The sequence below is a fragment of the Pholcus phalangioides genome, unplaced genomic scaffold (assembly GCF_987345545.1).
Source record: "Pholcus phalangioides strain wild (caught in Gottingen) unplaced genomic scaffold, Ppha-v1.0 ptg000014l_1, whole genome shotgun sequence".
NCBI lineage: Eukaryota > Metazoa > Arthropoda > Arachnida > Araneae > Pholcidae > Pholcus > Pholcus phalangioides.
In genome coordinates, this window is record NW_028301607.1 from 8,765,514 (window position 1) to 8,826,098 (window position 60,585).

A 60,585-nucleotide genomic window follows, 5' to 3' on the forward strand; every position below is an offset into this window, starting at 1 on the left:
CCCCCCGTATCTCCGCCCATGTTTAAGGCCCTAGAAAAGTTTCACCCATTCCAACAGGCACACCGGTCATGAAAGCCTACGCTAATGCGTAGTGTTGACTATTTGATGGTGCTCTTCAGAAAGTCGGTCATTGAATGAATGCTCTTCAAACTTGGTTGTCTCTTTCTGTAATGTTGATAAAGTTATTCAACGGCCTTCCCCCCTCCCCCATATCCTTGAGGGAGTTCCCAGTCGCGTTCTAAGACTTTTAGCTAGGGTGGTCTTAAAAGCATCATATGGCCCTATCACTGGATGGTAGTACCTACCATCCAAGTTACATACTTATTCTCAAAAATCTTAATACGGTCGAATTCCGCTATAACGAACTCCAAGAGGCCGGAGAAATCACATCACTTTGTTATAATGAAATTGCGTTATAAAGGAATTCCAGGTTTTTGTATTGTTCCTATGTAAGCTCATCTGGGTGATTAGAAAAGTTCTCGTTAAAACGATATTTTTTCATTATAACGATATTTGTTAAATTCGGATTCGACTGTATCACGAAGTCCCTTCCCCATGCGTTTAGGCGCACTCAGTACCATCTCAACACATGAGCCCCCCCCCCGGGCTGTGGCTCATGCGGGGGGGGGGGCCTTGTGAAAATGAGATCTGGTTAAAGTTTTCGAAAGTAAATATGTCTCGCCAGGTGGGGAAGGGGGTGACTAAAAAAATCACTCGGACTGAGGGCCAGGATGCTCTTAAGACGGTCCTGGGTTCACTGCCCGATTGAGCCTATGCATTGAAACGACTCTGCGTCTTGTGGGCTTAGCATTCTGTCTTAAATTGATCCAGAAATCGTAAATTCAAGGTATAAAAAAAATATATATATATATAAAGAAATGTAAGATCTCGATACTTGTAGGACCCCCAAGGCTAGAATTCTGTAATCCTCGCCTCTGGGTGGGGCCGTTTACGGAAGCTTGGCGTTCCCACCGCCCAACATTTCGCTCTCAGCACGTTTCGTCCTCGGTACATTTCGCCCCTGACTTTTCTGACTCATTCATACGACCACTCACTCATTTATTTGGTTGCTCACTTGATCACTCACTCGCATGCCAACTTGGTCATTTATACTGTCACTCATACGGTCACTGACTCGTATGGTCACTCACTTACTCACTCGGAGAGAAATGTCAGGGAGCAAAATGTTTGGGGCCAAATATCGGAGGCGAATATTCTTGATCCCGCTGGAACCATAGGAGAGGCAGGGGTGCTACCACCCCCCCCCGTTCCCCCAAAAAATTGTATTACCAGCATAGGCGGTAGGGGGGAGGAGGAAAATCCCCCCCCCTTCAAAGAGCTTGTATCCGCCTATGTAGTTGGGGCCATGGTTCCCACAGAACACACGCTTCACAAAATTTTTTAAGTGTTGTAGTGTGCACCTATTGGTATTACAGACATTTCGAACGGGTCTTCGGGTTCTGGTGGGACTATCTGGATATATTTTCAGACAACCAAACTAAACTCCGCTTTTTGTACTGAAAAAAACCCCCAAAATATAATTCTGTAGTTTTATGCAAGGGAGTGATATTTGGCCAATGATGGCAACCTCCGTACAAATGATAGGAGTCTGTCACCATGGTAACGGAATTCGCCGGTGCTGATGTCCGTCTAGTAGCCGTTATCGATTGAGCTTAGCTTGAGGGGGAGGGAGTGCGATATTTCGTTTGGCCTGAATCAGAGCCTAACAAAAAAAAAAAAAAAATAGTAGAGGTGGAGTGAACAAGAGGGCGTTCCGTTCAACAGCCGCTAACCATTAGTCCACGTGAGTCATTGTACTTTACATTGATCCGCGTGTGCCGCAGAATCCACGTACCGGACGATCGCACATCAATTCCATCTCTCTACGCTCTCTCCCTCCCCTTTTTCCTCCCTCACATATGAACAGAGTTATCTGTGAGATATGACTCATTGGAAGAGGATGTCGGGACATAATATTTAAATCAAGGTCGCGTTCACACTTGTGTTTATGAAATGCAGTACAACTTCGCGTTCCCGAAAACCGCCTCTTAGGTTGCAGACCTATTGAGGCTGCTGAGACGGTCTTGACATTCAGATAGCCCAGTGGCTCCGGGGCATCCCTTCTCCCGGGATTTATGGTGCTGTTAAAATGGCCCTAATGGGTACCGTAAATACGTAGAAGAAATTGGTCAACCCCCTTTTCTGCCCCCTCCTAGATAGATTGATTATACACTGCGTACAGAAAATAGTTGATATCCGAAGCTCCAAGATTTTGATCTGCTCCGGTACCTTTGCGGCCGAAGATACGTCTCTCTTCGTTGACCGCAAGGCCGGAACTAATGAGGGGAAAATGGGCAATTGCCGCGGTCGGCAAAATTTTGGAGGCGACAAATTTTTTAGGTGGGAACAAAATTTACAGTGGTGTGGGCGGCAAAATTGTGTTTTGCCCCTCCCTCACAAAAAATCCCAGTTACGGTACTGGTTAACCGCCTCATATTCCAACGGTTCTTCATATTCAATGAAAAAAAAATTAGGATTATTTAACAAATAACTTCAAAATTAATGAAAGTCCTCAATTGTTTGGGGTAGTGGTTCCCAACCTCTGAAAGCCCGCGGCCCGGTTGATTTTTTTTTTATGCTCAAAGACCCTCTCATACAGACGACTAATGGGAAAATAGATGTGGAAAAATGAAACACTGAATCACTCGCGGCCCGGTTTGACTGGTGGTAGTGCCCGGCGGTTGAGAAACACTGATTTAGGTTGGTTTTGTTGCCAATTTCCATTGGCACCCCTGTTAAAAAGCGATTGAAAACTTGAGAACTTTTTTACCCACTCATTTCATAGAAATAGGTTTTCGAATTTAAGCACGTAAATTGGAAGGTAGGAATTTCTAACCAGTTAAGGGCCTCAGAAAAAAGCCATTACTCAAATTATGCACGGAAGCTCAAGATGTTCTCAAGACTGCCCAGGAAATAGAGCGTTCAAATTATGGAACCCTTACGTCTCCCATTGGGCTTCCATTCACCGTGTCATAGTAAATTTAGAGCATAAAAAATAGAACAAATAATGGGATTCATCACGGGTCTCTGGTGGACGGGAGCTTTGTTGCCCCCCCCCCCCCAACGAGTATCACCGTAAATCAGTTTTTCGCGAAATAGGCTATATCTCCCCTAGGGAAGAGGCCGTTGGAGCTGTCTGAAGAAGTGACAGAGGTTATAAGTATATCATTAATCCATAAATGCTGAATTATTAGCCCGCGGACCAAATGGGGCTCTTGGAGTGACCTGATGTGGTCCGCTACCTCAAACCTAATCTTGTAAAAATGAATTAAGCGACACATTTAGAGATCACTTCAGTGTCCTGCGATGCAGTTCTACATCACCTGAGTGGCCCGCAAGACATTTCTAGATCACGTAAGTGACTCGCGGAATATTTACAGCATGAGCCACTCGAGACACATTTACAGATCCCCTAAGTGTTCCTGTGATACAGATCCAGAACACTTGAACGCCTCGCATTGAGGTTCCACATCACTGAAGTGGCCCGCGGTACATTTCCAGATCACTTAAGTGGCTGGTGGCATGGTTACATATAACGTGAGTGACTGGCATAGATACAGAGCCACCCAAGCGGTCCGTGACTTAATTTGTCATTTAAATGACTGATCATTTAAATGACTCGCGGCATATTTACAGACTTCTTAATAATTATTACTTAATTGACCTGTGCTACAATGCCAGAACAGTGGTTCGCAGTGCAGATACGCATTACTAAAGTGGCCCGCGGCACATTTACAGATCACTCAAGTGACGTGCGTCACAGTTTTAGATCACTCGAGTGACCCGCGGCATATTCATAGGTCCCTCAAGTGACCGCAGCATATTTAAAGATCACTTGAGTAACCCACGAAACTGTTCCAGATCACTCGAGTGATCTACGGCACAGTTTCAGATCACTTGAGTAACCCACGACACTGTTCCAGATCACTCGAGTGATCTACGACACAGTTTCAGATCACTTGAGTAACCCACGACACTGTTCCAGATCACTCGAGTGATCCACGGCACAGTTTCATATCACTTGAGTAACCCACGACACTGTTCCAGATCACTCGAGTGATCTACGGCACAGTTTCAGACCACTCGAGCGTACCTCAGCACATTCCCAGGTCAATTAAGTGACTGGCGGCATATTTATAGATCACCGCGGCAGATTCCCAGATCAATTATGTGACCCGCGGCACATTTAAACATCACTTGAGTGACCTGCGATCCATTTACAGATTACCGCGGCGATCGGGTATTAAGCAATAGGTTGGGAAGACTTGTAAACCTGCATCGGTCTGACAGCAAACGTCTTATAAGCGGGCGGATTTTCACTTTCATTTGTAAGGATAAGTCGTGCTAGACAGACTGTGGGACCCTCATGGTGATGCTGATAGCTATTGACAGGTGAGGAGGACGAGGGAGGAAAAAAGATCTCTGTGTCTGTGCCTTCAATTAAAACGAGCATCTGGTATGTTGTGTGTGTGTTTATACTACATCAGCCATTACGTAAGCTCGAGCATAACGCCACGTTCGATAAATGGCTTCTTTATCCGACCCCCCCCCCCTCATCCAGCACCATCTGTTCGATATTTTATCATCATCGTTATGGTGGTTTGAAAGATCACAGCTGTGCTATCTGGAGTGTGGAGGAGACGACGTCCGCGCCCTCTACATCGCCTTTCATTTTCCCTTGTGGCATCCACTCATTGTATGGTAAAAAGATTAGAATATGATTAATTTCACTATGTGTGTGCTCTCATTGGAGTATTGTTGTAATATATATATGCAGAGGCGAATTTATGGTTTTATTGCCTGGCTTATTACCTGTTTTATTATTTGGCTGTACAAATTTCGCCGCCCTTCTCTCATTCTGGTCAAATTTTAAGAAAATTTGCCTCCGTGTGTTATATAGTCCTCTTAGCGCCCCCCCCCCCTCCGGTACCTTTCAATGCCTCTCCTCTATGTCGCTCTTTTGACCGCTCACATGCTTCACACTCTTCTGGTCATTCACACATACTCGTACATTGTTTTTGTCATTCACATACTCGCACATTGTTTTGGTCACCCTTATGGTCGCACACTGACGTAAGCACTCGCTCTCTAAGGCACACACATTTAAATGCTTCCGCACCTCTAGTTCCCTCTTGTGGTAACTCATAGGCTTGCACACTGTTCTGTTCTAGTAACTCAAATGGTTACACACTCTCCAGGTCACTCTTATAGTCGTGGTTCCTCGCTCTCTAAGACACACTTTTTGGTTGCTCACATGCTTGCACACTTTCTTGTCTCCTCTTGTGATCACTTATCGACGTGGATCCTCTTTCGGTTGCTCACGTGTTTACACATTCATCCTTATTGTCGTCACTCCTATTCTTGCATACTGTTCGGGTCACTCAAATGCTTTTACATTCTCTAGGACACGGTTTTGGTCACTCAAAAAATGCTTCCACGCTCTCTAGGTCACTCATGGACTCACTCTTATAGACGTAGTCCCTCGCTCCCTAAGACGCATTTTTGGTAGCTCACATACTTTCACACTCTTTTGTCTCCTCTTGTCGTCACTCACTGACCTGTTCTATCTTTTAGTCACTCCATTCTTTGTATTGTTCTGGTCGCTCAAAGCTTCACATTGCTAAGTCTTTTTTATGGTCGCACACTGACGTAATCCCACTCTTGCTAAGTCACTCTTTTGGATGCTGAACATGCTTGCACACTCTCTTGTTTCTTTTTGAGATCACTAATTGACCTAATCCCTTTTTTGGTCACTCATTGACCTGTTCCCTCTTCTGGTCACTCCCCTGACCCGGTCTATAATTTTGGTCACTCACATGCTTTCACACTCTAGGACACTCTTTTTGTCGCTCACATATGTACACACTCAATGACTTAGTATTTCTATCTGTAGGCAAAGGTGGATTTATGGTTTTCCATAAATCCAACTTTCTTCTTTCATTCTATTCTAATTTTTTTGACCGCTCATTCCTCAAATTTGCCGCCCCCTTCGAACTTTCCATCCCGCGCAACCCTGTAATATGCATCTAAATATAGGTGCTCTTTTTTGGTTGATTGGGTATAGACGGTGCTCGCGACCTGAAGAAAAACGTTGGGGACGGGGAGACTTCATGTATGTATGTGAAATAGAATTTAGTAAAGTAATACCCCCGACTTGCTACCCCGAGATATGCGAGAGAACTCGGAGTTACGCGATTTTTTTGTAAAAAAAGCGTATTTCTTAAATTCAAACATAATCACAGGATAATTGTCGAACCAATAGTGATTATAAGTGATTATTAGTGATATAAGTTATAATCAAATAAAAATTGTTTGGTGTATCAGAACAAAGAGTACATGTACTGAACTACGCTATTTTTTGAGAGTCTACAGCAGTGATTCCCATCGTGGGTGTTAACGCCCCCTGGGGGCGGTAGAAGCTACGGGTATAACATAGGATCCTATGAGTTAGATTACATTTGGGTACGATGGGAGAAAAAAATTTCTGAAGAAGGGGGCGATGGCGACAAAAAAGGTTGGGAAACTATGGTTCTATAGCATAGTTCCTCAAAAACACTTTTTGTTTCATCTTTCCCTTCTACAGAAATTTTTTTCTTTTATCAACTCCCAACTCAAGCGAACCCATAGGTCAGGCATCTTCAACCCGTTGCTCGCGAGCTCCATGGTGCTCCCTGAAGCATCCGGAGTGCTCGATGCTCGTATCCGATTTGGTGCTCGCAAGCACTTGATCAACTTTCCAATTAAACACCTTGTACAAATTCCATTCAAGGATTGAAGTCATCCTGATTCCATGCATTCGTATGCCAAACTTATCATAAAAGTGCTCTCATTTTGGTGATGGGTAAACGCAGTGCTCGCGACTAGATAAAGCGTTGAAGACCTCTGCTATAGGGTCTTATGTTATACCAGTGGCTTCTATCGCCCTCCCCCCAACCATTCAATCTCCCACTGGGGGGGATATTGCCCACTTTGGGAAACACTAGAACCAGGGATGACCCAGGCACTTTGGGAAGCGCTGGGGAATTAGTTAGGGATGAAAACTTTCGATTTTTAGAAATGTTATTCCAGTAGTTCTTAAGCTTTTTTCATCCCGCGCAACCCCCCCCCCCCCCCCGATAATGTGTTTTCTGTCTAATAAGAAATTTAGTTTTCTGTTATTAAACACATTAATTATTCATTTATTTAATTTTATAAACTCCTTTACTTATTATTTAACGTCTTTTTCGGCTATGCTTAATGTTTAATTTTTGCTTTTTTTTATGAAAATTAATTCAAAAACTGAACCAAAAAAAACTGTTTTTCTCTTGGGAGGGGCAGTTATTCCTAACTCTCCCCACCCCCCTCCTCACAGCTAGATCCGCACCTGACCGAAGAAGAACATCTTCAGCTGTGAATGGAGTGGAGCCTGTCACCTTTCAGATGTAGAAGTAGCCAAAAGAGATATCTTCAGGTGCGAATGGAGCGGTGAATGAAGTGGAGGCAGGCATTTTTTCATCGTTTCAACGGTGAATGAAACGGAGACGGGTATCTTCAACTGTGAATGAAGCCAAAGAAGATATCTTCAGCTACTTATGTCCATAGATTCATGCATTATCACAGAATATTCAGGAATGCTAAAAATATCCACTCAAAAATAAATAAATAATAGACACAATTAAATGCAAAAATTAATGAAAATTTTGAATCGAAGAAAATTCAGAACTTTAAAGAGAATTTCGAACTGTGATGAAAGAAATTATTTCAAAACTGATTTAAAAAAAAGTTAAGGCCTAATGATCTGCGAACTAATGCTAATTTAAAATTGATGAATTAAAAATAAGTCTAATACCCACCAGTGAAAGTTCAGAATTAATAAAGGAAAATATCTCAGAATTGATAAAATGCAGAATTAACGAATTGATGAAAATTCCAAAATGAAATCAGTTGCAGCTCAGAAACCTTTCATTTTCTACAAAAAAATGGATTTTTTTTATACATTTATATTTTTTCACTTCTGCCGTGGAGGGGGGGCCTCTAAACCGCGGGTCCCTGTGCGACCACACCTGTCGCACACTCCTAAAAGTAGCCTTACATTTAGTACGTTTCTCATAAATGCAGAAATAGCTGCAATTTTTTTATTGTAATTTTTACCAAAAGATAGGTATTTTTCCTAAGGGGTCGGTCATTCAAGTATTTAGTCGGCACCGATGGGGGGAGAGGGGGTTTCCGATTTACTGACTTTGATGACAAGGGTGGGGGGATGTTTGGATGATGCTTACGTCATCCCCACGATTTATAAAAATATGAAATATTCTTAATGACATCTTACTCGTTGCGCCAAAAACGAGTAAAACCTTTCGCTAGTTTGTGGGCACACCTGAACTCACATTTTCCCTATTGATAAGTCCCCTACAGAGCCACTTTACTGATCTAGCGGATCCAAGTGATCTGGAAATTTGTCCGGGCTGCTTAAGTGCTCTGGAACTGTGCCACGCATCACTTGAGTAATCTGGGAATGTGCCGCAGGTAACTTGAGTGATGTAGAACCGCACTGGGTGCCGCTTAAGTGCTCTAAAATTGTGCTGCATGTCTCAAGGGATCCCTAATGCCACGGATCGCTCAAGTGTTCTGGAACTGTATCGCGGGTCACTTAAGGGATCTGTGCATGTGCCACGGGCCTACTTGAGTGATCTGAAAATATGCCACGGTCTGCTTAAATGCTCTGGAACTGTGCCATGGGTCACCTAAGCGATCTGTGAATGTGCAGCTTAATTCATTTTTACAAAATTATGTTTGAGGGTCTCATCAGATAACCCCCAGGGCCACATTTGGTCCGCGGGCCAAGGGCTTACCGTAGATGGCTTGAAGTATGGGTCGCAATGAATTTTTAAAAAGGAATTCTGAGTTCTTAGCCTTCTAATATCATTGAAATTAACAGAAATTGGTTATATTAACATGTAAAGGTATTTTCTTTCAAAATTTTAATTATTTTGAAAAAATATTTTTTGCATAAAAAGTAAATTTTTGATAGTCTGGCGGCCCCCCCCCCCCGGGTACGTCTCTGATCCCACCAATATGTGCTAGGAGGCAGAGATGACGAAATTTTGCCGAGAAGGTGGGGGGGGGTCAAAAATGGTTGAAAATTTGCTGACGTAATACTTGAATGGGTTTTAAGCTTTTGTACCAATTAGCAATTATTTATATGTCTTTGAATGCAAAATCCCAGCGAATTCGATTTACCTGATTACCGTCGGTCCCACCTATAGTGGTAAGCCAGGGCCACACTCGTGTCAAGGCTGTTCTCAATAAGTTACAAGGTTGGTTATGGGCAAGTAGTGTGGCCGCTCCACCATTGAAAGTAATCGTCAGATGTTGGAGCTGGAATATATTGGAAGGCTGGTCGAGCACAACGACCAGTACCTTCGAGCTTCCAACTCAAGTCAAAAAGTGCCGCCTTCCTTCCCGATCTCCCAATCCGTCTGGCGACACATTGGTCGAAGTATACCAACAGTCACAAAACACGTTGAAAAAACGGTTCTGTTGTTTTTGGCAAATATTCTTCAAGGGATATGGAGCCAGTGTGTAGCCAGCCTGTGCTGCTGCTGTTCCTTTGCATCAGGGCAGGCAAATATTGGAAGGAAATACATATATTTGCGAATGGCTATTGGGACAGCCTTGACAAGTATGGCCATGGCTTTAGCATATAGGCTTAAAGTTATTGGAAATTTCGGAAGGGCTAAAAACTTGTTTGTGGAGGGGGGGGGGGAAATTACACCTCAAACCCAATGCTTGTACAGGTATGGAGATGGCGTAGCACATATTAAGAAGGGCAGGGCTGACGGCCCAGCCTGGGGGGGGGGGGGGCGATTCTTATCTTTTGTTTTTAAACTGATAGTATTGAGGTCCATCATGGATGGATGCCCCTCCCCCCGCATCAAAAGCGAAGCCTACTGATTTAATGTATATGTGTATACATGAATTGGCATCATCATGCCCCTCCGCACCTTCCTTTCACGTTAATCTCCGCTTATGAGGTCCATGAAATATTCCAACCTAGGGGCCCTTAGGTGGGAGTTCAATGAGCAAAAAAATATATGTAAGAAAAGATAATAAATCCAGTTCAGTGAAGGCTAATCATATTTCTTCGAGAAAAATACGGGGAAAATGCAGTAAATCGCAAATTGTCGCTAAAAATGATGCCAAAGATTAATGAAACTACTTTAGGCACCAGTGTAGGAACCGATGCAGGGCACCGGTGTGTAGGCGCCTATTTGTAGGACCGGTTGTTGAGCTCCATTATTAATGATAATAACAATCAGAAGGTTTTGAATTACATGTTTAATTTGGTACGGACACATAAAAATGAAGGACATCACATAACAATGGTTGCTTGCCAACTGCGAAGAAAAACATTCAATTTTTTATCGCAACTTGCGTTGCTAGGTAACAATTATTCGCACCTAGAGTGACCATACGTCCCATATTTCCCGGGACAGTCCTGGTATTTTCTGTTTTTTTGGCTGTCCCGACTTTTTGGCAAAAGTGTCCCGGTTTTCCCCGTATTTTGTACGAAGCCTACTCGAATTTTTATTCTTTATTGAAGTCAAAGTTTTTGAAATTATTTTTCAACTCATAAATTATATTATGATAACTACAACTATAAATGAGAATATTAATCTCCCACATTTGTCTTAGTGAACGTTTTTTTTTCGTGGAATTCATTTTAATCCACTGGAATTAGAAGTAATGCTGCATTTCCCGCCATTGTGATTTTTCTGTTATTTCAACAATATTTAGCGACTTTGTTCGGTTTTGGCAATAATTAGCGATGTCGCGTATTTTCCCGTATTTGGAATCCCAATTTCTCGTATTTTTCTCAAGGAAATATGGTCACCCTATTCGCACCAGAAAATTGCGAAGCGCGACGTCATTATTTTTCCGCAATCGGTAAAAGTCCAAGTAGAGATCGATACACTACCAACTGTGATTGAGATCTCTGAGAAACTATAAAATGGCAGGGGAAAAAGTATGCTGCTCCAAATCGTAGAGCATTGAAATGTAATTTATGAAAAAAACGCGGAACATGATAAAATATGCGAAATGAATATTCATATTTTTAGTCACTCGTAATTATCATAATTTAATAAGTTAGGAAAATAAGTTCAACCCTTGATGTCAATGAAGAATTGAAACTTTCGTAGAATTCGTTAACCTTCTGTGGTCGCACATCGAGGTGGACTCGACATAGGACTGCATCAGAAAACAACGGTATTCATTGTTACAACGGCCTTTTGAAGGGCTGTGGGACAGATGGCGTACTACCTGTTTAGAGGCTATGGATATTGGAAAAATATCTGCCCTTCAAAGGGTTAAGATAATATGAACGCCCCTGTAAGTTCGGCTTCTTTCAAGAATTCACCAGCTATACAAGAACCACAAAGTGACGAACATCCAGGAACCTTCCTCACTGCTATAAAGTACGAAGTGCCGAAAATACCTCTCAACAGTATATTGTGAATGAATAAAAAGATTGGACAGGTAATTGATGTTAAAAAATTTTGCATATTCTCAAGAAAATATGGTCATAACATTCAACCGTGTCTGTTACCTGATGCTGCCATCTATATTTCAAATTCACGTCTCGGAGAAACATAGCAACCCCCACAGAACAAAAAAAAAAATGCTGAGAAGAAAAAAATAAATAAATTTCAGATGTTTGAAAAATTATAAAAACATTATTTATTTGAATAGTTATTTTAAACGGAACAAAATAAAAAAGCCATGTGAAAACTTCGATTAAAAATCAACTGAAATCCATTTTTTATTTCAGTTTTTCCTTGTTTGTATAAAAGACAAATTTTGATTGGTCGTCCAGCCGCGACCGACAACCAGACGCGAGTGGAAACGATCGCCGCTCCAGTCATTGTAAAGGCGCAGCTCAGTTCTCTCACCACATTTATTTGTTTGCCTTTATCGGAACGAAGTTGTGTTGATGATTCCGTATGTAACGTTAATTTAGGAAATAATTTATATTTCAGGTCTTAAAAACAAAGAAATTGACATTCGCTAACGTGAATTCTCGCGGAGGACTTCTCGTGAATACAAAGATGAAGTAATTGTTCCGATTTTTTTTTTATTATATCGCGTCGAAGAAAAAGAAGCCACTTCCTAGGTTTTAGTCTTATTTCGTTAATTTCGCATTGTTTCAATGCAATGTTTCATGTCTGAATCAAATCTTTGTATGTCAAATTAGTTAATTAACACTAGATCATGGCATCGATTGTTTCTCGTGTAAGACTTCGTGTATCGGTTTTCGATGTTTAATAACGTATAGGATATCAACACGTCGAGGTTATGACAGCTATGACTATTGGAGGGATATTGTTTATGGCCTCGTTCAATTTTGTGCTTTTCAGTCATTTAGTACTGGAGGATCCTATTTCGGATGTCTGTTTTATGTTAGTTTTCCCGAATTAGAGTGATATCTCCCTCCCCGGGGGTGGGGCACTGTGTTAAATCGGGGGGGGGGGTATGGTAGAAGGTATGAGTTCGCTAAAGATGTATGTATCAACATACCAATGAAGTGTCCAGCACTCTCCAATAGGTTGAGCACCTTTGCTATTGAGTATTTTAGTACGTTAATTGTTATAGGCATAGTACATTATAGTATCAATTACAGAGCCTCAACATTTGTTTTAGCACTTGTCGATAAGTAATGTTTGAGCGTTTTGGCAAGTTTTTCTGTTTCACCGCTGAAATTGGTGGTAGTTGCGTCTCCATTTATCATTGATGCAGATGAGTGGCGGATTGATGTCGGTCAAGGCCCCTGGCGCAAAATAAAACGTTAGGCCCCTTAAATTAGAAAAGATTGTGAAGTTTGGGTTTGTCTGAGCCCGGTGCGCCTGCTGTTAAATCCGCCTCTGATGTAGACGATCTATTCAGTATGGATTTTAAAATATCTTTAAGTTTGACATCTTTTTTTTATGAGGCAAGTGACACAAAGCTAGCTCGAGATGATGATAAAATGGACTGAATTGTTTTAATATTTCATGAGTTGGCAGAGGATATGTGTATACAGTGGTGGATGCTTATTTGGTATATGGCAGAATATGCAGTGGCATAACGCACCTTACCAGATCTTTAGGGACATGTGACACCATTCAATGTACAGCAGATTTGTTTGTCATGTTACCTGCTTGCCATGTCTTTTAAATATAATAAAACATAATTGTCTCATCTGTATTTTAATTAGTGTGGTGCAATTTTGCTTTTACATATTTTGTTGTAACGGCTCGTGCTGGACCAGCAAGTGTGCTCTCCGCTCTTTGACCCACCACCCCCACACAGTAAGGGCATCGTTTTCATCTCCGAATATGAATAGTTAAAAATTGTCATGAAGACTTGGCTGTGGCCAAGGCAACCCTCCAGGGATAACCGAGCTTGCTTTGCATACAAGTGAAAAACAAAGAAACATAAATCGGAAAATACATCTTAAAAAATCAAGGATGAAAATAAAAGGGGAGGAATATTAAAGTTAAAACTGGGATTCAAACCATCAGCCTTTGTACTGCCAGTTTCATACCCTACTAATTGGGCTAACAGTGAATGCTAATCAGAGCATAGGCGGAGATAGACTTGAATGTCTGGGGGGAGACACATGATGTCAATTCACATATATAGAAGAGTTGATCCACTTTGCCCAAGAATGTTTAGAAGACACCAACGAATAAGGCAAATACACAAAAAAAATGATAAAAGTCCTAATGCATTTCAACACCAATGGGTGCCGTCTTCAGAGGAAAAATTTAACCACTAGTTTCGCTGACCGAGTTTCCCATTTGGGTTGAATACCAAATCTTCACGCTCGGTTGTTCAGCGGAAGAAGTACATCTGTTCACTTCAAAAAATTCACATATATGCAAGTACATTAGATCAGTCAGCTTAACCTTTGATGTGGGGGGGGGGGGTGGTGGTATTGCTGCCCATGAGTCAGAGTCTTAATTTAATTTATTAATTTGTGAACACTCACTTATCATCAATGCGCATGCGCTCTCAAAATGGACAGAGAAGTAACATCACTTTCTGTTCTGCCGTACACCAAATAACTTGCCTCTGTGTACATATCTGCAGTGATATGTTTAACCAGTCAACTGTCCAATTAATTTCTACGAGCTTGCCTGCAGTGTCCACTTTTTTTTAAGATGTGCTCTCTGTTTTCTTTTTTTTCCTTTTCTTGGAAGTTTGAAATATTAAAATATTTTTTTATAGCATGTTTTATAGCTCGAATGTGTCGAGGCGTAATATGGCACCCCAAAAGTGGGAGGGTCATAATGTCCTGTGATTAAAAGAAATGCTGTTGATGGATTCATGTGGAACCATAGTAGTTGAACCTCAGCTAAAAGATATATGAGTAATAAAACAGATGCATCTACGCAAGGGAATCGGAAATCGAAAAAAAAAAACGCGATGGGAATGCAGCTTTGCAAAACAACAAAGATAATAGTAATGATAATCTCAGACCTTGAAATATAATTCTTCAACTTCATCTAGTGATGAGATAATAAAGTAGAAGAATGGCTGTACTGATGGCAGCACATGTATGACAAATTATTTCATCATATCTATGTGAAAAAGACCCTCGTCTGCAAATACCATCATAGGCACCACCATTGGGTATGGCAGCGATGGCAATTTCCGTCATAACCACTTGACTGGTGAAAAAGACTGAAAAAAGTCTGCGCTGCGGCAAATGCCATCATAGGCACCACCATTAAGCATGGCAGCGAGGGCAAATGTCATTGTAACCGCTTGACTGGTTAATATAGAGCTTGACAAATCCCAGGCATCAGTTTGCGGTGGCGACTGAAGAAGGAAAAAAAAAAACGAATTCCCGCCTAAAATATTTCATGAGTGATTACTAAATTGGGTGTCTACTTATAAGAAAAAGGGTTGGTAAGTCCACAAAGTCTTACCAAGGAAATTTTTGCACTAAAAAGGAAAGATGGAAATTAAATTATTAGTATTATTGAGGAATTTTATAATACTCTATACCAGCGGTTCTCAACCGGTGCTCCTTGTGCACTCTCCAGGGGCTCCGCGGCCACTCGAGGAAAATAAAAAAATAATAATTATGAATGTTTTTAAATAGTAAAGATTTCGAAGTAGATTCAGTACAATGGATCACATCCAAACAATCAGGGAACTTATAGAGAGACACAAGGAATACGAATTACCATTATGTATGGCCTTTGTTAATTTTGAGAAAGCATTTGACTCTGTCTTCACATCTTCTGTGTTAAAGCCCTAGATGTAATTGGGGTAGAGAAGACTTACATCAATATCATCAAGAAAATATATGATAAAGCAACTGCAACGATTTGATTCATTTGGATAAAGGAAAAGCAAAGATTAACCTTTGAAAAAGAGTCAGTCAGGGTGATACTATCTCACCAAAACTCTTTACCACTGTTTTAGAAGAAGTATTCTGGAAACTGGATTAGGATAAAAAAGGAATTAAAATAAATAGCGAATTTCTCAACCATTTGCGCTTTGCAGACGACATTGTTGTTATCAGCAGCAATCCAGACAAACTAGAAGAAAACGACACAAGAATTGGCCTTCGCCAGTTCTTGGTGGGTTTGAAAATGAATCTGTAAAAGAATAAAGTTATGTTCAACCCCTTTACGTTGAGGAGGACAATCTTTCTGAACAACACAAATAGAAGAAGTGGGAAGCTATGTATATCTGGGACAAATTACCATAGACAACGGAATCATTAATGAATTAAACAGAAGGATCAGGATTGGATGGAGCACTTTCGGCAAAAACTAATTCTGAAGAGCCACATGCCATTATGCCAGAAAATAAGAGTGTTTAACCAGTGTGTGTGTGCTACCAGCACTGACTTATATAGCTGAAACATGGACACTTGCAAGCAAGAGAATACAAAGGCTACAGACAACACAAAGGAGTATGGGAAGATTTATGCTAGGCATCACAAGGAGAGACAGAAAACGAATCACTTTGATAAGGAACAAAGGTGTATGATATCATAGAAGGCATTAAACGTCTAAAATGGAAATGGGCTGGACATATTATAAGAAGCAGGACAATAGACCCCCCCCCCCCTCCCGCAGAGTTAAACGTCCAACAAGGCGTCCCCATGCAAGATGGATCGACAAGATCAGAAAAGTGGTTGGAGTCAACTGGATGGCTAAAGCATGAGACAGAGCAAAATGAAAAAAATTTTAGAGGAGACCTTCATCCAGCAGTGGGTTAAAAATGGTGGTGGTTGGTGATGATGACGACGACATGGCCTTAACCAACACAAAAAAGGGTGTTTAATTTTTTTCATCGCCAACGTGTGATATATGGCTATATCTAGTAGCTGTATTTCTTATTAGGTCCATGTGATGCCATGAACTCAAAAACAGACCTATTGCAAAAGCGTAATGATTGACCCCCAAACATTGAACGTGGTGAGAGCAGCCACGGCTATCGCTATAGTGGCTTGCAATAGTGAGATAACATAAATTTCCGTTGCGGTATGCAGCTCAGTAGGAGGTGAAAGGTTAATGTTTCTCTTTATACTAGGATGTAGATGGCTATTCTATATGAAATAACTTAGGTCCCAAAAATAAAGAGGGATTTATAAAACACAATAAAATAATACTCTATAACTGTCTGTTGATATATAGCAAATATGACGGGGTGACCTAATAGTTAATTATAATCAATAACAATCAAGAATAAAGAGATAGAAATCTTTGATTATTATATAGGCGATTTGCGATCAATGGCATGATCATTGATGTTGCCACAAGTATTCCCATTCAGTGTATCATGTAATTCTGTTACATTATTGGCATATCGCCAAGATGGCAATCACATGGTTAATGGAATGACGTCTTTTTTGGAAAAAAATTGTGATGTTTGGCTCAGGTTTCTGATAATGCGTAAGCACCCACGCCTTTTAATTTCAAGATGATTTCTTCGATGTTGACGGTTTTGTAATTTATATATTATGCTCTGAGATTAAGTATAAGTTTTAAATTTTTCAAATGCTTCGATGATCTGAAATATTTTGATGTTACGTTCAAATGTTCAATGAAATGTGAAATTTATCTCATAATATTTACAGGAGACGGAATGTACATTGATGACAGTCTGTCAGTGGAAACAAACATTGTCGATATGCTGAAGAATGTACCGTTACTGGTGTCTATGTGCAAGGAACTGGACTGGATTTCGAGGACATACTTCACAAAGTATGAAATTAGAATTTATAGATTTGAGTAAAAGTTTACAAAATGCTGCTCATTTTTGTAGCAAGATTATTTCACAGCATGAATAGGCCTATACAGTCCCCCCCCCCCCTCGTATTTGCAGTTTTTCCCCCTTTATTGGATTTTTTTTTTTTTTTGAAACACTCAGAAATCTTCATGTGTTTTGTTTACAAAATTTGAATTTTGCATGTTGAGCGGCATTGACCGAGGGGAAATTAATGCAGCTGACTGCTCCTGAAACTGAAGTGATACCAGATGAAGATCAAGATAAAGAAGTACAAGACAAGCTCACACACCATGAGTAACATAGCGGAAGGGCTTTGCACTTTCAAATCAGCAATAGATTGTTTTTCATTGCATAGATCTCTTTATGGTACGCTCTTCACATGTGGAAAAATTGGTAGATGAAGCCTTGTCATCATATTACAACATACTTGATGATATGAAGAAGAAACAGCAAACAGAAATCCCAATGTTCTTTCAGAAAGCATTGCCAACAACCACTGTACCCTCTTTTACATTCCATTATATCTCTGCTTCACCCAGCTCTTCTCATGCTGTTCAATAAATGAGATATACAAGAAAGAAAACTATGGTTTCAGTTATTCGCAGATTTCCGTATTCACGATCCCTCCCGCTAATAGGGTGGGGCCTACTGTATAGTAAAATTTTTGCTTTTTTTTTTACCACAGCAAAACCAGCCAACCTTTGTTTATCTAGAACTCTTTGTTGACCTGTGATTTTTCTTTTTTTGATTAGGAAATTAACAAAGACATCCAAAATTTTCTACTGACGAGAATGAGTGGCTGCTCAAGTGAAAATACGCAGCATGAACATTGCGATTCATAAGAAATAATGTTGATAAAACAACTTCACTGTTCCTCTGCAAAGCAAAAAATGGCTGCATTGTTTATATGTTGCATCCAATAGATATTTGATACAATTATAATTATTATCAAAGGTGTGTTGTGGTACGGCTCTGACAGGCCACATCCATTTGTAAGGTTCAGTTAATTTGGTGGAACAATTACCTAATTCTTCACTGAAGTGAACCTGTTTTCAAATGGTACCTGTAATCAGAGTTCTATTCCTTTTAAACTTTTAATGTACTTTTTGATTTAGATGCAATTGCGATGCTGAGTTTCTTGTACTTGAATCTGGAGAGGGTACTGATAAGTGGCTCTCAAACTTTGTCCTTAGTGTCTCCCTTACCGTGATCATCATTTGTTCATGGCTCCGTATCCTAGCCATTGTTTACTAGTAGTCATATTTACCCATCATTTGCGTTAAAACTTCTGACCTGCAATCCAAATACAGCCTGCAAAAGTTGTTCCAGTAGAAAAGTATTAGTACATAAGATAAATGCCTATTTATAATTTCCTTTATAAAAATACATGAAATTTGGATCTGTAAAGCATATTGTCAAAAGCAAGTACAGTTGTCATTTATCGCTAAAAGTGATAAAAATCACCAATGGCAGAAAATAGAAAGCTACTGCAGTCGCAATGGATATGCAGAGTTGCATGTAATTCACCAAAAAAAAAACACGTTTGGCAAATGTCAGATGAATATATTTATGAGAATCAATTATGATAGTCATAATTATCATAATATAATCTGAAATTCATTAAAATATTCTTAATTATTGATTTCAAAAATTCAACTAAACCTTGATGAAAATAAGGGAAAAACAGGATATTTTATAAGGTTGAGACAGCCAAAATTATGGGAATGTCTCTTAAAATATGGGCCATGTGTTCACTCCTCTATGTATTTATACAAGTTTGTGGTCCGCAAGTGGCAGAAATACAGCCTATCTGGTCCACAGAATGAAAAGGTTGTGTACCACTGAACAAGACCTATACAGTTGGACCCCATTAACGGGAAAATTAAAGGGTAGAGGAAATCATTTTACCTCAATGGAATTCATTGTTATCTGATAGAATTTTAAATTGTATTTTGTTACAGCATTACAGTGTTTTTTAGCCATGTTTGTGATGCATTTCTGCTCATGTGATGCATCTACTACCATTTTTATCACATTGTTTCTTCCAGAAATCAATTGATGTTCAAGATTGCTATCAAATCCGAGTCGTTATCGTCGTAGCCAAAAACATGCCTAAATTAAATGTTGAAAGACTCGAGAAGAAGTTCACGAGTCTCACGAAATCGAGGGATAGTATTCAGAGCCTGGCTGGATGGATCCTGCTTCATAAAAGTGCTCATCTGGAAATATGTGAGGAATGGCTGAAAGCTATCAAGAGAAGTAAGTTTTTTCTTGTCTTGAATAATACATAATAGCAAATTAAAGATTGTTACTTTATTCATAATGGGCACCGTTTGTTGGTGTGAAGAGAGGTAAAAAATATATTAAAAATAGTTCACATTTCACACTAATGCAACGTTCAATAATGGAGTTTATTTTATTGTCTTCATCATTAAAGTGTTCATTACTAGCGTTTTGTTTTACTCCTTCAAAATTTTTAGTTTTCTGAAGAGAAAAAAAACCAGATAGATAGGGTAAATCTGTGCTCAGATAGCAAAATGTTATAAGTCACTTTTTCACAATGGCAAATCTGTTAACAATATTTTTCCAAAATTTTATACTGTGGCCTTTTGACTATCTTGTTCCACATCATAGAGATAGAAGAAGTTTAAAGCTATGTATTCCTGGGACAAAAAATTGCCATAGACAACAAAATCATTAATGAAATAAACAAGGATCAGAATTGGATGAAGCACTTTTGGGAAAAACTGTAATTCCGAAGATCCACATGCCATTATGTCTGAAAAGAAAAGTGTTTAACTAGTCAACTGTTCAATTAATTTCTCCGAGCGTTACCCGCATTGCCCACTTTTTTTTTGAAGATGTGCGTGCTTTTTCCCTTTTCTTGGAAGTTTGAAATATTATAATATTTTTCAGCATGTTTTTTACAGCTTGAATGTGTCGAGACATAATATGACACCCCAAAAGTGTGGGGGTGGGGGTGGGGTCATAATGTCCTGTGACTAAAAGAAATGCTATTGGTGGATTTATGTGGAACCATGGTAGTTGAACCTCAGCTAAAAGATATATGAGAAATAAAACAGATGCACCTACGCAAGGGAATCGGAAATTGAAAAAAAAAAGGGATGGGGATGCAGCTTTGAAAACATCACAAAGATAATAGTAATAATTCTAGGTTCTCAGACTAGGTTCTAATTCAAGGTTCTCAGACCTTGAAATATAATTGTTCAACTCCATCTAGTGATGAGATAATAAAGTAGAAAGATGGCTGTACAGATGGCAGCACATGTATGACAAATTATTTCGTCATATCTATGTGAAAAAGACTGAAAAGTCTGTGCTTCTGCAAATGCTGTCGTAGGCACCACCATTATTTATGTATGGCAGTGACGGTAATTGCCATTGTAACCACTTGACTGGTGAAAAAGACAGGAAAAAGTCTGTGCGATGGCAAATGCCGTCGTAGACACCACCATTACGTATGGCAGTGACGGCAGACGCCGTCGTAACCACTTGTCTGGTTAATCTGTGTGTATATGTTACCAGCACTGACCTATGGAGCTGAAACATGGACAATCACAAGCAAGACGATACAAAGGCTAAAGACAACACAAAGGAGCATGGAAAGATTTATGCTAGGCATCACAAGGAGAGACAAAATGAATCACTTGGATACGGAACCAAACAAAGGTATATGATATCATGGAAAGAATTAAAAGTCTAAAATGGAAATGGGCTGGACATATTTCAAGAAGACGAGACAACAGATGGACCACAAGTATTCTTTATTGGTACGCCAGTGGTTTTAAACGTCCGAGAAGGCATCCCCACACAAGATGTATCGACGAGATCAGAAAAGTGGCTGGAGTGGCAACTGGATGGCTAAAGCATCAGACAGAGTAAAATGGAAAAATTTAGAGGAGACCTTCATCCGGCAGGGGGTTGAAAATGGTTGTTGATGATGAAGAAATACTACCAGACTGGTTATTTACCAATAAGGCAAGGCTTGAAAGATCTATGTGCCAACCAAATATTTTAGTATCCAAGCATAATTTGAGCGTGTTAGCCCAGGTTAATAAGTACCTGAAGTACCAAAGGATGTTTAGAGGTGTTACAATTTTGACACCCAGTTCGTCCTTGTCAGAAATTTTCCTGATGCAGGGGTATGGGAAACAGTGACAACATGACCACAGAAATAAATATATGGCATAGGCCTACATATTTTTTATGGGCATCTTTTTCTCATCCACCTCTTTGGGCATTTTGCCTGTTGTGGCATTGTATTTGTATTTATTTGTAAAAGATTGCTACTGCAGGGAGTCCCCACACTTAGGGGTTGGAGCACCAATCCTCTCGGTAAGTATAAAAAGGCAAAATATTGAACCCTGCCATTCAGAATCAGCAATGCATTGCAGGTCCCTATCTAATTAGCTCTTGTGTGCTGAAGAATGAGTAGATAAATTTTTTGAATAATGGCAAAAAATGTTTTTTTCCTCTGAAAGGGGTAAAAAACGGGTTTCCCAAGGTGGTAAAAACTGTAAGAAAAACATCTTTTTGTCATGATGGTAAATACTGTGCCAACCCTGGTTACAATTCATCCGAATCGTCGTATCTGTGATGTGTAAATGTATCGCATACAAACGAGTATTGAATTAGTTGAAACTGCTATTGCCTTGAATGAAATGATTCTGAAGCAACTTTTTTCTGTATTTCTCACATGCTTCAGCTATTTGATGTTAGTTTTTCATTGAAGTTCATTGATATTGTACAATTGATATTTTGTTCATACAGTATTGTTCAATACTTTGTGTCGGATTATTCCACTGTATTTCAAGTAAATCTTAATATTGAATGTCATGTGTCAGCAGATTTGAACACTTCAAGGAATGCATATATGTCTTTATGTTTTAAGGGGATAAAAAATATGTACAGCAAATCAATATTCTTTAATCGTCTTGAAAGAAGCAGATGATAACAATAGAGTAAAAGTAATGGGTCAGTCAAATGTGCGCAGGAATTAATTAAAAAAATTAATTTGATTTCGCAGAAACTAACATTTGCTAGAATTCACATTGCCTTGAAATTTGTATTTAACGTGCATATCTTCAGAATGTATTTTTTTGTATGGTACATTTATCTTTTAACTATATTGCTTATATTGCTTTCAAAAGTTTTTTTCATATTTTTTTTGTATTAAACATATTTTGTATTTCAATTCCACCATGAAGGTTACCACTACTAAACCATACATACACCTCATTCATATTCCTTTACGGAACTTCTAAGGTTACCATGAATGTTACTGTCAGTTTGTATGGGTTTGATTCCAGGGAAGAACATGAAAAATAATTTTTTCCACTCAATTCCATCAGTTGGAAATTTTTGTATATCGATATGATTGGAGTTGGCATGTGGTAAAGTAGTAGATAGGCTCGTTCAACAAAGCCCTGTGATTTCTGTCATGATTGGACAACTGAATTCAAGTTTATTGGTTGTCACTGTGCAGTTGTGTAATCATAGTGACAGACTTACATTATCGGCACCTAGGTTCAAATTCCACCTGTAGCATGTTGGTGATCGGCTAAAGTTGGTTTACTTCAACATCTAACTTAGAGGTGCAAATGTGAGCTGGTCTCCCTATTAAAATGCCAAAGAACAGAGAACAACAGATTTATGATGGTACAAATATTTAATCATTGCACTTCATAATTTGAAAAATAGATGGCAGCTCTGAAATACACGCACACTACATTCGTACTCGGACTGTTTAACTTCATTTTTGAATGTTTTTTCCTTCCAGGTGAGTTGCCCCATCGTCTCACTTTGTTTTATCTCGCAAATGATGTTCTTCAACACTGCAAAAAGAAGAATGCGTCAGAGTATAAATCATCTTTTTCGAAAGTTTTGGAAGAAGCTGTGCTTCTGTCAAGGTAACTTTTTTCTCCTTCAGACTAATACAGTGGTCCTCGATATTTGAAAATAATTTGTTACCAGAATTAAGTTAAATTTCAGGACAATATTTTTCACTTGTATCTATATACAAATTTCATTGCATTCACTGCCCCAAGGAATTCTGACATTGGATTGCACTACTACTGTAATAGATTTTATTGTTAGAAATTTCTAATGTAATCAAAAACAAATGTTATAATTATCTGTAAAATTGGTATGTGTAAATTAAATTGCACATAGATTGCCCTAGCCAATTCCAGTTTGCCATACTATAGCACTGATTGTTTTTGACAATAACTCTATTTCCTGATCTGAGGTCAAGTGTTTTGATATTGTTGAAAAGCCATTACTGATTTGCCTATAAAAGAATGAGATTTATATGATTATATAAATCAACATTGCGTAATCATATGATTACACAATGGGGAGGGGGGGGGTGTCACAGTGGAATTAATTCCACTACAGAAATGAATTTCCCCAGAATTAATGCAGAAATCAATTTCCTACATAAGGATGCATAAGACTAAACCACTTCTAGTGCCACTGATTATATATGAACTGTTGACAGATGTAGGAGATTGGGTGGATCTACGAAAAATAATCTGAATCAATATCTTTGAAATGATGAATGTCTGAGGAAAGGGTCCTCAAACAAAATTGAGGGGATAACATCCCAAAACTTGCTGCAATTAGCTCGATAACCAAAGTTTTGATTAGGAAAAAAATGGAGAAGGCCTTAATTGACAGCAGAATTCAAAATGGTGGGTTGATGATACGATTTGTTGTGTGAATGTCTGAGATTTTGGGTCAGGATATCCTAGAATAAAGGTGTTCATCTTTCAGGACAGTGCAGGTCACTTCATTGTTTTTAAAACATGTCGCATGGGCCACGTAGATAAGTCACTTAACGGCTGTATTCACAGACAGAGTTTAATTGCAGTCGCAGATTAAAGGATTAGATATCAAAACAGATTGGTTAAATTTGGGATTTTAACCAATCCGTGTCACTCTAATCCTTTAACCTGCGATTGCAGTTAAACTATGTCTGTGAATACGGCAATAAGTGATCTATAAATATGCTGCTGATCACTAAGTCATCTGGGAATATACCATGGACCACTAAATTAATGTAGAACTGCACTGCAGGTCACTGTCAACTGTGACAGTGCCGCAGGTCATTTAAATGATTTAGAAATGTGCAGCTTAGTTTATTTAAAAAAAAAAATTAGGTTTGAGGTCGTGGACCACATCAGATGACTCTGAGGGCCACATTTAGCCTGCGGGTCATGGATTGGTCATGTAGGCTATGTCCCACAACACGAAATAGTGTGTCTGTAACAAACTGGATGTCACCCATCCCAATGCAATTTACTGCATTTAAAAGCTCGCTTTTATAGTTGATGCTCGATTTAACAAACCTTCAATTCGCGAGTTTGACCTGTGCTCCCAAGTAGTACGACATTCCATTGAACGTCTTTCCCGTTTGCAAACTTTTGATTTTACAAACTTATTGTTTAAATCTGTGCAAGTTTGTAAAATCGAGTGTTGGCAGTATGCTGAAATCCTAATCAATAAACCATTTTAACTTAAAAGATGGCCATTCTTCAATTCTTAAATGCATTTTCAGACTGAAATTTAAACACTTGTTTTTTTTTCTTACAAAATAAAATTCTTATACTGCTAATTTAATTACGTTTCAGGGATAAATCCATAAGACGCGAGATTTTGCGAATGATTGGTATCTGGAAGGAGAGGTCTGTATATCAAGAAGAATTTTTAAAAGGTCTGGAAAATAGTGGTAAGTATTAGGGATGGGACAAATAGTGATTTGGCCAGATACTGAATATTTGGCTAATGTCTTGTAATATAAAATATTACGTCTTTGGTAATGTAAAAATATATATATATATATATGTATATCAATTTCCTTAAAATTCATCAAAAGTATAAATAAAATTACCATTTTTAATTGAAAATAAAATCAGTCATTTCAAATGATTTATATTGAATTTTAATTATTTTAATATTTTTTATTTATTATTTAAATATTTAAGAGAGAGAGAGGGAGACTGGTAATTTAAAGATTTTTGATGCCATGATACTGACGATTAAATTTAACGATGATATATTGTATTTTAATATTACAGTGATACCTCAGTAATGAAGATGATTTGTTCTGGAATCACTTCGTTAGCTGAACGTAATTTCCCATAGGTTTCTATGGAAAATTGTTTTTGATTCCTTTGAGCTTCTGCCAAAAATTTAAAGATAAGTTTCTTAAAACACCCAAGGAATGATATAAAAAAGACAAATTTATTGAAGGCTAAAATGAACAGCTTCAAAATTGTATAAATGAAAATCTACAGGAAGATGAGAGATGCTGAAGATCTTTTTATTTTCCAGTATGTACACAACTAACACCTTCTTTAGTCTACTAAAGCTCGTGTTGACACAACCCAATCGAGTTCATAAGTGGCCCCATTTATTTGTGATTTGGTCAGCTCATTTCTGAATCTGATGCAGATGGAAAAGATAATCTCCCAGACTGTTCAGCTTGATGAGTCACACACTGAAAGAATGCATGCTCTGAAAACATAGGCTGCTACCTTTTTTTCTTTTTTTTAACACATTTTCTATTTTATCTGAATCCTTCATTTCATATGAAATGGTTCAACAAATTTCGGAAAATGAAGCATAGGTACCCCAGGGCCATCATTTCAACTTTTTCTGGGGGGCAAAAAAGATCTACCCAATGTACGTATATATATATACACACACACACATATGCATATATATCTAGTGTATTTTCTAAAGCCGGGGGCTCAGTGGCCCCCTAACCCCCCTCCCTAAATGACGGTGCCTGGTAGGTACATTTGAAAAAAGATTCTGAGGTGGACATGAGTTAACCGGGCCCTAGGGAAAGTAATTCTGATGATTGGTATGAAAATTAAGCTCACGACGCAGATATGTTAGTACGTGCATTCATATTTAAAATTTCATTAGCTGAAGTTGCATTCGTTAGTTGAAGGAAAAAAAATCTTCATTAGCCAAGAAATTTGTAATCCAAGGGGTTTGTTAGCTGAGGTGACACTACTTACAGAACCAATTTTTTCAACACTTGTCGCAATTTTGCATCTAATTAAGAAAAAATCAATCGCATTATTTACTCTCAATGATATAGCAAGTCATAAAATTTAAGACTTACTTTTCCTCTCTAGATGTTCTTTACCCCTTTCAGTAGCTCAATACGTTTCTTGTCTAGGTACATTCTTCAGTTAGTGAACTTGTGTAATTCATGCTAACTTCCACATTATTGCAATAGGATTTTATTTTCAGCTTCATGTTTTACTTATCCTAGAAATTCACCTTGACATGACCTCTTGCACAGAAAGGGATAGAAATGCACCACACAATAAAATATAATCAGTAAATTGTTAATTTATGCAAAAAAAATCCTATTAATGTAATTTAAAAAAAAAAATTTGTTATGCAAAATTTACACAGATATTCAGCCGAATTGAATATTTGACAAAAGGGCTGAATACCAAATAGCAGCTGAATATTTGTCCTATCTCTAGTAAGTATTCACCGAAATAAAGTCTGTGTATGGTACTTCAGTTTTCTGTTACCTCCGGATTGTTCTAAAAATGTTAGAATCAGTTGTAATCATTGTGGTTCCATCCTGTATGGGAGTTGGTCTGGAGTTGGTCTCACTTATAGAAAGTCTCCCTGCAGAGAGCAATCTGGCAGATAACATTCAAATTCATACACAATACATACAAATGCATCCTGGTAGTTTTTGTGCTTCTGAGTTTGTAAAATGGATGACAGCACTATTTCGACACATAAGTCACACCTCTAAACAATCATGGCTGCATTTCGTGCACATCTGACTCAATTTATCTAATGGTAGCAACCTGCTCTCCAGTGCGCAGTTTGCAAATAAGTGCAACTAAAATCAAGGCCTACAGGCTAAAATGGTGTATCCTTTGACACTTGCATATCCCTTTCCATGATATAATTTCCAAAGTTTTATGTTGTCCCCCCAGACTTGGAGTGTTCAGTTACTATGCGTAAAACATTTGGGTGCCAATGGAAAATTTTCTTTTAGTTGCCATGGGGACCTGGTTCCTGAAATTTTTCCAAAATCTTGCTCTAGTGGGGAGGGGGGTTAGAATTTGGCGGTGTTAATGTAAGAGAACGGTGAACATCCAGGAAGTGCAATGGCTTCCTCGCTGACATTTTATTGTTCTTAACTCAGCTAATCAAACAAAACAATAACACTGTACCAAAATATAGTTGACTCTCGTTAGACAAAGTTTGAAGAATTACCTGAAGTATTTTGGGCAAACAGACACTCATTGTGTGACGAATTCAAATTTTTATTTACTTGCCAAATTAAACATTTTATTGTGATTTGACTCTGGCAATCGGCAGCAAGAACCCTGATTGTTCAGAAGTTATTTTTTCTGCAATGTCATAAAGAGTATAAATTTCAAAGTAAAGTTGATCAAAATTTCTGAAAATTGATTTCGATAGAATTTTTAAAGTTATCATATTTTTCCCTCTCAGTTCAGGAAGATGATTCGATCGACACTAGCAGTCACATTTCTCACAGTTCCTTTGACTTTGGGGATGATTATTTTCCTTCTGTGGATGAATTGGTGGATACAGCTGAAATTGAAAGAGAAAAACAGCAGAAAGAAGAACAAGAATTGAATGTGGCGGATTTCAGTGTAAGTGTTCCTTCTCGGCTCCTCCCAGCTTTTTGTGCATCATAATATTATGTTATACTTGTTGGGCTTTTCTTGCTACACACTAATGAACCATTTCATGTTCTGTCTGAAGGTTTTGTGATGTCTGTCGAATTTAGTCAAAGTTGGTTATAATGACACCAAAGATTCTACAAATTTTTATTGTTATAACTGAGGTTGATGTTTTTAAGACCTTCTAATTATGAGATATCAGATGTAATTAAATACCACTATACATGAAGTTGTCATTTCATTATGGTTGAAATGACCAAGTTTTAGAGAGGAAAAATCGGGAATCTGGATCGTAAATACAATATATTGCTGATTCCCACTAAAATTGTTATCAAACATAGTACAGATAAGCAAGTCGAAGTTTAAAATATGTAATAAATATATGGATGGGTTAAAGTTAGTGGTGTGAGTCAATTTTCAACAATTCCAAGTTAAGTCCAAAAATGCAATCTGGGAGTGTTAAACTGTTGAAAGAAAAAATGAACTAAATTGCAGCTTCAATAGTTTGCCACTAGATGCGTCCATGTGAATTTGTTAGAACCTTCAATTATTAGCATTGTAGCAGAGGTGTTTTTATTACTGAGGTCGTTATAATCTAGTTAGTTTTTTCTGCACCTAAAAGGCACACATTTCGAAAGGAGTTTGCTAAATAAACTGAGCTATTTTTGAAAATTTTGTTGGCAGCATCAGACTCTTCTTTATCACCATCTGTATCAAACTTTCATTATATCGTGTTTTTCCTTTGTAGCCTGGTGCACATGATGTAGCAAGGAGTTACTGTATAATAATTTGTAAAAAATTGTGTTATGACAAACTTTTTTTCACATCTAGCTATGTCATGCTTATTTTTGTACCCCAATTTATTTTTTCTTCAAGTTAAAGTACTTCATTTCATGCTTGAAACATCTGGATGCAACGAAAGATGCTTTTTCAAAAGCGTGTAGAGCTGCGAATGATTTGCATTACAGAGTTCCGAGGATAGAGAACCTCAGTGAGTATTAATCTTCTCTATAGTGAATAAGGATTCAAACCTATAGTAAGTGCATTGTTTAGCAAGTTTTGTTTCTTGATACATTCAATAAATTGTACTTCTTGTCCTAAGTTCCATTGCACTTATGTTTTAAAAAAAACAATTTTAGAGGCATAGAACATTTTCAATGCATGCATGCATACATTAATTTCAATTTCATAATGCTAGACGAAATTGACTATGCATATTATTGATGGAATTCAAATTCAAACTAATTAAATTTTATTTCAACTACTATTCAGAATTGGTTCTGAGCATTCACCATTTCACAACATTTCTGTTCTATGTTTCGCATTAATAGATAGGAAGCATGAAAATTCATGCAGACACTAAAAAATACATCAGGGTGGAAATCTGTTACAATTTCTGGCCGTTTGCTTACAACAACGCCGAAATTCAATTCTGTGTCATCGTGCACCGAAAACAAAATTTTCCCTTAAGAAACTTTGTAGTTGCATCCCAATAGAAGCTTTATGATAATTTAATAATTTTTCCTCCCTGCTATTTGATTTCTTGGGGGCCACAAATAGAATTAGCTTGAGCCCCCCCGCCCCCCCTAGGATTCTGTGCCCACACTTTCGACAACATATAAAATAGGATCAAACTATGCAAATTGCCACTCATCCGCAGAGCAATGAAAAAAAATTCAATCACTGTTTCCAGCTATGAAAACAAGTTGACTCCTTTGATTTATGCTTTCCTTACATTAATTATTTTTTAAATTGCGCCAATTTTCCCTGACTGGCTGTATGTGACGAAACATTAGGGTATATTTTAACAGAATGGAAAAGTTTGCAAAAGAACGTATTATCGCACTGGAAAAACCAATAACAAATTTGTAGGCCTGTAGCTCTCTGTGGCGAGACTTTTTAAAGGGGAGATCGGCTCGCATTCGCGCCTTGAAGTTGGGAACCCCATTCAGCCGACCACCACTGTGGCAACAGTGGGTTCGAACCCTGGCCTCACGACGCGAGTTCATCACTGTGGCCACTCGACCACCACAGCAGCTAGTAGAGAAACTGTCCAATTATCGTCCAGTGCGTTTGGCAAGCTCCCTCTCGAAAATTTTAGAAATCATAAATATTTTTTATCGATAGTTTATAGCCAAGGGGCCATTCAAGTATTACGTCAGCAATGTTTTAGTAATTTTTGCCCCCCCCCCCCCCCCTGTCAGCAAAACTTTGTCAGTACTGCCCCTTACCTCCTACCACATATTGGTGGGATCAGAAACGTACACGGGAGGGGGGGGGAACATGTGGGCTCATGTGCTTCTTCTCTCTCTCTCTCTCTTCCCCCCCCCCAGACAAAAAAAAATATTTTTTCAATTCAAAAACCATTTTTAAGAAAATCCTTTTATATGTTATTATAATCAATTTCTGTTAATTTCAATGCTATTTGAAAAGTGTGACCCATCCTTTGAGCCATATATGGTAAACCTTTAACCCAAGGACCAAATGTGACCCTGAATGTTATCGGATATGGCTTGCTCCCTCAAACCCAATTTTGTAAAAATGAACCAAGCGGCACATTTACAGATCGCTTAAATGACCCATGGCATAATTCCAGAGTATTTAAGTGGCCGTGGCATATTTTCAAATCACTCAAGTAGGCCCATAACACATTCAAAGATCACTTAGGTAACCTGCGACACAATTCCAGAACACTTAAACGATCTGTGGCTCATTTAGATATCCCTAGAGTGACGTGTCACAATTTTAGAGCACTTAAGCGGTTCCCCAGGGCGGTTCTACATCACTCAAGTTACCCGCGGAACATTCCCAGATTGCCTAAGTGATCCGTGGCATAATTACGGATCACTTGAGTGATGTGTTGTACAGTTCCAGAGTACTTAAGCGGCCCGAACACATTTCCAGAGCACTTATGCAGCCCGGACACATTTCCTGATTAGTGAAACATTTAGAGATTGCTTAAGTGGCTCTGTAAGGGATTTATCATTAGGGAGAATGTTAGTTCAGGTGCCCACAAACTAGTGAAAGAGTTTTCTCGTTTTTGCCGCACCGAGTAAGATGCCATTAAGAATATTTCATATTTTCATAAAGTGGGGGGGGGGGGAGTATGATGACATAATCATCATCCAAATTCCCCCTCTTGTCATTAAAAGTCTGCAACCCCCATCAATGCTGACGTAATACTTGAATGACCACCAAATGAAAATTTTCCCCCATTTGTGACATTCAGAAATTATTGGTTCAAATCCTATTAAATTTTGTATGGAGAAGGTTAAGAAGAATGTAGCTATCATTTGAACCTCCTTTTAAATCAATTAGAATTGTAAATTCATGCACAAATTATGTTTATTTAGGAAAAAAGAGGTGAGTGTCTTTTTTTAAATGTCCTCCTCCTGGCTACTTATTTTGTGAGAAATATATGATGAAAATATGGGTGAAAATCGCAAAAAACACATGCAGGCTCTTAGTCCAGAGGAGATAAAAGGTGTATCTCAGTTGATTGCTGAATGTGTTCATGGGTTTGCTCACCATATCTGACATAAGCAGCGTCAAGAAATGTATGTGGTGGGGTAGGATCATGTGCTGCTGACAACATAAATTAGCACTATTGCAGTACTAAGCACGTGTAACAGTTGTCTGATTCAATGAGTATATCGTGATGGCTGACTACACGAATGAGGAATATGCTGATATGCATCTGATTTACAGTAGAGCAGATGGCAATGGGCACTTAGCATAACGGATGTATCAGCGGCAATATCCTGTGGACACACTGGAGGATCTCATAGTGTGGGTTGTTGTTACTGCGGCAGACATCAAAAGCATACCTGGTATCTTCAAGTGCATCCTGGAATCATTTTTACGTCTTTGTAGACTGCGCAATGACATCAGCTGCCGCCAACTTCCAACAACTCTTATAATTATAATCAAATAAACCTTTTTGTTGTTATTATTGTACTTTTTGTCGTTCCGGCATGATGTTGAAACCTACATGTGTTTTCACAATTTTCACCCTCTCAACGTGGTTTGCAACATGTTCCATTGCAATTTTTGTTCCTCTTGATGTCTACTAACAACCCTCTGAGTTTGTCGGTCCATTAACAGAACACCCTGTATAGATCTCACAACAAAATAAAAAACTTCTCTCACAAAGATTCCAGAGGACTATATCCTATCGTGACATCTTGTTTTTTGATAGATGCTCATGCACACCCCAGTCTAGGAGAAAGTCCTAAATTATCTGCAAGATATATATATTGCAGAAGAAAATTCTCAGAGGACGTCATCATGAAGAACCATGAAGGGATGAAAGTTCAGTGATCAGTCCATTGTCAGGAAATAGCATGAAGGAGTTGGTAGTGGTAAACGACGAAGACCACGTGACCAGCCAGAACATTGCAAAGTCGGAAATGCAGGAACAGCAATCTCTCAGCATCCATGGCACCATCAATACTTTAGATGAGATTGATCATTTCAACTATCTCGATTAGAACTTGGATCGATTCGTTAAGTCTTCGGAATCTGCCAGGAGCAAGTAGAGCCTGAGGCGGATTGGTTTTGTTTTTCTTTACCTTATAGAGTTACCTTCCTAGCCAAAGGCCAAATGAGCAGAATATAAATAAGGATCAATGAGATGATATAAGAAAGGTAAATACGACTGTAAAATATGTCGGAAATGCATTAGAACTACATGACGAATGTGAGAACTCTTGGTGAGAGGTTTTTATACACAGACAAAACAATAATCTTGGCTTGATGGGGTAACAATATCAACTTGTCTCATGGCAAACACAATTATGCCACTAATACAAATACAATGCCACAACAGGCAAAATGGTCAACAAGGTGGCCAGGATTTAAATATTTAAATCATGTGCTATTCCGAAACCTGGGAAAGGCCAGTACAAGGTATAGACGAATCGGCCGCGATATTTTGAAAAGGAGTGGGGGTTAACGAAAATATTCTTGTAAGTTAATTTCACTGCTCCAATTTATAAATATCTGTTTCAAAACTGCTCCGAAATGAACTTTGTCACTTCCCACTCCTGATGATTTGTGTTACTTACTATAGGGAATGGAAGGTGTTGATTTTGTTTCTCATTTTCTGATTGTTCCTGAAAAAGCTTAATATAGGTACCTTCACAGAAATCTAAAAGAGATGGGGATATATTGAACTGTGGATCAATTTAGCCTTGGAAAAATGAATAATTGTGATCTTTTATTTGCCATAGTACCTTGCATTTTTCTGTCTTCCCTTGTCTCGGGCAAAGTTATTGATTAGTGTCAGCCCGTTCGGGTTTGAGGCCGTTCTCGTAAGTACGTAAGCGAATACCGTTCCCTGATTTCAATTGCGTTGTGTTGTGTTTTTAAAGTATAACCCAGGAAAAGTTTACACAAAGTAGTCATACACGAGATGCTGGAAGTTAATTAGTTTATTTTCACTGTAGTTAATTGAATTTAGGCCAATTGTATTTTCCATATCATCATCCTTATTAAAAAATATTAATACATATTCCATTCAAAAATACTTAACAAAATCTTCGGTTGGCCCCCAAAACAATTAAGCTCTTGGCCCTGAACATTATATGACTCGTGATTTTCCATTACACCTCAGTTCGCCCCCAAAACAATTAATTACAAGTACCTACACTATATCACATATGGGAGAGAGAATGTAATCCATGCATCACTCACCAGGTGAGACCCTTCTCCAGTCTTTAGCCCCTTAGACACTCATCGCAGCCAGGAAGCCGATTCCTGAAGTTACAACTCTCCTCTTTACAAGTCATCTCTTTTTCAATCTAGTTCATTACTGCATTTCTCTCTCACTCCAACTCCCCGTATCCAGATTTTCTCTTCCCTTTAAGATATTCATTTCGGACGTCCCCCATCCCTTGGAAAACTCCACCCATTTAATTTGATTTGATATTTTACCCCTTATCTCTAAGTTTCTATTCGTTTCTTGAAGGTTTATTCATAAGATTGGCCATTGCCGATCCATCCCTAATTTCTTTGTCCAAGTGACTCTCCCTTCAGGACCCCGAGAACCCCAACGGCCATGGCCTAACCTTTAACCTACATCAAAGCTTCCCATGACTAACACTCGGCATTTTAGATCCTCTGTTATACTTTAATTGCACCCCCTAAATAAAGGGATTCTATTTCTACTTAACTGGCCGTCATCTATTCTCAATCTCAAAATTTGTCTATTCATTCGTTGGTCCCCTTTATTTCCTACGATTCCCCGCTTTTTCTCCAAGAAAACACTCCTCGGACGATCCCTTTTGCCTAGGGCACCCCTGAAGTACAACCGACCAGATTCTTTGTGACGGTAACTAAAAGATTCCCTAATGAATGGCGATTGCCCCATCTATTTACATCAGTCTGTGATTGTATTTCTTTTAATTTGGACTATGTTCCCACCGCTTGGGCAAAGCTTCTTCTATTGACATGACGCCAGTTACTTTAAACCCTCAAGAAACATGTCTACCATCCATAGACAACCATTCTTATTTACGTTCCTGTTATTCAATTATTTGTTTGCTGTACTATAGTATATCGGTTACTGTCGCCTGCTATCGGTGCCTGACCTACAGTTCTAAATAGTTAAATCCAAAAATAACAAATTTAAATACTCCAAACTATCAATTTTAAATATATCCGAAAATAATAATTTTAAATATTCCCTCTATTCTCTATTTCAACTAGCACAAGCTAGTTAACATTAGCTCATTAAAATTTGTCTAAATCAATTTTTTTAAACAATAAAATAGTCTAAAATCAGGAAGAGAGAAACAAGTGTTTTGTCTGGTTTTTCTTCTGAATTTTTTTGAACTACAGCCGAGAAAAAATTATCAGGATGATTCTAGCTGTGAAGAGATAGCTCCCAACTTCGAGGTGCAAATGCAAGCCGATCTCCCCATTAAAAAGTCTCACTGCAGAGAGCAACAGGCCTACAATGGTAAAATCTTCAAACATTACACTTTACTCATAGCTTGAAAAATATGCGGTAGATGGCAGCACTATAACAAGCATTACACAGAAACAAGCTTCATGTTAGGTTCACGACATGAACACACACATTCCAACATGTATCAATTCGTTAGAAGTTCTGGAGAGGAATACGGATGAGGTACATGTTTTTTTTTGTTTTTTGTACATTTTCTTTGTTTCTGCCAAAATGTAATGCATGTATTTCCAGAAGGGTAAAGAAAGGAAACTCAGAGGGGGCGCAGTAGCCCAGGTCGATAAGATACTCGCCTAAAGTACCAAAGGATGTTTAGAGGTGTCGCGAGTTCGATACCCGGTTCGTGCTTGTCAGAAAACTTTACTGACACAGGGGTACAACAAAAAAAACGGTGACATGACCGCAGAAAAAAATGCTACCGCAGGGAGTCCCACGTCGAGGGGTTAGCGCACCAACCTCTCAATGAGTATAAAAAACAAGCCTGCCGTACGGAATCAGCAATAAATTGTAGGTCCGGTCTAATTAGCCCTCGTGTGCAGAAAATTGTTGTGGTGCGACAAAAATGATGAAGAAACTCAGAGATATTTATTTGTTTCCATTAGATGATCCTGAGGCTGCTGCTATTGCATGTCAAGATTCTGATGATGCTTGTGAAGTGGTCGTCGACCTCATTGAAAATGGCCACAAGAACATCTCTGCATGCAAAAAGGTTATCAAACAGCTTGAGATCTGTCAGTTGTGTTACTCTGATCTAGATGAAGCGGCGAAAAAAGTTGCTGCTGTGAGTACCCAGACATTTCTGTATTATGATAATAAGTTTTATCTATAATAATCTTTATCTAGATACTTTATCTATGTATATAAAATTGATTTTTCTGTCTGTGTGTGTATGTGCTACATACAAATCTACAATTTTAGATCGATCATCACCAAATTTTGCGTATAAACCAAATGGGACCCGACTTAAACGATAGGCTACAGAGATGCCACTGGACTCTAATTTACCAGGGTCCTTTTTGAGTGAAAGTGGGTGCCTCTAAAAGCAAATGTATCTTGAAAAACATTATGCCCCCCCCCCCTATAATTCACTGGTATCTGTATGAATTTTCTTCCAGTATGCCCCAGGTCTTTGATTACCTGCTTATATTTCTTCGTTGAGACTGAGCGGTAGGTCATGTTCTGGGCAAGAGAAGAAGTTATCTGTGAATCAAGTAATTTTTTCATTTCTAAAAACATGTTTTATCCAAAGATTCATTTACTTTCATTGTCTACTAGTAGGAAAAACTTGCAAAGAAGCTCATTAGCGCATGGAGAATTCAATGTGTGGAATTTCGTACATGTAATAAATCTAAAACAAATATACAGTTGATCCCGCTTATAACGTTTCCCCCATTTAGAATGTTTTTCCACTTAGTACAACTTATTTTCATGGTCTTAACAATAAGTAATTCTCATTGAGATTTTTCTGTTTAAAGGGTTTTCCTATTTATAACGTTTTTATGACGGTTTTTGAAAAACGTTATAAGCAGGATCCACTTTAATTAACAGTTGAAGGCACACATTTATATATTTACTGCTAATCACACACAATCTATAAATTCCCTTCCGATTGATTTTACATTTCGTAAAAAATATCTTAGTATTTTCAATATCTTCTGATCAAATTTAAAGCAAATTAGAATTCTCTCTCTTCTCTCAGACACTTATCTTCTCATTCCTTATTCATACTTTGGTTTTCCTGGTAGAATGATTTTATTTTCCTTCCCTGCTGGTCCACCACTCTGATCTGTCGCAATTTAACTGCCACATATTTTAGCACCTGAATATGGAAGCTATGTCAGATTTGTGTTGGAGAAACTTAACAGTGTGCTTATGTGTGTGTGCCCAGCATTTGGCATGTTTTGTGTTCAGTAGGTGGTGCCATCTATCTAGCGCCGCAACTAGGTACTTTCTCAAACAGGGCAAGTGCACATTTTGGCACACCCATGTAATGTAGAAGAAGCAGTTATAAAGGGTCAATTTGATGTCGTCCAGGACACTAGGCACGCCTGTCCCTGTCCCTCCCAGTTGCGGCCCTGCATCTATCCCCCAAACTGGTAATGCATGCATTTTAAGTTCAATGTATGCATATTTGTGGTGTTGGTCTGTGTGATCGCCATGGCAACCAGAAGTTATTTTCAAAGGAATAGCCATCTCAAAATTTGAAATCTTTAGAAAATCACATTTTTAGCCGATTACCATTGCGCAATCGCAAGTTCCAAACACGTATTTTCACCAAAAGCAAAATTTGGGATAAAATATTGGAATAAAATAATTTCTTTTATACTATCTGTGAAGAATTAGATCCTTGTGCTTCTCCAAAAGCTGATTCTGCTTACACACCCATGATTTTAGCGATGCGAAACGGTGACTACCGCATAGCAGTTAGATGACAAAACTGGATATTCAAGGTTGAGTTTTTACAGATTTGGTTTTTTTCCACGATATCGGGAAGATTTTACAATTTGAATGGCCGTTCCAATCCTTTATGATTAAAAAAAATGCGCATTCACAATATATATTGTAGGAACAATACATATTTAATGTGACATATAAACTTGGTCTTTGAATGCCAGCTGATAACAGCAAAAGTACCATAATTTCCTGGAAGGGAGAAAATCTGAAAGGTAATAAAAAATCAGAAATTTGGAACTTTTCTGTACACTGCCCCTCATTTAGGGAAGCAACTAGAAAGATATACATATCCCTCATCTTATTCAACAACCCGCGTGTATATCAATACAGTACAGTGTACAAAGTAGTAAAACCAGTTTTTCAAGGTCGTGCGATCATGATATACGGTAAAAAGAAGAAAAAAAAAGTTGGAGAGGTTTGTCTCTCTATACTTTTTTTCTTCTGAGAACTAGGAAAGAACACGTCCCGAAGGATGCATGAACAAAATTTTTACGCATCCTTTTCCAAAATTCCGGGTATTTGATGCGTTATAACGTGTCAATGGCATCTCTGGGCTACTTTAAAATTTCGCCACTAATGGGCAAAAACTGTTAGACAACAATGGTTTTTGGGCCTGAACAATCACTTTCGAAACGTTTCCCTTTGGTTACTGTGGTTTCCTGGCAATGTGTTTCAGACGTGTATAAGCCTTTACAATGGTTTGTCACTTTAACGCTGCCAGTGTATGTATAATAGTTTATGCCTTTATAATGGTTTGCCACTTTTTTCAATCCTCCCAGTAATGAGAGCTTTTTGAATAGACACCATCATCAGCATCACTTTGAGGGTAAGGCAAAGGATGATCCCCACAGAAATCAGTATTAAAATTTCCGATTTTACTGTAGAAATGTGGAAATTTAGTGGGGTTTTCCACCACATCAATAATTTTAAAAATTGTATTGAATTCTCGATTTTTGAAATATTGAGTTCACTTAGAGATACGAAGCGCAGAAAATTAAATATGAAGTAATTAGCCGGAACTACTTTTGAGTTGGATATCCATGCAATAACATTGATTTCAACTTTTTTTTTATATCCTCAATAACGAATCTCAATATTGTCTTTTAATTCATTCACTTCTACATTTCTTTAAATCTAGATTTGTTTCTTACATGAGTTGCGCAGGAATTCCTCATATTTTTTACCTTAGTCACGGTTTGTATGTCCCTCTCAGAAAGAGGGAGATGTCACATGATTATAGCTAGTATATATATATAATACAAGAGAAATGAAGATAAAAAATGAAATGGTAGTGAAAAAATTAGCATTTTGAATGACGAAAGCGCTAGTGCTGCTCACTTGTTCTTTCAAAATATATATATATATATATTTACATATATATTACATATATATTAAATATATATATACAAAAAAAAGAATTATTTTAAGAAAAGTGTAAACAAAATTGAATTTCATAGAAGTGAAATACAACCTATGCAATAGGTCGTCATCAGGGGAAACCCCCATGCAAGGTTTGAAAAGTGTAGGCATTTCTGAAGGGTGGCTATGCCTAGTTGCATTAAAAATGCCAACCCTTGTTTCCTGACGCCTGCCTTCTCAAAAACATGTTGGACGAAAAAAAAGACCATGAAAAAATTTTAAAAATGCGATATTAGAAAAATGTATACAGAGCTTCAGATTGTAAGCTCAAAGAAGCATGAGAACAATATATGCAAAGTTACAGGAACATAATAATTACATGGAATATTTTACAAAGATTATGAAAAATGTCAAAAATAAATTAAAAAGTCCAAAAATGTAGTCAAAATCACCGGACATAACTTATGAATAGGGAAGACCGTTTTGTTGTTTGGAAGAGAAGTTTTTTAAAATGTCGTTGAAGAAGGCGGTTGGAATACTGTTGACAGATGCAGCTTTGAAAAAATTGAGGAGTGCTGTATTGAATTTGTTTATTATCACAAATGTCTCTGAATCTACAAATTTGCAAAATGAGTGTTTCTGAATATTTTGGTGTTGATGTTTGAATGCTGGTGGCTTAAACTGTTAACAAAAAAATTGAAGTCTTTTCTTTTGTCAAAAACACCTGTTTCCCATTTTTTGTTGTTTTTATATATTTTTATATCCAAGAAAATTATTATGTAGTCTTTTGTGGTTTACTTCAGAGAAAGCTCTTCAGGGTAGATGTTTGGGAAGATGCTATTAAAATTGCATTTGTTGAAAATGATTAGATCATCAATGAAACGAAAGCCAACAAAGCTGTATTGCAGTTTGGATTTTTGTTCATAGAAGTGGAGAAAAAGGTTGGCAAGGGCGCTCAAGTAGCAGGTCCCCATTGGTATTCCTTTAATCTGCGTGTGGATATGTATGCCATTATAAAGAAAGTTTTCAAGAATGCAGAAAAGTTAACAAGGTTTTTCCAGTGTGTGAAATTAAATTTAAGGGAACCTTCTCTTGTATTTTTGAAAGAGATGAAAACATATGTCAATGAGTTTATTGTGCGGTATGTTGGTGAAGAGGTTTGTGAAATCATATGTGTAAATGTGAGAAATTTTATTGTTGATAAAGTCTATGGTGGTTGTTAATGAAAATGTTGGCATTTTTAATGCAATTTGGCATAACCACCCTTCAGAAATGCCTACACTTTTTGAACCATGCATGGATTCCCCTGATGATGACCCACTGCTAGGTTCTATTTCACTCTCATAAAATTCAGTTTTGTTTTCCTTTTTCTTAAAAATTTTTTTGTATATATATATACAACCTCTGACAATAAAGTTTGGTGAATGAAGTCAGAACGGCCAATCTGGCAACACTGGCGAAGCAAAACGCTGCACATGAGTAGCGGCAGGTGTTGACCATCTGCCGCCACCGTTGTTCAGTTGAGCGCGTTTGTGTTCCATGAAAGACTTGTTTTACAAAGTGCTTGTTTAGTGTGTTGGTTCTTAACTGAGAACAGGAAAATGAACAAACAGAAGATCAATTTAAAGTTTTGTTTTAAGCTTGGCAAGACACCGAAAGAAACTCGCGCGATGCTGGTACATGTTTATGAAGATCAAACACTGTCCATGAAGTGTGTGTACGAGTGGTTTGCCCGTTTTAGAGAAGGCCGGGAAAGTGTTTCTGACAACCCCCGTAGCGGAAGACCGGTGACCTCCGTCAGTGACGAAAACATTGAGAAAGTGATGAAAATGATCACGAAAGAGCATCGATTAATTGTGCGCATGATAGCTGATGAACTGCAGATTAACCGTGAATCCGTTCGATAAATCGTTACCCAGAATTTAGGGATGCGAAAGGCGTGTTGTCGTCTTGTGCCACATCACTTGACTGACGATCAGAAGCAGGCACGTTTACAGGCTTCACACCAAATTTCTTGAACTGTATTGTCACTGAGGATGAGTCCTGGTGTCTCAGGTACGACCCTGAAACGAAACGGCAAAGCATGGAATGGCGTTCTCCTGCATCACCTCGTCGGAAAAAGGTCAGAGCAGAAAAATCATGCATCAAAGCGATGCTAATCACCTTTTTTGATAATCAAAGCATTATCCACAAGGAATTTCTACCTGAGGGAACGACGATGAATGCTGCAAGGTACATTGAAATTTTGACCCGTTTCATGAAACATCTACATAGGGTACGCCCTCAGTACGCACAACAAGGTTCATGGTTTCTTGTTCACGACAATGCTCGCCCTCACACAGCCAATATCGTCAAACAGTTCCTGGCAAAAAAGGGGGTGGTGCAAATTGAACATCCACCATACTCACCAGATCTCAATCCTCTGGACTTCTTCCTATTCCCACGACTCAAACTCGCTTTGAAAGGAAAGAGATTTGACAATATTCCTGACATCCAACAAAACGTGACGAGGCTTTTGAACTCCATTCCAAAAGAAGACTTCTTGCACAATTTCCAGGACATGTATAGGAGATCTCAGCGGTGCATAGTAATGGGAGGTGACTATTTCGAAGGACAGTAAGGTAACTTTTGTTAACATTTCATCTACATTAATGTTACAGGACTATTCACCGAACTTTATTGTCAGAGGTTGTATTATATTAGGAACAAAAATTGAAAAATTGTGGTGTGAAACAAATCTAAAGATACAAAGATAAAGAAATATCTAAAATAGCTTTTAAAATGATAAAAGTGCTAGTGCTGCTCACTTGTCCATTCAAAAAATATGTATACACAGTTGGTAATTATTTGAACAAAAAAAAAAAAAAAATACAAGATGGAGTTTATGCAAAATTTAAATATATAACCTATGCAGGTTATATGCTGAAGTGGGTTTTCTGTGGTTCCCAACTTCAAGGCGCAAATGCGAGCCGATCTCCCCGTTTAAAAGTCTCACCACAGAGAGCAACAGTCCTACAAACAGTACAAATATTCAGTCATTACACTTCACTTCTGAGATCTATATGGCAGCACTAAAAAATCATACACAACACTAGATACGCACTCAGACTGGTAGGTACATATACTTAAACTTTGGGCACAACTCACTATGTAGTAAATTGCCCATGGCGATAGACCTGAGTTGTGCTCGGCTTGAAAAAAAGAAAAAACCTATGCAGGTCGTCATAAGGGGGAACCCTCTTGCATGGTTCGAAAAGGGTGAATGCCTGATTCAGGGTTGTTTGGTTTAAACCAAGTGGTTTTTTTTTTTAAAGCCTGTTTGGTTTTTTTCAAAAACTCAAATAAAAGTGGCCTAAATATCTTTTTTTTTTTTCTCGAAAAATATCATATTGGTTCATTATTAGCCAAACTGTTTCATTTTTACCACATTTTATATCCTTGGGGTATATTTTGATGGTATATTTTTAAATGACATAAGATTTTATAAGTGGTTTTTTTTTCAAAAAGTCTCATAAAAGTGGCCAGAATGTATATATATATTTCATATGAAGCATCTTAGTTATTTAAAGTTATATACAAAAGCCAAAATTTCTCATTCTTACAACATTTTCTAACCATTGGCTACATTCTGATGCTCTATCTTCAGCAAATTCATGAATAAGGATTGCATCACACATCTAAATGTAGTGGTGTAATATCTCACAGGATTCTTTTTCCCTTCACAAAGAAGCAGCAACAGTAGTGACACCATCATGCTAGGAGCAGGTGGTCCTATAATCCAATAAAGACACCAGCTGTCTTTAAAGGACAAAGACTAGTGTACTAGTAGTTACATTACCTCACAGACATTTTAATTTTATTTCCCATAAGAAGTAGCACATCTCCTATTGTATAGCTGCTCCCAGTCTTAATATCTAAATTTTTTTTTTGTATACTTTCACTGTTAAACCCAGTTAATCAAGGTTCTACTGTATAATAGTAACAAATTTATGAAAAATAATCAGTTATACACAAAGTGATTATAATTAAAGTTTTGGTTCCAAAACTATACAATATATACAACTACTGGTCAGAATGACTTGAAAATTTGCATGGATACTCCTGAAGCAATGACAATTTGGCAAAAGAAAAAAGTGCAAAATGTGCAAGTAGATGATGCTGTACTTGGCCAGCAGTATAATCTATTTTGTGCAACCACATCATTTCAGCACTTCCACAGCATCCAGTGTGTGTAGGTATACAAAGCAGCTGCTGAAGACCCATTTTGACAATAACAGGAGGCATCTTAACCCTTGCAACTTCTGGCTGTGGGGGGCACCTCAAAATGTTGAATTGCAATCTCCAGCACATCTCCTATATGTTAGAAATTCCTCAGGAATATTAACGTGCGGGCGCGTTTGGTTTAATAAAGGTGAATTGCAAGCGCATCCACATCATGACTATGGCATACTCTGATCTGTTGTTGAACAAGAATTTTTGTGCTTTCACCTCATAGCCAGAACATGGTGGACAACATATTTAACATTTCTTGAGTAAGTTGTAGTTATTTGTTCAATTACTTCATTTTTAGTGATGTTTCCATGAATTATGAAATCGTGTAATGCTATAATTAAGTTATCATTTTGCCGTGACTGGCTATCGTTTCCATTCTGCAAGCAAATTTCCCAAGTGTTGGATGATGTCATTAATTTTACATTTTTAAGTATTTTTCCCCTTTACCAAATAAAATTCCATTTTTTCAGGAATGTTCATGTCGATTTTCAAGTCATTCTGACAATCATTCTTTTTTTACAGTGTTTTGATATCAGAACCTTAATTATAATCGCCCTGTATATAGTAAATCATCACTAATTAATTTGCATTATTTATGCTTCATTAAATGCATTATATTCACCTAATTTTTATTATAGTTTTTGCAAAAAGCTTCCTAATTAAGCATACTGAAAGTAACTGGAGAAAAAACATCTTTAATAATAACATTAAAAGAATTTTTTCAAACACAAAGTATTCCGTTGAGTTAAGCAAAAAATCATTAAATTGCAAAAGTTAGTTTTTGTTAAAATGTAAGAAATATTTGTCGATTAATTAAATATGGGAATAGTGTTAATTACATAAATAAACATTTTAGTTTAATTAATTATTAGAAGTTTGAATGATTTTTCAGAAATTTTATTGTTTTTAATGTCAATACTATTTAAAATAAAAACCTGGTTTAAACCAAAAAAAACCCGGGTTTTTTTACCAACCCTGGCCAGATTGCACTAAAAATGCCAACCCTTGTTCCCGACGCTTGCTTTTTCAAAAACATGTTGGACAAAAAAAAGTGGAATGAAAAATGGGTAAAAAAAATATATTGAATAAATTTACAATATTTGAAAATATACAGAGCTTTAGCTTTATAAGCAAAATGAAGCATGAGAAAAATATATACAAAATTACAAAAAATACAGAAATTTCAGGGAATTTTTACAAAAAATAAATTAAAACATTCAAAGTGTAGTCAAAAATCATCGGACGTACCTTAAGGAGGGGGGATACAGTTGTGTTATTTTCTAGTTTAGATGTTGTTGAGGAAGGCGGTGAGTATGCTTTTGCTAGATGCAGCTTTGGAAAGATTGAAAAGTGCTGTAGTGAATTCCTGCTTATTATTACATATGTGATCGATATATAAGCTTGTTGCAGAAAATGAATTCAGCATTTTCTTTGATATTTAGAGATACTGTAGTAATTTTTGCAACTGCTGCTGAGTTGTGGGTACTGGATGTCGAGCATACATCTTTCTAAGGAACATTTGTTTGCATTTTGTTAATTTTGTGCCATTTTGTCACCCACTGTCTTTTTGCTGAGAGAAATCAGTTAATTTTCACTTTTAATTTTTTATATGGAGGTAAAAAGCTTGAAAATCTGTGTGAATTTTGACTTTGACAATGCGGCAGTATCTGAAGTCCAAAACAGAAAGATGCTTTCTATTTTAGACATTTATCACCTTGTTCCAGTGGAAGCCAGAATTTATCATTTTTAAATCTTATGGTTTAGCATTGACAATTGACTATGAATTGCGTTATTGTTGAATATGCTGTCTGTGTGTGTGTCCTAAGGGAAAAGGGATTTTTAATTTTTCTAATCTCGTATTCACTTTCAAATGCTTCATTTTTAGGCTTACAAGATTTACAGTAAAAAACTAGCCAATATGAGAGCAAAAACAGCAGAAAAAATGGCATCATATCCTGATTCAACTTCAAGTCACCCTTCATTTGTATCTCCTTCGTCAGATGCTTCCCAATGTCAATCGCCAACATCTCCAGAGTATTCCATTCCCTGTAAGTTTTTTCTTTATATATCAATGTCGATCAAAAGTTTTATACATCAATGTAGATCAAAAGTTTTATACAGGGTGATTCTAAATTTGTGGCACAAACTTCATTCATTGGGACAAAAAATTGGGAAAACATGGGGGAAAAATTTTCAAACTGAATTCATTGGTACAAATCAAAGAGATAGTAAAAGACACCCAAACAAGCATTTTTTCTCATAGAATGTGTGATTGAATTGCAATAGCAAAGGCAGTAGAGCGTTTTCAATCAGTGCACAATAACACTTCACCAAAAGAAAATATCATATTTTTCCTACGTATTTGCTGCGATATGTGCTGTCAATCATTCAATGGTGCAGTGGGGTTGTAATGTGGTAAGCGTTCTCATGGTGCAACCTGGGTAACGCAAAATCTACCACAAGTCATTGTACTGCTTGTCACAACAAGGATCCAGAGAGGGGTAATCACTCCTTCCAAGAGCTAAATGATGTATACAAAAAAATTGCTGTGTCCCATATTTTACAGAGCAATCAAAAGAACCTAAACAAGGAATCTACAATCTACTCAGAACTCATTTCTCTGGATCCACACCTGGCTTGTCATTGTTTTAGTGCAGCATGACCTTGATGGTCCACACAAATAAAAACTAAACTTTTGTTTAAAAAGGTTTTTTCCAAAATTGTTTTTGTTACCAAGTCATTTCTGTGATTTTGCTTTGGCTCGAGTCAATCCTATAGGATACTGAAATAGTGCTATAAAAAAAATTAAATTAAAAAAAATATATTTTTTTAAGGAATTTTTTTTAACATTATTCTATGATAAATTGATTCTATGATTATTATATGGTCTAAGGGGGAGTATCGCCCCCACATCCTAATTTTTTGAGTGGCAGCCCTGCAAAAGGTGGATTTCTGCAAATTACGTAAATAAATTCTAGATCACCCATCGCAGGTACAATTTCTTTAGAAGCTGCATGAGTTCTAACAAGCATACTGTCTTTTGGCGTGGGGGGAAGATTTTTTGAAGACAACTGTGCATCATTGATTTTAAATTATTCAAAGACAGGAATTCTACACCAAGTCCCTAAACTTCTTATTTTTCGTTATGCTCTTTTTGTGAAACATTATATTTTGACCTTTGTATTTGCTTATGACATTTTTAAAAAAACCATGATTTTCTTATCTTAAAATAATACTTTATTTCATCTCCTAAAAACAGTCATATCATCTCCAGCTGTTGTAAAAGCTGAAGCCCACAGCACGTCACATGCTGGTACTGCACTATCTGAATCAAGGTTGAGTTTGGACAAGCGTTTATCACTGATGCTGAATAGCGGGAACTCCTGTCTGCTTCCTGCCTTCGTATCTGCAGTAGCTGATTTCAAAGTCAAGCCAGAATCTTCAAAGACCCATGCGAAGTCTCCTTTGGATCCTTTACCTTTAAGAAGTCCAAGTGGATCTTTCTTCCCAAAGAAGCAACCGGTGAAGAGAAAAATAGAGCCATTGAGTCCTCCCGTTCTTTCCGAAAAGTTGATCCCCACCTTTGAAGAAGAAGATGCATCTAAGGAAATGTTAAACGCTATCATAGAACTCGCCAACGATCCTATTGACTCTCAAGAGTTTGAAATCAAGAAACCAAAGATATCAGACGTGTTAATGAACTTTAGTGATGCTAAGTTACAGAAAGTGAAGAGTGTGGAACAGACATCAAATGAATTAGAACCTCTCACTAAAAAAGAGAAGATGGTAAGCTTCGGTAATAAGGATAAGACTCCAGTAAACAAGCCCAATGACCTAATACCATCTGCCATCTGTGATGGAGCTAGCCGAGAGAAATCTTCCACTACAGCCAATCCCAAAGATGATCCGAATGTGGAAATAGAAACAGTTACCAAAAATGCTGCTACTCAGGACAGTAAACTGAAGAATGATAAAGATCAGACCATCAGGAATGGTAAAACTGCGGAAATTAAAAGTGAGAACATAAAAGAAGCAGAGAAAATTGTTCCATTCACTGCAAACAAATCAGAGAAAATGAATTCACTAAAAATGGACAATTACTTCCCTGCAAACAAACCAAAAGTATCCAATGATGTAGGCAAAAGTCGCACTGTTTCGGGCACCAAATCAAAAGATTCAGATGTGGAATCAAAAAAGGTTTTACCTTTAAATAAAGTGAAGAATGCTGACCTGAAAATTAACAAAGAAGATGCTGGAGTCGTTCATAAGTCTAAAAACAATGAGCACAAAATGAAGAAAGATGCTGTGCACAAAATCAAAAGTGCAGAACAATCAAACAGCCACAGTAATGTCACCGATCAAACAAAAGTACACAAACCAGTTCAAAATGCTGTAAAGAAAGATGATCACAAATCGAAAAGTGGAGATAACATAATTAAAAAAGATCATAAGAAAATTGAAGATAAAGATCAAAAATCAAGAAAAGATTCATCAAGCGCCGATCAAACATTAATGAAAGATTCGAGTGCATCAATAAAAAAAACAAAAGATTCTGCAAGTGTGGCGAAAAAAGACCATTCTGCTGCATCGGATAAAGTGAAGTTGGCGAAAAGCTCCAGTGTTTCATCATCAATATCAAAATCATCAAGCTCAGAAGTTCATCGAAGTGGTAGCGGAGATGGTCATTCGAAGTCCCCCCATCATGTTTCATCAACAAGTGGAAAACCTATTAAGACATCATCCTTGAAGAATCATTCTGAAGCAGTTAAACCTTCATCCTCACATAGTAAAGACCAATCCATGAAAACTACTGATGATGCAGCAGCGAAAGAAACGGAGAAGCATTCGAGTTCGTCCCAATCTTCTAATCACAAAATTGCCTCATCGTCTCATTCTCCTGCAGTTCCCAAGACCCAGAAGGAAGAGGAAAGGAAGCATCACAAGTCGTCGTCATTTCATCATAAAAGTGATCAGGGCGAGAAGAAACATAAATTGCCCGTCATAAAATTGAATTTGAAATCTGATTTGATGACAGCGAAAGGTTCGCAGGAGGAAATGCTCAAGAAAATAGAGAAGACACCTCTGATAGTTCTTGAAAAATTAAAAGGCACTTACCCAGTGTGTAAAGAACACTTTAATTCCCCGAGGGACATTGAATCCATCGCAACAACTTCCGAAGAGTCATTGGAAACGAAAAAACTCTCTGGTAGTACTTTTTTCGTACCTGGTGAATCAATGGAAAAAACATTTTCTTCGGAAGCACAATGCATAGTACAGAACAGGAGTTCGGGAGTGGAATTGAAGCAAGTACCTGTAGCCGATGATCTTCAGTCAAGCAACGCTAATGGGTCATGTGATGAGAACCTCTTAGAGAAGCTTTCTGCGGGAAATCTGCAAACAAAAGAATCGCCAGTGCCTTCATTAACCGTTCTTGCTAAGAATAAAATTGACAAAACTGACTCTGATGAACCTTGTGATTCACAAATTAGTGGCAGACTGACAGATTCGAGCAAAAAGGACACAGATGAATTTATTGTATCACCAGTGGGATACGAAAATTTGGACCTGGCAGAAGTCGTGGAAATAGATGCTCGCGATTCTGCAGCGTCAAAGACAAAAGTGAAAGAATCCGCTGCTCCAGCAAAAGACGCTAACAGTGCTGCTGCTGCAGACAGCAAAATTGGAGGTAGATCGAAACGGGTGATTCACACTCGGGCACGGACGCGAGAGGAGTTTGTGAGCAAGCATGACTTCATGGTATGCCTGTTGGAAAGCTTGAAATTGCTCAACAACATCACTTCCAAAGCAAAACCTGTTTACATTCAGCAGAGGCCGAAGAAGAAGAGCTACCCCGACGCCATACCCATAAGGACTGTCCGTGAGATATTGAACCGCCACGACAAGAAGACTTGTCTGCTCAGCAGCCTGATGGGTTCCCGGAAAGAAGACCGGGAGGACTTCAAGTGCGTCACGCAGAGCAAAGTCGTTGCACAGAACTCCTCTGTCGACACCACTGCTGGGGGTTGCTGCAGAGACTCAAGCAATGTTGCTGGGTCTTCTGGTTTATCAGAAGGGAAAGCTTCTAACTTGGATCATGTTGACATGGAAATAGATTCCGAAGGTGAGGATTAGGTAACTACTGATCACAACCAAATAAAGCTTTGATTTCTGTGTTGATCGGGTAAAGCGATGCTTGTGCATCAGGACTTAATACCCACAGCAATTCAAACTACCGTCATTCATTGTTTGTGTTATGTTGTTTGTTTCATGATAACGTCACTCGAAACACTTTTTAAACTGAAATTCCCATGTCAGCTGCCATTACTATAATCTATTTTGTCGAACACAATTTCGACAATAAGCATAATTGAATTAATCCGTTCCTGAACGGAGAGCTCTTTAATTCTCATCAGATGAGATTATCAATTCTTAAATAAGCTGTATGTTTAAATGATCGAAAGAGGAAGTAAACGATGGATATGTATCCAGGTATCCAGTTGTACTGAGATTGTTTTTAATGAAGTTTAATCACTATTTTTCTGTGTAAAGATTCAGTGGCAGTGTTCTCCTTGAATACCCAATGGGAGATGACATTATCATAGCAGTTTTGAGTTGTTGGTTATGCTGATTTTTGAAAGAAAGCTGTATTGATCAACTCGTTAACACTCAGATATTTCTCTAGGACCTGTTTTCCCGGTTTCTGACTCGGACAAGAGCTTTCATTTTCTTCCTTGCCATTTGCAAAAGCCTATAAAACATTACCATTTTCTCCCTGTGTGGGCTGTCAAAGGGTTAACTTCTCATAATGGACACTCCTGTTTACAGACAATATTTTCTGTCCCTTGAAATGTCCCATTATTGAGAAGTTCTGTATTCGGTTTGCCATGAGCAAGGACATGAACTTGTGCAGAAAATTGATCGCCATCAATTCACTGCCAAACAATCTATCGACAGTGACATACTGAGTGGACAAGTAGATTAGTGAGTGATTCATGAAGTGAGTGAGCAAATGAGTAAGCAGGTGAAAGAGAGTCACTCATATGGCCATGCAATCGTGCAGTCAATCACATATTCACTTTGTTAGTCACAAACTCAATCTCGCTTAGGGTGGTATTCACTGACATGACTTAAACTCTATAGTCACAATTTTTGGACAGGAGATTGACACACAGATTGGTTAAGAAACCTGAATTTAATGAATCTGTGTGCCAATCTCCTGTCCAAAAATTGTGACTATAACGTAGCTGCCAAGTTTTCGGATTTCTTCTCCATCTCACAGACTCCCGAAAATTTATTTCATCTCCTGAATTTTAACCATGATTGTAAAAAAAATCCATACTTTTGAGGGGGGAAAATTTTTTCTAAAGAATTTACCCGGGAAAAAGATAGAATTAATGTCACAAGCATGATGCAAATTGTTGCCGTTGTGTCAAATCACAAAAAAAAGTTTCATTTTCGGGAAGGAAAAAGCCAACCAAACAGCCAACATCAGTTTGGCCTCTAGAGAGATGTATGCTTTGACTGTATGTTTCATTTCGAGCACGATGGAGATCGATTTACTCTTGAAAATTATTTTTTCAGATGACATAATGATAAATAATAACATAATGATTGGCGACTTGGGGGGAGGGGCTAATCAACAATGGCTTCCACGATGTCACATTTTTGCAGAGTGGAAAAATTGCTGCATTTTTCATCTTCTGAAAATCCATTCTATATTTTGTACAGAATTTGGATCCATGCAAAAATCTCCCTAATTCTCATTCTCCAAAGTTGGCAGCTACGCTATAGTTTAAACTGTGTCTGTGACTACCATCCTTACTCGTACAGTCACTCATTCAGTCACTTGTTCAATCACTCATTGGTGACGAACTGCTGTCAGTTAATTTTCCTCTAGTTGAATTTTCTGTAAATCCATTAGCTTTGCATTGGTTGTCTCCCCTCATAATATTGGCACCCCCCCCCCCCCACACTTATTTTTTCTCTGACTGCACTTCATCAATTCCTCACTCACCATATTGTTGTGTCTATGGATTGTCGTGTGGCAGTGAATCTTCTGCAGACAATTGAGAGGCTCTACAACAGGTCTGGACAAATCTCAGGCACCAGGTCTCCATGGAAACTAGAAAATCAGCCTAAAATTTTCTAAATGTGGTTGCTGAATTGCAGAGTCTAAGGGTGACACAAAATTTTCTGATTTCATTACGCTTTCTTCTAACACGGGAAAATTAAAAGAAAACATTATTTAGGACCGTTTTTCTTGAGCAAAATACCATGCTACCTAAGAAATTGGGCTAGCACTTAAATATTTTTTCACTTTTCCCTGTTCTTCTCTGCCGGTAATGGTTTAGAAGTGTTCACACGATGCCAAGTGGCGTGAATAAAATCGGGAGTAAGAAAGACGGCAATATAATAGTGTGCCTGGGAAGGGGTAAGTGCATGTACAATTTTTATTAAGCATTGGGGGGGGGGGCGTGTATCAATTAATTCTCCGAAAGACTGCATCATTCCTGGGTTACAAAGAAGAAAAATGTGTGCAAAACTTTTAAAGACTATTTTCCCGTTGCCTTGACGTCATTGAAGTGTATAGTATCATATGGAAGTTATTTTATTGTTATTATCGAAACCACTTCATCTTCTCATTAGATATTCATACTCATCTGTGTGAAGGGAATCAAAAAAAATGTGTTACAGCACAGCAACATAAACTTGATCGGCTTTGCTCAAATTCTGTGTTTTTTTCACAAAAAACCAAAGGCATATTTGGTATAATTCTTATTTATGGTGAATAGATAGAGGGGCAACCAGATAAAAATTGTAATTACCTCCGAAGTAATCTCTAAACCATATATGCTCAACCCATGGCCTGCAGGCCATAATTATGTGGTGCTCACAATGAATCTGATGCAACCTCAAAACTAATTTTGTAAGAAATAAATTATGCTGCACATGACCAGATCCCTTGAGTAACCTGCGGCACATTTTAAAGATCACTTATAAGTGACCTGGGATGCTGTTCTAGATTGCTTCACCCTTTCCAATGTGTAGGAGACCACCTGCTTACATTGTTTTCTGTGGGTTTTGGAAAAGTATCTGCCCTTCAGAGGGTTAAGTGACCCGAGGCACTTTCCCATATTGATTAACAAAAGGGTTTAGCAGGCCATGCTGCGAAAACTTCCCAAGTCACACTTTTTTAGGCCTGTTTCATTTTCATTGAACTATTTCATTATATTTGAGTATTTGTATGTATCACAGACGTTTTTTTCCCCCATAGACACTCGTTACCCCAGGGCTTGAAAAAACTCATGTGCCAGGTAGACTAAAACATCAGTATTAGTGCCTAAAGTTTTTTCTGTATTTGTTTAATGAATTGGTGTCATTAAAGAACACGGTTTGGCTCTTAAGAAATTTGGCTGTTGCCTAAACTTTTTTCCCATTTGTCAAGCCCTGCATTATGCTGTCTTACATCCTTTACATCAAGGGTTTTACCTTTAGAAGAGCATGGGGCACTTCATTAGTTCGAAAACATGTTGCGGGCCATTTTATTTATCTGTAAATGTACTGCGGGTCACCTAAGTGATCTAGAAATGGACTGCGGATAACTTCAATGAATTGGAACGGCATTGTGGCCAACTCAAGTGCTCTAAAATTGTGCTGTGGGTCACTTTGGAGATCTGTCCAGTAGAAGTTTGGGTCTGTTTTTCAGACCCTTCTCAAAATACAAATGAATGAAATCATAAATCTTGCGCTTTTATTTCTTTTGTGATTAATTAACTATATTATTTCGCTTCCAACAAAATCACTTATTTTTCACAAAAATGAACAAAAGTTTCGCAAAAACAAGCATCCTAGAAGAAAAGTCTGGACAGACCTCCGCACTTAAGTGCTCTGGAACTGTGCTGCAGGGATTGCGTAAGTGCTCTGGAATTGTGCCGCAGGGATCTCTTAAGTGATCTGTAAATGAGCTGCTTAATTCATTTTTACAAAATTAAATTTGAGGTTGCGAGCAACACCAGATGACTGAAGTTGAGCATGTATACTTTACATCTCAAGGGCGCTCAACCTTTTGAAGAGTGCGGGGCCGCACTTGATTGGTGTGAAAATGAGTTGTAGCTCATATAAGTGATCTATAAATGCGCCATGGATCATTTACTTGGTCTTAAAAGCATCATGGGGCCTAGTGATTTTTCTGAGGCCCCTACCTAGCAAATTTACATGCCTGATTTCAAAAATTTCAATTAGATTAAATTTTTATGAGACCCCAACACACCCCTATGCGTTAAAACGGCACCGCTGGGAATGTGGTTATATGCTGCTTAGTTGAATGAAGTTTGAGGTTGCTGGCCACATTTGGGTTGTAGGCCATGGGTTGAGCATGTAGGCTTTTTACATAATTCGCCATTCATTTATGCTGAAACGATTATAACATTTTTGTAATCAACATTCGATAAGGAATTGTCCATGTAAGTATATATATATATATACGACCTATGCATTTTATATATATATGAACTTTCATTGTATAATTTGTTTCATTTAAAAAAAAATGCAATATTAGAATGTTTCGCTTGTTGACAATTTTCATGACTTGTGCGTCCAAGACACATTATTATTGAAATAATAATCCAGTTAAGTTTTTCGATTCTCGTAATCAGATTATTTTCTGAAAAAAGCAATATCTCTGTACATTTTCCTCCATTGTTCACTTGAATTTTTTTTTAGTAAAATGTGTAAAAAAAAAGCATTTTGTTGCGGCTGAATAATGTAGCTATTGTAAATGAAAATAAAACTATAATAAAAAGATTCATACCGATTTTTGTTTTGATCGTTTCTTTTCTCACTTTGTTTTTGTTTTGCTTGTAATTTGAGTTACGGTAGATGATTAATTATCTGGGCTAATGGTGGGGGAAAGTGAACATGAATAATCGAAAAATGTGGTTAAGCTGCCGGGAGTAAAAAAAAATTATATTTAAAGTTAAAAAATTGGGGGAAAAGTTATGTATTTTACTTGTTTAAAATAATTATCCACTATATCTAAATATGCAGTGAAACTCCTCTAAGACGGCCACTTGGCGTTCTGCAAAATAGGGGTTGTATGACAGGAAAATCACATTTCAAGGGGCGTCAAAATAACGGTTTTCAATGTCACAAAAAAAATCTTGTGCTCAATTTACTTACTATGCCCACAAAACACACATACAGCGAAACCTCCCCACAATGATACTTGGTATAACGATAAATCCCTCTACAATGTTCTTTTTCAAGTATTGTTTGGAACAGTCTGTAATGTTAAACTTCTCTCGATACGATATCCTTTACTATGATAAAACCCTCTAATATTTTTAGGATATTTTAAAAAACCACTATTATACAATTTTTATTTTTCACTCGAAATATCCTTCAGTATATTTTTTAACTCTCATCATGTTTCAGTTCTTCCGAGGATGTCTAATAATATTGGTGTGTTGGGCATCACCCAAGGGTGGGAACTCTGCGCCAATTGCGCCGCACTGCGCCAAAACTAATATCTTGCGCCATCCTGCTCCAATAGCGTATTTTCGCATTTTTCTGCGCCAAATAGCGAATTTTGCTTCAGTATGCCCGGAATTTCGGAAAGGATGCCAAAAAATAGTTGTTCCTGCTAGCCACGAAACGGTTCTTTACGAGAAGAGCGTGTTTTATTCCACTATCGCCTTAAACTATCGGCCCCTGATCGGGCTTTCCATCGCGAAACCCCGATATTGTCCGTGATCATGGAACTGAAGATGGTTTGCAATCCCTTTCAGCTTTAAAGTGCAAATTCGATTGTTTCCGTTTAAAAAAAAAAAGTCGTCACTGGAAGCAGCAGAAATTACTGTAGTCGATTGTCATTGTGTTAAATCCCGATGTTTCGTGAAAAAAAATTTCATTCCGGGAGTAAAAAGCGCATGTCCGCCGAATTACGAATGTTAGTTTAGAAACTTTGCGTTAAATCGCCAATGTTGCCGAATAACGAGCGTTAAATCGTCAATATCGCCAAATAGCGAGTGTCAGATCGCCAATCTCGCCAGATAATGAGTGCTGAATCACCAAACATCGAGTTGATTCTTCCGAAATTCTCTCCCATTTTGCAACAATTTCTTTCCAAGTATAAAAAAATTAAAAACTTATAAAATTTTTTTAGCTCATTTGAAGTGCTGCTGTTCAAGGCAGCAAATAGTGCCCTTAGTAAGCAAAAATCATCTTAAATAGACGGGTGCAAAAAATTTTATGACAGCCTCTCTTTCAAACAAGGTGTCAAAAGCCTAAAACACCAAAAACAAAAATCAAGCTGACGAAAAGATGTTTGATAACAAAAGACAGTGCAGTTTTATTTTGAAAAGGGTTGAGGGTTAATGAAAATATTCTTGTTAATTTCCCTGCTCCAATTTATAAATATCTGCTCCGAATCCCATATTTTGCTGCTCCAAATCCCGAATTTGCTGCTCCAAAACTGCTCCAAATCCTGAATTTTGCTGCTCCAAAGCTGCTCCGAAATGGACTTAGTCACTTCCCACCCCTGCATCACCTTTTTTTTATCACCGAAAGTGCTCTGTATTGTTACTTTTTGTGCGATACACTAAATTATATTGCGATAAACTCGTTCACAGGAACAAAACACATCTAACAATTTTTTTTTTATCAGCTAATCAATTAAAATATTTTGCAGCGAATAAATACTCAAAAGCACATTTTTCGGTGATACCGAAAACGTCAATTTAGAAAAGTTGCCAACAGCAGCATAAATTTGATGACAATTTTGACTGTCAATTTGAAAGTCATTCTTATAAAAAATATTTTTTCTTGGTTCGGTATCACTATGTATATCAAAGTTTCACTGTAACTTATGCAGAACTTGAAATACCAGATCATCCGATCAATTCCTTACTCTATTATCCGGGATCTGTTCTTTCTTTACAGCACGTACTGTACAAAGAACAGCGTTGAAGAAAGCGATAAGAGATAGTAAAAAGGAAGTTGAATCTAGGTTGGCAGATAACATTGGCTCTGACCTAAAATCATTTTTTCGATACGTCAGTAATGGATGTGAGGGGACAGTTGCCCCCTCCCCTCTATATGAGGGTCTAGGTTAGAGAGCAATGTAGGCATGTGTAGTGCTTTGAATGACTTTTTCACGTCGGTTTTTAATGGAGATGATGATATACAATATACGGGTGTTGCATGGGGTAATATATATATATATATATATATATAAAACCCTCAACTATATTCAAGTGGGAGATGTGGAGGTCCGAAATCTTCTAAGAAATGTATGTGCAAGCAATGCACCAGGACCAGATGATGTCTATCCCAGGGTCCTCAGGGAATGTGCTAATGAATTGTTGGGGCCACAGTCTCTCTCGCAGAGATATACAGGATTAGTGTTGAGGGTATCGTCCCAACGGATTGGAAACTTGCTAATGTTGTTCCGATATTTAAGAAGGGTAGTAGTGAAGCTGTGTCCACACAATTATCGTCCAGTGAGTTTGACGAGCTCCCTCTCAAAAATTTTGGAGATCATCATCAAAAGGCAGTTTGTGAAGTGGATAGACGAGAATAATATATTGGCGGATAATCAGCATGGGTTCAGGAAGGGGAAGTCATGTGTAACTAACCTTCTTTGCTTCTATGATCACGTGACTAAGGCTTTGGGTGAGGGCAAGAATGTGGATGTTGTTTACCTTGATTTCTAGAATGCATTCAATTGGGTCCAACATGGTAAATTTTGAAGCGTTTACACGAGATGGGGGCAACTTGCTGAATTGGATACAATCGTGGTTAAAAGATAGGTCTCAACAAGTTATGGTGAACGGGGAATTCTCTGGTTGGACAGGCGTCACAAGTGGAGTTCCTCAAGTAAGGCCCCCCCCATACTTTTTCACTTTTTATCGATAAACTCGATCAGGGTATCGATGGGATTGTTAGCAAATTCGCAGATGACGTGAAGCTAATGGGGGTAATCGGGAATCAAAGCGATAGGGAGATTCTCTAAACCAACTTAAACAGGATTGCAGCATGGGCAAATGAATGGAGCATGACGTTTAGTGTTGATAAGTGCATGGTCGCTCATTTTGGTTCGAACAACCCACGGTTCTCTTACGAGTTGAATAGTGTCACTATCCCGGATGCAACTAGGGTCACCGATTTGGGAATTCTCATTGACGAGCGGCTTAGGTTTTCTGAACATTGTTCATCGGCGGTCAAAAAATCGAATAGAATGCTTGTGTGTGGTCTCATTTTCAAAAAGGTCTCTTCGCGTTCTCCTAAAGTCATTCTTCCGCTTTTTCGAGGTTTAGTTCGTCCTGGACTGGAATATGCTGTAAGGTTTTGGAGACCATACCTACAGAGGGACATAGACTTGGTTGAAGGGGTGCAGAGAAGAGCTACGCGTGTCCTTATTGGCACACAGGGAGAGTTATGAAGACCATTTTTTTAAATATGTTTACATTGGATGAGTACAGGTGTCAGGGAGATATGATCGAAGTGTTCAAATTTTCTACGGGATGGATAGGATGGACCATGAACTTTTAGTACACCGCCAATCGTTTTACAACGGGACACCAGTATCGATTGGTAAGGGACAATGCGAGGTTATGGTGTCGCAGGGAATTTTTCTCTAATAGGGTTGTTAATAAATGGAATAGCTTACCCCCCGGAGGTCGTGTTTGACATACGGATGCATGAAAGCCGGATGATTTTAATAATGCAATTCGCACAAGGTGTTTAAATGACACGTTGATCTCTCAAGTGCTCGCGAGCACCAAATCGGACACCAACATAGAGCACTCTGGGTGCTTCGGGGAGCACCATGGTGCTCGCGAGCAACGGATTGAAGATGCCTGATCTAGACAGAGACCTAATCATGACGATAGATCAAATAACAAGCGTCTAATATTGGACTTAGAGAAATGTGAATAGGAAAAGGAATATGTGAAATCCGTCCTTCAGAAGGGCCTTTGGTTGGTCTAGTGCAGTGTTCCTCAACCCCCGGGCCCTGGCATCCGCCAAACTGGGCCGTGAGTAGTTTATTGCTTCATTTTAACCCATTTATTTCCCATTAATCTTGTGTATGCCCAGGCCTTCCAATCAAGAAAAAATCAACCGTGCCGCGGGATTCCAAAGATTGAGAAACGCTGTTCTGGTGGCCCCACATCGTGCAGTAGGGTCCCCTAAGCTGAGATCTTTGGCGGGCTCATTCCAAAATTTTCACGGGCCCCGTATAGTGAATTTATAGTGTGAAGAAACAAAAATGAGAATTATCTCATTTAGAGTCCCAGGGCTGGATCAGCCCTCTCTCTACACTGTGCTTCCCTCCGAATTAGAAAATCGGCTGGACTATGTACCCTTAAACGATGGTTTCGGCTCTCCGTACATATAAGAAACGTTTTTTCTAATTTTTCTTATTCTACCTGCGCGTTAGTGCAATCAGTAAAGAAATGGGCTCATTCGCGCACATTCTATTAAGACGGCGTTTCCTTCTGATGCACATCCCTGTCTGGCGATGCGCGTCGATTCCGACGGCAAAATGCCGATTTCGAAATTCGGCGCCGATCGTTGTGTGTGTGAACCGACTGAAAAAAAAACTGCTCGATCAATCACGCCTTGCTCCATTCAACGTCGTTCGGGTCTTTTGCTCTGTTTTGAGCCCACTATTGCTATGCGTCGCAGCGCAACGCTGCTGTTGTGCATACGGCTTAATATCGATCAATAGTGTGTTCAGTACTTTTGCATTCGCAGGACGCGTTTTCAACGAGCGCGGGTGCACCCACGGAGCTTGCTTTGGAAAGTTTTGTCGTAGGTGGCGAAGGAACTCCGATACGACAAAAACATTGATGAGGGTGTGGGGGTCTAGGGTTGCCATACGTCCGTATATACGACTCGCAAGGGCGTATGCAGGAATGGATTGCATTGAATATTCATGATAACCTGACGGCTTTTAGGTGATTTCGCAAAGTTGATTGAAGCCATTAGGTCCCCTCACCTTGTTAGAGAAACAACCTGTATCTACTTATGTTTTTGCGGGGGGGGGGGGGGGGGGGAGGATTATGTGTCTTGAGTATTTTAGGGTCCAGTTTCAATGGGACGTTGTATTTAAATAACTTTAAATTTAAAAGTTTTTAAAAATTCAGGTCTTTTTTTGTTAATTTACTTGCGTTCCCCGTTTCATTAAGACCCTCTACTTACCCAAACCCCCAGGTGGTCGCTACTCACAGTTTGGGAACAACTTATGTAAGAAAACAGCCCAGCATTTTTGATGTCCATTCTTTACTGATGTCGTCCTATTTTTCCTACTTTTTGGTAAAATGTCCCACTTTTTTAAACAAAATTCGTATAATTAATTTTAATTGAGAAGGGAATCATGGACATAATGCTAAATAATAAAATGTAGTAGATTGCAATTAATGATTCTGCCAAAGCAGAAATTGTATTGATTTTAAGGTTATTGGAGAAGGGGGGTGTATGTGGTGGTTTAGTAATTTTTCATTTATTAGTTAGAGGGTTCTACAAATAGAGTAGTCATTAAAAACTTCTGCCTGGTTGAAAAAAAATAATTTTGTATTTATTTCCCCCCCCCCCCCCCCCCACATGGTCTTGGACAGTAACTAACATTCATCGTTCAAAATTATGGTGCACGTTTTGTGATTATGTGAAACAACAGTTTGCATAACAAAGCAGTTGGGTACATAGACCTATTCTAAGTTTTGTGACTTTGATGATACTTAATAGTATTCAATTTTCTTCTGTATTTTTAGGGCATGCAGAGGAACAAACAATATTTATAATGCTCAAGTAAAGAGCTAGAAATGAAAGTGCTTCATTTGCCAAAAACGGTTACACAAGCATTGACCACTAAAATTTAAACAAATCCTTTTTAAAAGAGATGGACAACGCAGTAAAACCATCTGTAAGACCAGTCGTGGCCCAGGCTCTGTCCCTTGAGGGGTATAAGCCTTTTACCCCCCCCCCCCCCGAGGGGTTGGACTGCAGTAAAACCATCTGGTCCACCTTGACTTATTTATATCAGACCTAGTAATTTACACATTTTGCTTTTGGAAGTGGTATCGAAAGAGCGTCATTCTTAAAAACGTACATGTCTTCATAATTTGTCGTGTGTATTGTAGAAGAGAGTTGACAGACTGAACCAAAGTGGCTCAAGATCTTTATACAGCTTTGGACTGAACTGTAGAAGACTCCAAAAAAAGAATGTAATATATATATATATATTGTGAGGAGAGCAGAAAATAATCATCTGTGGTTGCTAAGACCCTATTTTGGATAAAAAACATTTTTTGGAACCAAGACATTTCTGTCATTTTGCTTTGGCTTGAGTCGATCTACAGGATACTGAAATAGTGTGCTATGAAGAAAAAAAATTAAATTATGCCAACATAATCACGGGAAAAAAACTAGAGATTTTTTTTATGAGTGGGAGCCCTGCAAATGAGAAAAGGTCACAGAAAAGTC

General features: G+C 38.1%; 1 protein-coding gene across 1 annotated transcript; it reads left to right on the forward strand.

Annotated features, from left to right (window-relative positions):
• Positions 1 to 11,979: 11,979 nt before the first annotated feature.
• Positions 11,980 to 49,326, forward strand: LOC149078091 (uncharacterized). Its single transcript, XM_089241684.1, has 10 exons — positions 11,980 to 12,151; positions 17,180 to 17,306; positions 19,380 to 19,590; positions 23,132 to 23,261; positions 24,984 to 25,081; positions 27,856 to 28,019; positions 28,926 to 29,040; positions 35,619 to 35,797; positions 44,987 to 45,149; positions 46,361 to 49,326. Exons 3-10 carry the CDS (start codon positions 19,440 to 19,442, stop codon positions 49,231 to 49,233), a joined length of 3,873 nt encoding a protein of 1,290 aa, XP_089097810.1. The 5' UTR covers positions 11,980 to 12,151; positions 17,180 to 17,306; positions 19,380 to 19,439; the 3' UTR covers positions 49,234 to 49,326.
• Positions 49,327 to 60,585: the final 11,259 nt, after the last annotated feature.

Bases quoted from the DNA above. Each gene is read 5' to 3' on its own strand.
- LOC149078091 (XM_089241684.1), top strand. From the start codon at position 19,440: ATGCCTAAATTAAATGTTGAAAGACTCGAGAAGAAGTTCACGAGTCTC. The intron at 23,262-24,983 runs GTAACTTTTTTC...ATTACGTTTCAG, and splicing joins GAAGCTGTGCTTCTGTCAAG to GGATAAATCCATAAGACGCG. The intron at 25,082-27,855 runs GTAAGTATTAGG...TTTCCCTCTCAG, and splicing joins AAAAGGTCTGGAAAATAGTG to TTCAGGAAGATGATTCGATC.